A 69,734-nucleotide genomic window follows, 5' to 3' on the forward strand; every position below is an offset into this window, starting at 1 on the left:
TTCACCGCACCCTCACCTTCCTCCTTGACCTTCTGGAAGGAAGGATGGGGAGACGGGCGCTCTGCGGTGGGGCTAGTGGCAGAGTCGGGGGTGTACTGGATGAGTGTCCCACAACTGGAGGAAGCTGGAGAGACATCTGAGGAGAAAAAGAGAGAACCGGGGTCAGGGGGTCGGGCAGAGAAGACTCAAAGGCTTCCAAGTCCAACTTCTCCGGAGGACTGAAGCTCACGGATGCCCCAGGGACTTCCAGGGGCTCCGCAGCCGACACGGGCACCCTCGGGGCAGCAGGACCGAGCCCCCCCCCCCCCCCCCCCCCGCTCCCACCTGGACACGGGAGTCGCCCCCGGCTCCCCCCCACCAACTCCAGCGGGCAGAGCAGCGCCCGTCGGGACGGGAGGGACACGAGAGACACCAGGGACACCACCAACCCCCTCCCGAAGCCGAGGGCAGCCCCGCCGGGGTCTCGTACCTGGGTGGCTGGGGGTCTTCTCCACCGCGGGGAAGGGGAGGGCATCCGCCGCCGGAGCCTCCTCGGCCAGCACGCCGTCCATGCTCCCCGGAGAGAGCCAGCAGCAGTCCCCGTACCTGGCCGCGCCGGGGTAGGGCAGGTAGGGCGGCATGGCCAGGTGGGCGCTCATGGCCGGGCCCCCCAGCCCCGAGCAGGCGGCGGCGGCTGCAGGCAGCCCGCGGGCGGGTACCCCGTTAGGCGGGGGGCTGGGGGGGTGGGGGGGATGCTTTATGTCCTCCCCCAGCCCGGCCTTGGCTAGGGGGGATTGTCACGGCCATTGTCATGTTAAAAGCCGGTTGATTGGAGGGGAGGGGCCTTGGGGGGCATTCAGGGAGTGGGGGAGGGCTGGGGCAGCAGGACCCGCTCTCCCCGACGGGGCTCCTCCGTGCCGAGGAGGGGGTCAGGCCGCTGCGGCCACCCCTCCCCATCCCCGAGGGGGAGGAAGGGCCGTGTTCCTCCCCCCCACCCCGAAGGGCCGGAGCAGAGCCCCCCGCCCCCACGTTTAACACCCTTTCTCCCCACCTCCGCCTCCTCGCCCGTCCCCACCCGAAGGCGAAGAATGGAGGGGGGGGGGGGAACCCAGCGCCTGCCCCGGGGCGTGCGGGGGCTGTGCGTGCCCGCATCGCGGATGGCGGCCGTCCCCGCCGACAGAGAAGCCCTCAGCCCCCCCCAGCCGGTGAATGCGGGCTGGGGGGGTCACGGGGCCCCAGAGCCCTGTCTGCATGGCAGGGGGGGCTCAAGGCAAGGCGAGCTGCAGCCCAAGGCCGAGGCAGGCAGCAGCTTCACCTTTTTCAAGCTTCTGTCCTCATCTATTTGACACCTCTTTTTTTTTAATAGCTTAAAAAAAGTTTATTTTTGCTGCACACCAGGGAGAGGTGGGAATCTCCCGGTCAGATCCCAAGTGAAACGGGAGCAGCGCAGCTGGAAAAGAGCCTTACAGATCCTTCAGGATCCGAAGCCAGGGTCTACAGTCTGCTCGGAGAAGATAGCCTCCTTCTCCCCCTGCCCCCCAGCCATTACCGCTCCCTTTAAGGAAATTAAAAGCTTATTGGGAGGATCTCACAGCCCGGGAGTTACAAAACCTGGGAAACCAGATGGAAGAAGTACAAGTGAGGGCTCCCTTTAAGGAAATTAAAAGCTTATTGGGAAGATCTCACAGCCCGGGAGTTACAAAACCCGGGAAACCAGGTGGAAGAAGTACAACTGAGGGCATAAAACACACCAAGCGAGTTCCCCAGCGTAGGGAAACAGAACGCAGGCACCTACCTGCGGAGAAGGGCAGGGGAGCAGCTACCAACCTGCCGCTGCCTCAAAAACCTTTTGGCGATGGCAGAGGTGGGAGGAGGGGGGGGCTTCCCCTGGCTTCCATATATCCCTCCCTCCCCTCCGGAGCCGTGATAAGAAACGAGCCCCAGCTGGTGCCCGGAGTCTTACTGCTGCCTGGTATGGCTGCGGGGTTGCCTGCGTGGAGGGGTCCCCGAGGGGCCTGCCTTTGATCACCTCCTAATTAACGGGGGTGCGGAGGGCCGGGGGGGGGGCTGTATGTACCCCCCAAAGCCCTTGCGTTGGGGTGACTCTCGGCAATGACAGCTCGGGGGATGCCTGTGTCCGCCTCAGCAGCCCCTCTGTGCTGAGAGCCCGGTACCGGCCGGGCCACACGTCGGGCTCGGGGAGCCGGAGGGCCCCGGGAGGCTGCCCTGGCGTGTGTGTGCTCGGAAACGCAGCAGAACTGCTCGCAGCTTGTGATTTTCATCTCTAAATCCGTTTTCATGTACAGATCAGATTCCTTCCCAGAGACAGTCCTGCTTTGTAATGTGCGTGGAACTGATTTAATTTCTCCTCTCCTTTTTTTTTCCCTGTCTTTATTCATCTTTTGATTTTCTCATCCTGCTTGTCTTCCATTCCCTTTGTTTTTATGTTTTAACCACCAAATCTCTTTTCGATATATCCCCTTCCAGTGAGGACAATTTGCTCCCTCTCCACAAGCATACCTCTAATCAGGTGACCAAACCTATCTTTTTTAATGTCTTTGTGAGAGAAACAAGACTCGCGTGAGTGCATAAACCCATACCATCTAAGGTCAGAATTTATTTAGGAAAAGAAATCCAACTATTTCCCCCAAAATAAATGTTACGCAGAAAAACTTCTTAGGAGGGTAAATCCAGAGGTCATACAGGCACAGAGGATGCCACGGGAAGCGAGACTGACCCTCTCATGTCTGAGAGGGTCCCCAGGGTGCTAGGTCTGGGACGTCTGCCCTGTGGCACCACCAGCCTGTGAACTAGATATGCTGCCCATGAATGCCTAGAGCTGATGTGCTTTTGGAAAATACCTGTTGGGAATGACTTGCAGAGCGGGTGCAAGTAGCTACTCGTGTTTCTTTTTGGAGATGTTTTCAACTGGAACAGCAACGCAGTTCAGATCTCATCTAGTCCTGTTCTCAATGTGGCCAAACAGCAGCAAGTTTGTTTTTTTTGGCCCAAGGTTGTGTCCCTCTCTCCCTTCATGCTGTGGCCACCCCCCCTTTTGCAGTTCTCAATTCATTATGTGCCTAATACGGTGGAGCATTAGTCAGGTGAGTAAGTGTAAGCTGGCTCACTAAGTGTATGATAGTGAATGTAAGCACTCGCTGGGCTGAAACGTGCCCCAACAAGCCTTTTCCACAACCCTTCAACAGCAGAGATAGAAGCTCAGGTCTAAAAGCAGTCTTGGTGTCTTGGCCTAAGCGCATATGTGACAGGACCGTGCCTGGAAGACATTTCCATCCAGCAAGTTCCCTCTACAAGGGATGCCCCGTTAGTGTCAGCAGGGTCACTGCTGTCAGAGGGCTGGAGCTGGACCTTGCGCTGAAGCGACACAAACACACCAGTTTACACAGACTGGAGCTGGGGGAGCAGCAGCTGGCGGATACTGTAAATCCAGCTCTGGAGCTCGTGCCACTGGGTCAGAAATTCTATGGGTCCCTGCCTCAGAGCATTGCTAAACTCATTTCCATCAGCAGGTTAATGTTGTCTCAAATTTTATGCAAATTAGGTGCTTTTCTGTCCTCTTGTAGCTAGCCCAGATCTGAGTCATCGGTGTTTTGGTGAATATTGCAAAGCGTCACTGGGTGTTGCTGTGTCATTCTGCTCATGTTCACGAGGCTCAGCGGGGTGGCAGGGTGCAGGCTTGGTGTTAATGAACAGGGAGCCACGGCCTGCGCCCCATTGCCACTCAGAGGTTTCCACGGGAGCCGTCATCCTCTGTCAGGGATGTGCGTGCTTGGAGGCAGGTAGAAATCCCTCCCTCTCATCCTGTCGAGCTTGTCTGGCTTTTCTCCCAAGCAGGCACCTTTGATTTTTTTTTTTTTTTTTTTTTTTTTGAAGTTGAAGACTCCTGAAGTGAGGTGTATGAGGAGACTCCTGGCCTGCAGCCCTCGGCACTGGCCCAGCACTTGGCTCCGGACTGCCTGCCTCCCGTAGCGTGGTCACAGCTCCCAGTCTGGACCCAAGATGCCGTGTTTGTGGAAGGAAGGCGGTCAAGCAAGAATAACAAAAATTAGACACTCATTGATATTAAAATACAGTTTTCCTTTCTCTTGACTCTTTAGGGGGAGCAGGTCGAGAAAAGGACAAAGCTTCTCCCTCCCATTAACAACCCAGTCTCTCAATCACCTGAGAATGACTGGATGATGTGGCCCTTTGTTAGCAGCGAGAGGCAGACTGGGACAGAGGAGCATAAAACCAAGCGACTCCCTGAAAAGGCAGGAAAGCCAAAAAACAGGTGGGAAGCAGGCCGGTGAGCCAGCCCAAATTTTTAGGGCTTGACGGGTCTGTTCTTTCTTTACCAACCCTCCATCCACGCCTGCGATGCACATCGTGCTATGGCTGTAAGCACTCATCGCAAGGAGCATTCCCTACCCGTGTCCATCAACCAGAATACAGAGTAGCCCCCCCAAGGGAGGACTTACGAGCAGCACAGCTTGGAGCCAGGGTTGTGCAAAGTCCTGGGGACCCCAGAGAGGTTGTGCATACTGGGCAAAAAGCCTCCAAAGCGTCCTCTCTGCTCAAATTCTCCCCTATTCCCATTAGCCACAATGTGATTGTTCCTACAAGCTCAGTTAGATGTCCTCTTATTAAAAGCAAACAACATAGACGTAGCTGTGTTCAAACGGTTTCTGCCATTTCCACCACCAGAGGGGAATAGTAAGTCCTGTGTTTCTCAGTGTACAAAAGCCCTATGAAGCCTCAGAACATGAGTAAAACCACTCCCCCCCCGGCCCGGATGCTCTTTATCAGACAGTTTCCCTTCACTTATGAACGTTGACATGAAACAGAAGTTCTTTTTTCCTGAGGTTTCTTTGCTGTCTTCCCCATTCTGATGGGGACAGTTTCCTAAAACTCACCCAGGAGGAAAAGTCTCTGCAAACTCCATCGCTGCCAGAGCCTTCGGTCAGAGTGGGGCACTGAAGTGGTACCTAGAGTCCATGTGAGCTGAAGGCTCTCGCACCTTCGCTGCATGTTGCGGCACCTACTTTCTTCTACATCCCTCATCTGAAGCCAATCCCATGTATTTCACGACTATTAATGCATATCAGAACAGAACTAATGAGGATTATGTGCCAAGTGGATGACTGTAATTACACTTGTGCGGGTCCTAAGTAGGCAAGTTTGCAAGCGCTGCTAATACATCCCCCTAAGCAAGCTTTTCCAAGTTAGCACATAGTTTTCAGGCAGGTCATTGTGCCCAATCTGTGCCATCTGGACTTTTTAAGCTCTAGAAAGTCCCCCTAAGAGCAGATCACCTGAGAGGCAAGTGTCTAATTACAGGGAAGCTTGGGACTGGGGAAAAGGGTACTCATCTATCAAAACTGTCGGGGGTTGAGAGAGGGATCCCCACATTGCCTGGCCCTTACCCCCTCTTGTCCACCCTCTCCTTTTCTCCAAGACTGGCTCTTGCACATGCATTCGTGAGCAATTAGCAAGTGTTAGAGCGTGAGGCTCCCTGACTGGCACCTGCTCTACATCTGAATGGTGGAGTCGGTGAAGCCCAGGGCTGTGGAATGGGATCTGCAAGTGGATGTTGTCTGGGACCAACGGAAGAAAAAGATTTGCCTGCTTTTGTCTAGCAATATTTAGATGGGCGACTTGGCTGAGGTGGAAAGAAAAAGAGACAAAGAAGAGACCGACAGTGAGAGGCTGTAGCTTTTTTAACTGGATGTCAGTTGTCTAGGGATTGAATCCAGCCGAGAGTGGAGGCTGGGGAGGGGAATACAGCATTGACATGAGCTAGTGGCATAAAGGTGAAAATTCTCTGTGTTTCATCTCCTTTAGATGGTCTACTGAGAACCAGCCTGTATTAGGCTGTGAAAGCACATCTTCTGGGCAGCAAAGAAAGAATCAAAGAGAATGTATTATCGACCGTGTCTCTTCCCAGGCTGCAAGGTCAGGAAAAGCCACAGAATCACAGGGTGAAAGAACCCCAGACCCTTAGACTCCTCTGTGACAAAATAAAAATGCCTCCACAGCACAGCTTAGTCACGGAGGAGGAGGAGGAGCAGCCATGGCTGTCTCTGTTGGGAACAACATCTTGCGAAAAATTCCTATTCTAACCCCAGTTGTGTCCCCCATGCAAACTCTGGGGCTAAGATGGGCCTGAGAACACCTTCTCTTGACCCTACTCACGACGAAGTTGCTGTACTGTAGTTGTAAACAGCCTAATAATAGCGTCTAAGTGCCTGCAGATGCAAAGTAACCTTGCGGAGTGTTGCGTGGCTTTGGGGCAGAGATGCAGGTGGTGACTGATCCGTCAGGGCCCTCTGACATGGGAACACCTCAGCTTGCCCCTCTCCACTCACTGCGCCTGCCAGACGTCCCCACCTCTGCAGCAGAAATGGCTGAGCTGGGAGTAGTTCACCTCTCCTCAGCCGCTGCCGCTCGCAGACGGCACGTTGACACAAACCGCTGGCAGTTTCGGTTTCTATCAGTACCCACCTGCTCTGAGAACCCATGTGCTGGCCCCAGCTGGAGGTCTGGTCTCTGACCTGGCCACCAGCTGCACCCAGCGCGGGGACCAGGCAGCAGCGTTGCCCTGCAGCCAGTGCTGGCTACGGAGCAGCACGTTCGAGGAAGGCCAGCCCCTGTCGCGCTCCTCTCCTGTGATTTGAACCCCAGGGTATAGGTGTACGCTGGGTGTGGGAGTCAACGCCTGTCCCCTGCGTGTGTCGCTCGTGGACTGACATTCCAGTGGCTGGAGAGAGCGGCCCGGAGCGCCCGAAGGTAACATCCCCTTCCCAGCTTTAAAACCTCCCCTGTGGTGAAACACATGAACATCTGGTTTCTACCTCCTGAAGCTCAGGCCAAAAGAGAGGGAATTAGCCCGGTGGGCCAGGCGCTGCGTTCTCTTCCTTCTGTGTAACCAGGAGAATTCCTCCGCAGGGATGGATCCTGGTCCCACAGCAGTCAAAGACAGTTTCGCATCGGCTTGCGTGGCACCGAGGTCTGAAATTTTTCTGTGCTTGTAAGAGTGTACCTGAGCGCATAATCTGACCCTTTATTTAAATATGGCAATACATGCATTCCTGGACAAAGAAATACAGCCAGACGCAGTGAGGAAAAGGTGGGCCACGTGAGGTAGAGGGGAGGAAAGAGAAAAAGAGAACAGAAAACCAGTCTATTCCGTCTAGGTTCCTAGATTGCCTTCGTCGTTACGGTGTCTGAGCATTTTCCGGTGGAGTATTCAGTGCCCTGACTCAAATCTGCCACATGTGGTTCTTTGTCTCTCTCTCATTCTCTCCGCAGGGACAGAGCTACGTGGTGTGGAGGATTTCGCTTCGGGTTAGCTGGCTCCGTCTGGGGCTTGTCCATAACGCGCTGGCGGCTGTTGGCATTTGAGGCGTGCGTTGGAGAAGTGCACCTTCTGCTTGGAAAGCGAAGCCGTGAGGTCGGGGCATGTCGTAGCACAGCCTTACTACGACCCCAGAGACAACTCTGCCTCCTGCTTAGACTAGATTTTCACAGGGTTAGAGAGCTTCCTGGTACCAGTAAAGTGCAACTGCTGACACCAGTAGATGCCAGCCCTTGACTTCAGAGCCTTAAAGGAATCTCTGTATGCTGGTCTGAGGGCACTAGGCACATGGAGCAGACCGTGAGCTGGGCAGTTTGGTAAGCAGGGGACAGCCTTAGTTAGAAAACATGGGTCAGATAGATACAAAGAAACCCAGGTCAACAGGGGTGAGGGAAGCACTCCCCAGGCCTGTCCTTGTGCTGTAGTCAATCCACTTGGGAGGCTGCCGACACTGCTAACTGATGCTGGGGGGGGAGGAGAGTTTCTCTTTGTTTGTCAGCAGAATGATAACTGCCCAGCTGGTCTGATCCAGTATTTTAAGAAGTGGTGCACTTAGGATACAGTAAATGCCCAGGCTAACTGAGGGATCTCCACCATCCCACTGTGCTGAGTCCATCACAAACCCGTGTTCATCAGCAGACTTGGCTTCAGGCAGATTTCCATACCATGGAAAGACCTGACCTTACCACAGTGACCGCTGTTCTAGGGTACATCTCCAAGCCAGCACTTTACTCTGTGGCTTGGTTATGCAAAATGATGAAGTTTGGACAATTTGAAGTTAAGAAGTTGCAAAACCCAGCTGAGATGTTGGTTAGATACTCTGGCAGCAGCCTGGAGTCCAAACTGCAAGCAAATACAATGCCATAACGTTGGGTAGTTCTGTGGCAAAATGATCCATCCATGGCCTGGCTTGGCATGACCGAAATTATCAGGTTAGGGAAAGGACTGAATATGATACAACATCATCTTCTCAATATAGCCGACAAAAGAAAATTACGGTCCTAATGAATCACTTCCCACGAACAAGTCACTGCCCACCTCCCCACCCTACACTCAGCAGTGCACGTCGCCGTAGGTAACTGCTATTCCTATTATTTTTTTGTTTTCCCCACACGCCAGGAAACTGAGGCACGGGGCTTTGCGGTGGCCCGGCGGTCGTGCCAGGCCTGGAGCCAGCATCAGCAGATTCACGTGTTTCTGACACCTTGCGTTCTTGGGCTGAGAACAGGTGAAGATCTGACCTGAGGACCACACGCCGGCGATGCCTCCTGCCCAGACCGCGGTTTGGTTTTCGGGAAGGAGCACGCAGGCTGTGACGCTGCCGCTTGCTGTGCCCCGGCCATAGGCACGGCGCAGAGCGGAGCAGGAGGCTGTTCGGGCTCGTTGCGTGCCCGTTGCGGCAGCTTCTCCCGCAGACCTTTGCTGGGTGCCGGGATGGATGACCCTGCCAGAACGGCGGTGCGGGAGCTGGCTGCTCCCCACCTCGAAACAGAGCCACAGGGACCCGTGGCACTCCCCTCACCTGCTCCTGCCTTGTGTTGCTGCCGAGGACGAGGAGCACCCTGCCCTTACCTGGGCTGGGGGACTGGGCGCTCGAACCCCTCCAAATCTCTGAGGGAACACCATTTCAGGCCCAGAGGGAGTCAATTCACGTCCATCCAAACAACTGCATCGCAACCCCAGTAAGCAGCTCTCCAGGAGTTCCTGCTTGACACAATGAGCTCCATCTCACACCTGAGAAGAAGCCGTGACCCTGTTCGCAGACCAGCCCGGCGGCTTGGAGCCCACCCAGGCTCGGTGACCGTGGCCCTGATGTGGAGGAGAGACGGTCCCGGGACACAGGGATGGGGAGGGATGGAGAAGGTCCCCGAGGCCAGCGTTTTGCAGACAGGTCTCTTCTGGGAAGCCGGAGCATCCTCCGACCCGGGACGGCAGGTTTCTGGGACAGGTCGCGGAGAGGCTGAACGCGGGGTCCCGGGGTTGGGGGGGTCCCCTCGGCTCTCCTCTGCTGCACCCGCAGACGGCCACCGAGGGGCAGCAGGCAGCCGCGCCGGCAGCGACAGCGACAGTGACAGCGGCGGGGGGGCTCCCGCACCCGGCCCTGGCCCCCTTCTCCTGCCCCTGTCCCTCTTCTCCTGCCCCTGCCCCTGTTCCTGTCGCTGTCATACAGTCATAGAATCATAGGTTGGAAAAGACCTCTCAGATCATCAAGTCCAACCATCAACCCAACCCCACCACGCCTGCTTAACCGTGTCCTGAAGTGCCACATCTACCCGCTTTTTGAACACCTCCAGGGATGGGGACTCCACCACTTCCCTGGGCAGCCTGTTCCAATGCCTGACCACTCTGTCAGTAAAGAAATTTTTCCTAATATCCAGCCTAAACCTCCCCTGATGCAACTTGAGGCCATTGCCTCTTGTCCTATCACTAGTTACTTGGAAGAAGAGACCAACCCCTGCCTCACTACAACCTCCTGTCAGGTAGTTGTAGAGAACAACAAGGTCCCCCCTCAGCCTCCTCTTCTCCAAACTAAACAGCCCCAGCTCCCTCAGCCGCTCCTCACAGGACTTGTTCTCTAGACCCTTCACCAGCCTCGTTGCCCTTCTCTGGACACGCTCCAGCACCTCAATGTCCTTCTGGTAGTGAGGGGCCCAACACTGAACACAGCACTCGAGGTGCAGCCTCACCAGTGCCGAGTACAGGGGCACAATCACCTCCCTACTCCTGCTGGCCGCACCATTCCTGATACAAGCCAGGATGCTGTTGGCTTGCTAGGCCACCTGGGCACACTGCTGGCTCATGTTCAGTTGGCTGTCGACCAACACCCCAAGATCTTTTTCCGCCGGGCAGCTTTCCAGCCACTCCTCCCCAAGCCTGTAGCATTGCATGGGGTCGTTGTGACCAAGGTGCAGGACTTGGCACTTAGCCTTGTTGAACCTCATACAGTTGGCCTTGGCCCATCGATCCTGTCTGTCCAGATCCCTCTGCAGAGCCTTCTTACCCTCAAGCAGACCGACACTCCCACCCAACTTGGTGTCCCCCTTCTCCTGCCCCTGTCCTCCTTTTCCTTTCTTCCCATCTCTCAGTGACAGCCTCCAGGAGCTCTCAAGCTGGCAGCTTGATGAAGGAAAACTACTGCCTGCCTCAGCAACTGAGGATCTCCTCTTGGTCACTGGCTTGCTACACACACTGCAGCAAGGCACCACGGACCCACACCTCCATAAAGGCTGCTCCATACATAGGGTGAGACAGGCTTGAACTGCAAAGGTTTTTTAAAGACTTGGTCCTCTCTTCCCACACACAAACAACCCTTTCCAGGCCTCAAAGCAAGAGCTGAGCTTCAGCTGAGGGACAGGACAAATGGGGAAACATCGTTCAGATGAAGAAGTCCTGCTCCTCGGAACGGGGAATGCTGTGTGTTTTCTCTCATAGCATTGTCCACTGCTATCACATGAGTAAAATCTTGGGGAATTTAGTGGCATGAGCTTTCTTCCTTTATTCTCCTCGTTTTGCCTGTTCATTCAGAAGAGGATTGGCTCCTGAAGGCTATTCCTGAGAGGACAATTTCAGATGCCACCACAAGACATCCAGAGAGTGTTGTGAACCTGAGCAAGATATGCAGTGATATCAGCCATGACAGCACACAAATCCAGGAAATTCTATTCACTCATTTTGCAGCCAAAATAAAAGCTTGAAAACGTAGCTTTTCCCCTTGCACAACGATTCTTGTGCCTTTCTGCTATTCTCAGGTTTGTTTTCTCTTCTGCAGGCTCACAGCACTCACCTGCTGTGGTGGAAATGATTTCTGTTGGTGGCAGCAAGTCCCAGACACAACCTCTATAAACTGGTATTTGCATTAGCACTGACTTACCTGGCTGCAAGCTGGGCCTAGCTTAATTGGTGCAAAATGCACATCTTTGCTTGTTTGCACAGAGGGAAGGACTAGCATCCTTCCTAGGATGACATGCCAGACTGTAACTGTCTTTTTGAAAAGGAAGGAGTGAGCATGCCACTGGAAATCTTGCAGAGGTGTTGACTTAGCTGTTCTGTTCTCAGTGGCAGTTGAGACTCACTGCTCTTTATTTGTATTTCTTTCAGCATGACACAGCTCCTGGCTTTGCTGCAGGCCATTGAAATTCTCTGTGGGTGCTGTTTTTGCTACCTGTGCTGCAGAGAAGTGACTCATGCACTAGAGTTTCCACTAGACAGATTCCTGTACAATAAAGGCCGTAACTGGGGGAAATTTCCTGTACAAATAAGCCCTTCAGCTAAAATGGGCTCTGAAGATCCTAATCCGTACGGTGTAAACCATGAGGGTACGTGGCCTGAGCTCCTGGAGGGCTCATTTTCCTGGGAATCAAGCAGGCTGTGTGAAATGAGGCTGAACTTCCCTTGCTTTAGGATGATGGTGTTGCTAACGGACTTCCCGGCAGGGCTGGGATGTATGCCAGAAGCCAGGCTGACAAAGATTAAAGGCTTCATCTGAGCTAGGAGAAGGATTTCCTTTCCATCCACCACCTGCCATGCTCTTCTGGTCTGGTCTGTCTTCTCTGTGCATGGGATGAGTGAGCCTCGTAGCATGGGGTACCCAGCATTTTCCTCCCCTTGCACAGAGAGGATGAAAGTGTGGCGTTCCAGGGGAGTCTCCCGTGCCTGGCTCATCTCTGATCTCCCCTCAGGTTTTTCTGGTTATTCTGGTTCTGTCTCTTACTTGTCTTTATTTCTCTCATGCGTTTTTTCCTGTTGATTTTGTTCTCCAGATGACCTGCCATTTTAAATTCTCATCTCCCCGTAGTTTTTCCTTCATGAGTCTGTATCTCCTTGCTCTGTTTCCTTGCTTCTGTGTGACGTGCAGCAGTCTCTGGCCAGTAATCAAACCAAACTTCATTTGAAGGCAAACATGGTAGAATTGATTTTGATGCACTCATTGCTTGCACCAGTATGACTGCAACAGTAGCTGCCACCAGCTACAAGGATGCAGGTGTCATACCAGTGTAGACCAGACCTTCACTTTGCCCCTCTCCACTCTGTTTTCTTTTTATTAATGCTTTTTTTTTTTTTTTTCATGGAGAGGGAGAACTTTCTTGTTCTGTTTTATGATCCTCCTTCATTATTGTCCATTGATATTGTGGTGATAGTTAGGAGACCTCAGCGTGCGTGGTATTGGCACCACTGAGGGCACTGTCAAGGACATCAATGCTGAGAACTTTCCACCAACCTTGCTGTTCTGACAACTTCTCTGGTGTGGTGGCAATCTTGTGAAGCATACCGGGGGATGGGATCAATGTGGCAGCTTCATCTTCTTTTCCAACTCTGCCTCCTGAATCACAGTCACATTCTATCAGGCTTATTGCATCCTCACAGCAGCCAAAGTAACAATAGTTTTTTAATCTCCAGTTTCCAGCTGTTTCAGTGTTTGCATGAGTACAGATACTCTTTACCTGTGTCAAAATAGGTTGTGTCTTAGAAGAAAGCCCTATCCACCTGCCCAGTGTGCTGCCACACAGCCTCACAGGTACTCCTTTCCTGCCTAATGGTAAGGATGACAGGATCCAGGACTGGAGGAGGTAAGAACATCCATTAACACCGCCAAGACAAAGGTTCTGTGGCTGTAGCATAGAGCAGTTTGGGAGTTCATGGCCATTCACTGTTGAGGGCAGGAGGACTTTCCTACACTGTCATGCTGACATGAATATCCATACTATTTCCAGTGTGCCATGGACACTAAGCAGCTCAGCAGTCCCTTTGGCTTTGACAATGCTCACCCCTTATTTAAAACTCAGAGACTCACCTCAGGGAACTGTGCCCTGCTGCCCCAGTAGCAGCAACAGACAGTCGGGGTGGGGGAGAAGAAAAGGTAGGAGCTGTACTTGCTACAGCAGCAGAGTCCAATAGTGCCTTTAAGAAAAGCCTCAGCCTTCTGAAGATGAAGCTGTCAAAACACAAATCCCACCCGTGTGTGCTTAGTCCTAGCTTTTGCTCTCCTCTGTTAAGTACAGTCTGTTTCTGCAGCCCTTGAAGTTGGTTCCTATCTTGAAGACACAGCGGTGTGTGCAGGAACGAGAACTGAGCTGGATAGGATTGCTTGGCTTTCACAGGGAAAGGTTGCTTGGACAGCACCGAAAGGTTTCTGTGCAAAGTTTTGGTTTTCTTTTTTTTTTTTTTTTTCTTTCTTTGAGAAGGGTTCTCCAGGCTGAAAAGAGGGAGATTAATTGGGTAGCCACTCCTGGGTGAGACTCAGGCTTACACCTCTCTTTAAACCTGGCTCTGTGGCATCCCAGCTGCATGCCACAGGCTACCAGCTGTTTCAGAGGGCAACACAGTGTGCTGGTGAGAAACCAGTGAGACCGGGAGGGAAGGGGAGGAGGGGCCCTGTTTGTGCTGTGAGTCAGAATAAAAACATCTCCTCAGGGTGATGCTTTTCAGGAAACAGAATTGCTGATTTCTGGCTAGCTGTCTTCAAGGTTGGCTGAAGTCAGCCAGGAAAGTTATTTCTGGAAAAATGGAGTTTCCCAAGTTTGTGACGCCTTGTTTCATGTCACACGGCGGCTTTCCTTTTTGGTTTGCTAGCGTGCCTGGTTATTTCTGGCCAAAATCCATCTGTTCCTTTGCAGAGCTGCTCTCCAAACTCTTTTACTATTGTCACCGAAAATCCGGGAATAAACCTCGTCACACCAATGTAGTGTTAAAAGGCAGGCATTCTTTATTGCGACGTCGGATGCACGGGGGATAATTCCGCCGAACGTGCATACCCCATACCCTTTCCGTGCAGTTTATATAGATCAAAATATACATATTCATCTGATTACATAAGCCCTTTCTTTCATAGTCAAATCAGTCCATTTTCATACACTCCTCCCACCCGCACTTGCACAGTGCCTCCTAGTGGTGGTCGTCGGGGGTCCTAAGATGAAGGCTTATCCTCTTCATCACAGTTTCTGCGCAAACTCAGTCCTCTTCTGGCTCTTGTCCCTGCGGCACGGGTCGTCTTGACCAGTTCTAGGCACCTGCTGGTTTTAATTAAAACTAACTTCTTTGGGGGGAGGTGTATGAATTTTTGCTTCAATTAATTCACACAATAGATAGGTACCACAAATACACCTGCAACCATTTGGTAACGCTATTTCTATTAAAAATCCCCCTTCACCATTATTGTTTAACATTAATGATTACCTAGGGACTAAACCCTCTATTCCCAGACCTAATGTCCAGATGGTCAGGGCTGTACAAGGGACATAGCAGCATTGTTCGTGCTTTATGATTAACTAATCCCATCACCTTGGTTACACTATCTCTTGCAGAACTGATTGGGTGAAGATTACACATTTTAAAAAAATCTAGGGAGGACATCGTTCATCCTGTCCTTCCCAATAACAGAACTGCAAGGGTGGCAACTGGCAGCAGAACAGCGGTGACAAACAGCTAGGGACAGTCCTGCTGCAGCCCTGTGAACAATTTGTGCTGCAGTAAGTGGAGCTCTCCTGCTTTAAACCATCTGCAAAGATATGATGCAAGTCCAATGAAACAACTTTGACTGTTGTTGTGGGTTTTGGACTTCAGTCCATTTCACATCTCACCCTGCTCCTTCTCCTTTAGGCATTACTACAAAATCCCGGTATAGACACAGTCTGTTGCTTGAAGCCATGATAAAGCTGTCCTGGCTCGTGTTGTATCTTTCTAAGGCTAAAGAGCGAGGACAACCTGAGGCCAGAAAGAAAAAAATGTTGTCTTCATTCCCTGTCTCACAGTAGATATCAGCTGAACTGGGATTTTTTCCCTTGCCACGGGTTTTTGGCCCTACCACCCCCTGCATAGACACCATGCCCTTAAAGAACCTCTTAATCCCCACCTCTCCTTTCACTCATCTACTGTCTACTGCTGCAGCTTGAATTTTCCTTTTGGAGATACACAGGTTCGAGAGGAGATGGACACAGGGCTGACTTGGGGCCAGAGACCACTGCCTATCTACGTTGCCTCTGTGATGCTCGTGTATTTGTGTCTGAAGAGAAGCCTCAGCTCTGCCGGCGTATTCCTCGTACTGCTGTGCCACGGATGCGTGGGCAGCTGCCTGCTGCCTCTGGGGTGGCACCAAGCTGGGTACTGCTGAGGGGTGGGCTGGCTTCTGTTACCACCAAAGGTCTCCAAGGAACTCCTCTGGAAATGGAAGGGCCTTGCAAATGAACCGCTAGACCTGCACAGAGATGTGTTGTATCCCAGCCAGGCTTCCTTCGCCTCTGTGTGACTCGTGTTCCCTCTTTATGGGAAGAGTTTCCTTGTCCGGCTAATTGAGGTGGAGTAACCAAAGGGCAGTGCTGCTGTTTAGGCAGTCTCTTGGCAGTGAGGTTGGGAAGCGTCTGGATGGCACACGGGTGATGCAGAAAAGAAAGAGATCTCCTGTAAAGAGGGAGGGAAATCCTGTGTGCTATTGCACTGCTCAGACAGACTTTTCTCACTCCCTTTCTCCTTCTTCAAACACCAGCTTTCAAAACAGGAGTTATTTCTTTGTCTGTCCCCATTGTCGCCCGATTCAAACTCTTTGAAAATCATTAGGGCAGCACGTGCCTTATAAAACCAGCAAACAAACTTAATAACAGGGATCAGAAATTTTTCTGGGGTATTTATTTGCCTCGTGTTTTTTGAGGTCTGAACTATCCCTCCTGCTCTTTGTCCCAAGGGCCTGGACAAATATATAATGTCAGATGAGTGGCTGTGACACAGGTCAGAGGCTGGAGGGTCTGAGCTGTAAGGAAAGACTGCAGCACCTGACAGCAAAGGTCAGCCACATCCGAGAGACCACAGAGAGATGTGCTGGGGAGTGCTGTAATTTTGTGACACACTGGTTTTGGTGACAATTATTTCCTATAAAGCTCCTGCCTTGTACTAAGTCTCCTGCGCTATTCAACTCTGGGAGGCGATAAAGGCTCCTTGACAAGAGCACAAACAGACGTGGGGGACAGTTTTTGGAGGACCAATATCTAGTATGTGCATAGGAATCTTTCCCTGATGCTCTGCAAGCTTTTAAAAAAGGAAAATGAATCACAAAAATGCAGTTATGTTACGGTTTCTATTTCATTGAGTAATGAAGATAAATATAAAGAGCAGCATACTGAATGAGATAGATTGAACTAAAACATTATGACTCACATGTCCCATGACTGAGCTGTCAGAACAACATGTTTTGTATTCCCAGTTGAGTTACCTACCTGCTGCTGATCTCACATCATGTTTTTCATTGTGATGCCCAGTCTTTCACTGAAATGACAAATATGGCCAGAGCGTTCAAAAGGCAAAATGACTGTGGACACAGCAATCAAAGTCATTATCTTTCTTTTCTTCACTGAATGTCTACCAATCTAGTTACCTAACCTGCTTCCTCTATAACCTTGTCAGACCCCTGTAATTAATAATACTTATTAATTACCCAGCAGACCCCTGACCATCAACGCCAGACCCAGGCAGTGCTGTTGGTCACTGGTGGGTGCCACAGATTTGTTCTAGCCCAGGTGTGGGCCCACTGCCACATCCTGACAGGGCTCTGCCGTCTCCCCCCAGCCGTGATTTTGTGCCACCGCATGCCCTGCCCGTGTGAAGCTGGTGTTCCAGGTGGTACCGAGCATGGCTCGTGCTGCGCACTGCAAGGATGAGCTCCTGTTGCAAAGAGCAGAAGTTTGGGCAGCTTCCCAAGAAGGGACTGGCTGTTTCTGAGGGCAACCACCATCCCATGACATGGCCTTGAGTAAAGACATCCCACTCTGCAGTGGGAGGGCATCTCAGCAGTGCAGCATGTCATTTTTATCCAGTCCTAGGACACTGCAGCAGCAGGAGGGGGCAGTTGAAGACCTGGTGTTTGGAAACAGGGAGCCCTCAACATCCAGCCTCCTGTTGCCAGCTCACTCAGAGCAGGTTAACCTGTGGCTTGACAACATGATGTGAAGCTGTCACAGCACAGCAAAAGCTGTGGGGAATCCTGATCAGCGTGCCGTGTTGCTGTTGCAGTACACAGGAGGTGATCGCCAGCTCCTTGAACGCCATGGCTTCTGCAAGGCTCCCAAGACGCGGTCCCCTCTCTTCCTCCAGAGGGGGAATGCTCGACCTCCTGGGTTTGGCAGGGAAGGTGAGTAAGCTTTGCTGATACCTTGTGGGCGAAGTCTCTCATCAGAGGCATTTGTGAGCACTTTTTCCTGACAAAGCTCTGACAGCATGGAAAGGTCTCGTGACACATGAGGCTGAAGCACCACGCTTTCTGCTGAGCCGAGCTCCGGGTGCTTCGGAGAAAAGGCCTCTGCGCCACAAAGAACAGCTGCGCCGCTGGGAGGAGTTTCCTGCGCAGAAGAATAAATCTCATTTTTCTGCCAACAAAGCGTTATCATCCCTTTCAAACTTTCAAGCAGGCTTCAAAGAGATTGTCCAATTATCAAGCTTTTAACTGGAAGCGTGTATCAGCCCTCCCTCCCCAGCCAAGGGGTGAGGACTGAGCGCTGCCAAGGGCAGGCTCGTCAAGGCGTGCCATTGTGTGGCAGCAACAGAGGTCAAACCATGTTTTGATTTTTTTTTCCCCTTTCCTCTTGCATCACTCCACGCCAGCAGAACCCGGGGGTGTGCTCCGTCGTCGGCTGCGTGCAGAGCAGCGCCCGTCTGCAGGAACTGAAACAGAAAGGAGGACAGCACCAAAGGACCAGAGCGGTGCTGGACGGCTCGCGGGGAGAGGAGAAGCCATGTACAGGAAAAAGCTGAGAGGGTAAAAAAAAAATTGCTAACCCAAAAAAAAAAAGCCCCCCCCGGCTTCAGCTCTGTGTTGTCGTTGCTCCAACCAAGGGGACCCCTCGCTTTGCAGCCCCAGGGGTGTGCTTCCCGTCTGCGCAAAGTCTCTGCCTTGCTTGGGGAAGGGCGAGGGCGATGCTGGAGCCAGCGTTCCCGAGTGGGAGTCCCCATCCCCGGCGTGACGGCGGCGGGCGAGGGGCTGCGCTGGAGTCTGAGCCTGTCGGGGAAGTTCCCACCAGCATAAAACTGCCATGGGAGCCATAAAACGGCGAGGAACGAAAAGGCGCCGATAAAAGCGAGTGGAAGGTGGGGGTGGGTTGGGGAAGGGCTGGGGCAGGAGCTGGCTCACCCCAACGCTGGGCAGCAAGAGAATCCAAAAGTGCCTCTTCCCTGCTGGACTGTTCGCAGGGCTTGAAACAGCTCTTGTGCCGCAAAAGGAACAGGAAGTCTCCGACCAGACATGTTCTGTCCACAGAGGGGGGAAAGAAAGTTGAACTGCAAAGTTTAGTGAAGAAGTGCATCGGCTGTGCAAAGTGCCAGCAATGGAGGAAAACCACGGGTTAAAGCAGTTTTGACACATCTACACTTGTATGTTTTTAGGTATTATCATTACTACTGTTATAATCTTGCCATGACTAGAATTTTAAATAGTTAATAACAAAAAGAGTTAGAGGAAGTAAGGAAAAATATTAAATATCTATAATGGTGCAGTTTATTACACAAAGTTTTAATAAGATGGATATTAGTTTTAGGAGCTTTTTTTGTAAAATTTTATAAACAAACTCATTGCATTCCTGTTCAAGTTATGGACGATGGGACAATAGAAAAGGCATAAGTAACATATTTTAAAATATATTTGCAATCAGTCGACACGTTTTGAAGGTTCAGTGCACACTTGCATAACAGCTGCATATTAATGGAAAAGAAAATCAAGCCTAGGAGACAGTTATGGTGGCTGTCACCCCTCTGCCATTTTCTTCTGTAACTCATCTAAACATTTTTGGGTGTAATTCACCTTTCAAATACTCAGTCTTTACAGTTGGTGTATTTCTTTCCAGCTTTTAAATTCTGAAAGGGTTACAAGTTCACCTTCATGAGATTGGTGAACCAAATCTAGAAAGAAAACTAAAAAAATTTTAGGACTTTTTTTTTGATTTACTAACACTTAATTTTGTCTCATATTTGTATCAAGGATCCAGCTATTAAGTGCTTGACTTTTTTTGAGTTAGGGTCCATGTGGTATGTGTGTACTGTATATAACAATGCAGAACTTATTTTAAGTATTTTCTTATCTGATTTGGTGAGAAAAGGGAATAGGTGCTGGGATTCTGTGTATATTCGATAGTGTGGGAATGTGTTATGATGTTTTTAAAATTTCTTCTCTGTCCTTCTGTTAGACCTGTTTAAATTTACATTAATCCATTATTTTAAAATAGCAGGTTATATCTGTAGCAGATATTTGTAAGAATGCAGACTTTTGTTTTTACTGCATTAAGTTGACTACACAATAAATTTCACTTGGCTTTACACACCTTTAAGGGGGCTATATCTTGACGATTAGTGTATTGCAAGATTGTTCTAAAGAAATGGCTTTGTGACCCTTAAAATATGCACCCACTTCCGTAGCTTATCAAAAGTGCAGTGTTTTATGGTCAAGACACAGGCAAAAGGGTGCTTAAGACTAGTTTAAGTACGACATGGAAATTTTAACTTGTCTGCATGTTATAATCAGATGGCAACAACTACAGATACTTTTGAACAAATCAGATCTCTGTAATCTATTGTAACACTGCTTTCCAAAACCTTAAAGATACATTCTGTAAGAATTAGATGAACTGATATGGCTTGAGTATTGGGAGTTCAATGGATTTTCTATAGTGAACTTCAACCACTGTCACGATATTCCCTGTATACATACATACACATACACATATTACACATATTAAGTACATATTGTATATTTATTTTTTATATATATATGTTCCCTAATCATCAAGTTTTAAAGAAATTTAGGCTAATAGGCATTAACTTCCAAACAACGTAATAGAAATAGAAAAAATAAATCTCTTATAGCACCTCAAATGAGAAAACAAAAAATGAAGCCTTTGCTTCACTTCTGTCTCTGTCTATTATTTGTGTTGTTTTTTTTTAACAACATAATAAAGGAATTAAGTATAATTTTAAAAAGTTATTCCTGTACCAGAAATAAACAGTTGGTGACGTTTACACTTGCTACATTTACATAAATTCAGTACAAAGTCTGATACAGAAATCTGCATGCATAGGTTCTGTGGTTTATGTACACGGAGTTTACATGGAGACAACAAGCAGAGATACACGCTGTGGTTTATAAACTGGTTTATGTATGTAAATATTTTAATGTGGAGGAGGCTGGGATGAGGAAGGAGACAGGGTAAGAAGGCAAAGCCTTCTCACTGACTCAGATAAATGAGATGATTTTTTATACAGGTGATGAGTCCTGCAGCTAGAGAATATGTGACAGTTGCAATATTTCAGCTGTCCTTAGTTCAGATAGTGGGTTTTTTTGTTATTGGTTAGAGCTATAAAACAATCTACAGGCTTATTGCTTTTCTGTTAAGAGTCTGTTCAGTTGTCTACTAGATTTATTCTGAATTACTCTATTGTGGAAAAAATATATATCTGAAGTGCATTTGCATATAAATCTCTATATAAAGCAATTATACAAAGGCTACAGAGTGCTAAAGGTGATTTCATATATTATTTGTATATCGTGGATAATTACTAATATAAGGATACATTCACGACCAACACTGGCAGTCTTTGTATAGCTGCTCATTTGACAATATTTAGAGGTCTGTTCTGAACTGAGTAGATCCGGATCTAAGAGGTGGACTATCTGTCAGAAAATGTCATTCTTGGGAGCTGCATCTTTTTCTATAGAGCACTTCTTTTTCCTTCTCTCAGTAGGATTGTGCTGACTGTGCTAATCTTTATGAAAATACATACAGCAAGAGAATCCAATACGGAAAAATACTCAGCTTCATAATTTATCATTGGTTTTATTTTCTTTCTTTCTTTCTTTTACTTTTTTAGTTTTTACAAAATTTGCAATGGCTCCCTACATCGAAAAGGGCTATGTAGGAGCCCTGGAAAAATGTCTGACATATAAAAAGATATAGAAAGCTTTTAGAATACTCATGCTGATGAGGAAGGGGACAGCCATAGGGACAGGTGAGGAGGTGAAAGTTCTGCGTGCAGTCGCAGACAAAGGGAGGATTAGATTGTTCAGAGTTTGGTTCCTTTACCCTGCTGTGGTGCCTACTTCTCCATTTTCCTTGCATTGCTCTCTCAAGTTTTGCCCCTCTCCTCTCGTTTCCTCCACCCTCCCCCTTTTTTGTGTACTAGACAACTACTGAAAACAAAGTTGTAACCAGTGATTTCTTAAATTCTGTTCTGTTTCAGCATGTATATATCTAAGCAGGCATTAAAGCAGAATTTTGATCCCCGTGAGGCTCCACGTGATACATACCTACTATGCAAACTGCAGTGGGGTGAGACTGGCGAGCGTTGGATACACTGGGTCAGAAAAGATCAATGCCATGCTGAAGTCTACTTCCTGGAGAAGGTCTTTCAGACAAGAAGATCCAATAAATATATCAACTGTTACATCACCTGGTACTTGTCCTGGAGCCCCTGTGCAAACTGCTGCCGTAAAATACTGAATTTCTTAAAGAAGCACTCATATGTGAACATAGACATACGTGTAGCACGGCTTTATTACATACAAGTTGAAAGAAACCTCCAAGGTCTGAAGAAACTTGAGAGCTTGGCGAATGTAACCATTGGTGTCATGAAAATTAAAGGTAAGGTTTCCCGTGCTTTGTGGGACTGGGAAGGGGTGAACTGGTGAACTCTATGCGTGGGTGAATCTGGTATGGGCTTGCTTCTGTGCCTAGTGTCCTGCTCAGCTTCTTTGGGGGCACATCCATCACCATTCAGTGACTGAATGTCACATTCAAAACCAGATGTTCAAACATTGCAGGGGAAGGGACACAGGACTCTTACCAAACAGACCTGTATGAAAATTCTCCCTAGTTTAAAGACACCATCTTTCTGCACTCCTGAGGGGATGGGAGATAGGGTGCTTCTCCCTTGTCCTAGGGGACTAAATGCAGCTGCTGGGATAAGGCTGGCTGAAGGACCCCTCCTCTGATAAAAGGCGGGGAAAAAAAATGCCCAGGGAGAATGGCATTGGTTCCAAATGCACAGCATCCATCAGCTGGCCTGTCCACAGCCAAGCTGTTTCTGTGGCATGGACACAAGGAAGAGATTGAAAAGTCTTGTTCCCTGAGCTTGTCTGGTATCTGAATAAACTCAGGTTAGTCATCTTGCTTCCATTTCTCCAGACTATACTGACTGTTGGAAAATCTTTATCCAAGGAGACGCTGATGATGATTCCTGGACTGTGGGCTTTCAAGCAGCGATAAATGAGATTCGTTCAAAGTTCAAGGCCATTTTTGAGGTTAGTAGACTCTGAGGGATAGGGGGAACCACGTCAAATTATTTGCAGCCTGGGGACACTGACCTGTAAAGAGTAGAAAAGAAGCTGTTCTTATCTAGTTGGAGTTTGGAGTGCTGCAGCATGCTTTCGGAAAAAGTGATATGGTAAAATCATAGGAACTATCCTGTCCCATTGGGAGAGAAGCACTGTGGATTTTCTTCCAGCATATTACAAAGCAAAGGCTAAAAGTGCAGCTTTTCTCCTTCAGGCTCCGGAATGGGAAATCGCTTGACTATCAGCTGAAATGCTAGTCTCATCCCAGAAACCCTCCAGCAGATTCCTTTCTAATTTGGATCTGAGCATGGGTTTCTGTTCACCAAATGATGCTACTCAGCTGCTTTCTGTCAGGACCTGCAGTGGTCTGACACCATCTCCCAGTCACTGGGCCCCTACATTCTTCACTAACATCCCTTCCAGATTTGATTCAGCAACCTCCCTGACTGGTCTAAAGGATACAGTTTCTACGAGATGAGAAAAGCTGTTCAAAAGAGAAAGTCTGCCCCTTGGGAAAATCCAACCTTTGTTTTTTGATTTGTGCCAGACCTCCTGAAAGGCAGGAGAGAGAACAAAGAGTGTGTTCACCAATGGTGCTGAATGTTTATGCTCCTGGAGACAAGGCAACCTGCTTGAATGAATAGGTCCACATCCTTGGCCTGGAAGGACTGCGTACAAAAAAAAATCTAGCAAAACTAATATAAGTTCTGCAGCATTTTTATTTCAATGTATTAGAGTTTTCTGACAAATGCTATTTTTAGTGAAACAGAGTGAAAGAAATCTATGGCTAGGTAAGTCACTGAACACCTGGGAAATCCATTTTATATGGCATCTGTGGAAAAGAAGAATTCTGGGCTGCCAAATCCATTTCAAATCACACCAAGTCCAAAATTCAATTGTTAAAGGATCTAAATGTTATATTTTTATTTCCATTTCAGGGTCTTCCATTCCTAGAATCACAGAATCATAGAATACCTTGAGTTGGAAGGGACCCTTAAGGATCATCGAGTCCAACTCACCGCTCCTGGCAGGACTACCTAAAACTAAACCATATGACTAAAAGCATCGTCCAGCTGCTCCTTAAACTGTGACAGGCTTAATGCCGAGGCCACTTCCCTGGGGAGCCTCTTCCAGTGACTGATCACCGTCTCAGTGAAGAACCTTTTCCTAATGTCCATGCTGGACTCGCCCTGAGTCACCAGTGAGAGGAGGTCAGCACTAAGATTACTCTGTCCCAGGTGGAGAATCCGGTGCTTGCTCTTGTTATATTTCATGTCATTGGCGATTGCCCAGCTCTTGAGTCTATCCAGATCTGTCTGTAAGACCTCTCTGCCCTCGAGGGAGTGCACAGCTCCTCCTAGTTTAGTATCGCCAGCAAACTTACTTAATGTACATTCAATTCCTGCTTCTAAATCATTTATAAAAACATTAAAGAGCACTGGCCCTAAAACTGAGCTGTGGGGAACCCCACTGGTGACCGGTTGCCAGCCTGATGTAACTCCATTTACTTTGAGCCCAACCTGTCAGCCAACTGCTCACCCAACGTACTGTGGACTTGTCTAGCTGTGTGATGGACATTTTATCCAGAAGGATACTGGGAGAAACAGTATCAAACGCTTTGATAAAATCCCAAACCACCACATCTACTTGCTTTCCTTGGTCAAAAGATGGGTGACCTTGTTGCAAAAGAAATTAAGTTGGTTAAGCAGGGCTTTCCCCTTTTGAGCCTGTGCTGGCTACAACCAATGACTGCGTTGTCTCTCAAGTGTTTTTCAGTAACCCTCAGAATAAACTTCTCTATAATTTTACCAGGCACTGAAGTGAGACCGACAGGCCTGTAATTACCAGGGTCTTCCTTCTTACCCTTCTTGGAAACTGGGACAACATTTGCCAGCTTCCAGGCAACTGTTACCTCTCCAGACTCCCAAGACCACTGAAAAATAATGGGGAGTGGTCCCGCAGTAACATTGGCCAGCTCTTTCAGCACCCTGTGATGAATCCCATTGGGCCCCATAGATTTATGTGCCTCCAGCTGGAGCAGCAAGTCTCGAACAAGTTCATGGTTGGCTGGCAGTTTATCATCCCCCAGTTATGGTCTTCCAACAAAGGGCTCCGAGAGTCTCAGGACCCATAATCTGTGTTAATGACAGAGGCGAAGAAGGTATTAAACATCTCTGCTTTGTCTACACCCCTATTTGTGAGGTGACCAACCTCATCAGGTAATGGACCAATGCTATCTCTGATCCTCTGCTAAGAGATTTCACCCACAGAAGATGGCCAGCTGCCTTACTGCTTGTGTGTAGAAGATAACAAACATAAAATGTTGCTAACATTCCCCAGTTTCTGGGAGTCTTGAGTATGCTGGACAGTGCTAAATATCCCAAAAATAAACTTCTGGATGTGGAAATGGAGGCAGGTAGCAGCCAGAATGGGGAACAGTGTCCAAAGCCCAATACTCTGCTAACATTGTTCTTCCTCTGATGTGGCCCAGTGGTGCACAGGCTGATGGGAAAAGGGCAGTTAAAGAGGACTGCCAAGTTAGCACCTGAACAGTTGATTAATTCAATGTAACTTACTTCAACTGAGGCATTTCGATGAAAACAGACTATTTCTTTGACTCTTGAAAAAATTAATCTCTGGCAAGAGAACATCAGGGTGCCAAAAGGAACATCTCTGGAGATTTGCTGTCCTCTCGTCCAACCTTATCTCCTACCTCATTCTGCAAGAGGAACAAAAGTGGACCTAAAAGCACAGAAAATGCCCCGTCAGGGCAGAGAGCATAGTCCAGACACTTATCTAGTAGTGGCAGGAGGAGATGCTTTTTAGGGAGAGCAGGCAAGGCTAGCCACTGTCTGTGGTTCATTATGATCCAGTCACACTTCCTCAATACCAACAGTGACAGTGGCTGGGAACCCTGCATCTTCCCCTTAGTGTCTGTTTCTGGACTTGTTACCATGAATTTCTCAGATCAGTTTTGCCCCTGTCCTGCCATCTGTGTCCACAGTTTACTGGGGCAGGAGATTCCAAAATTTCACAGCTTGCCATGTAAATAAGTACTTGTCTCTGTTTTAAACTGACCAACTAATCACAGTAAGTGCCAGTTCTTGCTATACTTATGTCTCATCATTAATCACTGAAACACTTGTCTGTGTTTGAAAGACTGTGCTAGCCTAGAGAATTTTCCACTGGCTCAGTGGGAGCTATAAGTGTCAGCAGCACTTGATCTTAAAAGAGCAACTTAGAAAATCCACAGATGCTCCATTCAACAGAAGCAAATCCTCCCTCCACCAAGTGGTGTGGCTGTGGAATGCTAATTTCTGTATCCATGGTCATTGCATTTTGGCAACTCCACTCAGCTGGCTAAAAGGAGTAAGAAAGTATTTTTATCCATAAGGCCGTCCTGGAACTGCACCACTAGATGTATCCCCTGGAAACTCCTTGAAAAGCAAGGCACATGAGGCTGCACGAAGAACTGTAAGAATGCAGCTGTATCCCTTGCAGTAGTCAAGCCGGATTGCTTGCTCCTCTGTCTGGTTGTTTGCTGCTCTGTACTGCGCAGAGGCACGAGCCCTGCTGTCCATACTGAGTGCCTGGGAGTAGAACCTCTCTCCATCCCCTATTCCTGATGTTAGATTACTTTTGCAAGACTAGGATAAATATTCATTGACTTATACTCGCTTTAGTCATTAAACTCTAAAGCTATGTTTGGGCTTGATTCTTCTCTCATTTGTATTGCTAATCTTTTAATGTAGTCAATAGAATTACTCAGAGTTTTGGACCAGTCTAGCCTAAAGAGAATCTGGCTTATGGAAATGAAGAGATGACAACCTGTAACTCACAAAATGGCAGCACTCATCAATTAAGCAACTTTGGTAGATGTATCCTCTTCTTTAGATATGGGTCTTTACATTTTACAAATCCAGGAGCTGATGCTTTCAAGCTGGTCTTAGAGAGGCGGAGCAAATTGATCACACAAGATATTATGGGGGGAAGAAAAACACAGACAATGTGAAACCGCTAAGCTCAATTTATGAAGTGGACCAAGTATTCCACCTTAGTCTCTGCTGCTGAATGTTTTTGCAGGTAGTTGTTGGCACAGGCTGCCAATCAAATGACTTCACAGTATACCTTCCCAGCAGCTTTGAAGATAGTTCTGTTGCTTGTTGATCCACTATCCATGCCAAGGCTCATTATGCTTAGTTCTTGCTTACATTGTCGTGTTGGCCATGGCTTACCACGGTCAGCCCCTGTTTGCATTGTACCCAGCTCTTGGCCAAAGCAAGGCTGTGACATGCCTATGTCACAGGCAAGCAAGAACCTCAAATTATTTTCACAATAAAAACTGAAGGGAATTACTGTGGTCTGTGACTCTGAGGACCCTGAGGCTGTTAAAAAAACTCAGTTGCCTCGACCACCCTCACTTGGGGCTTCTGCTTACACACTGCCCGTAGATGGTCCAAGAGCTCTGTTTTAGCTCAGGTCTGCACCATTAGTCTCTGCCTGAGCTACGGCATAGATGTGCTTGTCTCCGTTTTTCACACCCATGCCTATGTCCATGCCCATGGCCAGCCATGGATCCTGTTGATCTGTTTCCTGACCTGTGAACTGATTTTCTGGGTTGGTCTCAGACCTGTCTCATCTCTATGGACCAGTCCAGTGATCACTGTGTCTGTATGTGACCTTGGTTGCCCTCGCAGGACCTGATGATTGACTTCCCAGCTTGACCTAGGCCCTGCCTTGTCAGCATGAACCTGCCTGAAAATCTGGAATCTTGGTTGACGCTGTTGTCCAAAAATCGGATTCTTTTACCCGGTGTGCAATAAGCCAATTCTCACACACTCAGGGGAGATATTGTTTTATTCAGGCTGGGCACTCGGTGGACTTTCCACGAATCAAGCATACCCAATGCCAGCTTTTCATTACATTTATACATTAAATTCATGCATATTCTATCTATCTAATACATATTCATTTTAATCTACGTAACTTGTGCAACTACGTGGTGTCATTCTTCTTGGCTCCTTTTCAGACCCTTCTGCACATGTCTCCCTACTTTTCAGGGGTCTCTGGTGATCCTTGGTGGTCTTCCTGGATGAAGTACCCTAACTCCTTATATCCATATATGGTCACACATCACCTAAGGATGACTTAAGGCTACTTTCTTTTGCCAACTTTCTTTTGTTCCTTCAAGAAGGAGAATTTGTCTTTGATTAAATGGATAGTGTAGATGGCCAAGATATTCTGTCTCTAAGCTTAGGATGAATGTTAACATGATTCTGGTCATGCACTACTTGATCAAAGGGACGCTTTGAAACACAAACCATACCCCTTCTTTCCAAGAGAAGAACATGTTCTAGTACAATGCTGGCTACTAGCCCTGGGCCTGCCCTGCTTTCCTTTTCTGGGTGGACTGGGCCAGGCTCCATCCTTGCTGTCTGCTTTATCTTGCTTGACTTGACTTCTGATCCCTCAGGGAGTAGCTGTCCCTCACTGTGCCCTGGCAGTGTCTGGCAAGAGCTGCTGTGACTTGGTCACAGAAAACAAGTGGCTCTGTACTCTTGGTCAGTTGTCTAGATTCTGCTTATCTACAATACTATGATGAAATTTTTATTTCAAGCCATTCTTTTTGAGCCACATTTGCCTAGCAAATCAGCCATGGTCAAACAGTGTGCAAGAAGAGACTTCCCATCCAGCTCAGTTTTCCCTGGACTGTGTATGAGGGACATCAAGGAAATGAAATACAAAATGCTGTATCTAATGTAATAGTAAAAATAAACATACCAAATGATACCTGATAGGCTAAATATCAATGATGCAGCTGAGCAATATTTCTCAACAGTAACTTAGAAATCAGAAGCTGTCTCACTTGAACTGGCAAAGACAAAAGCCAAGTCATGAAACAGGAGAATACTCTTGCTGCTGCCAGAGCTGGCTGGAGCATTGCCATTAACCATGTGGCACACACATACAAGGCTGGGAAAAATGATCTGGGAGCTGAGGGGTCATGTTCTGTACTTGGATGTCTTGTAGTTCTCATGTACAGAGAAACAGAAGGGATCGAATCCAGTCCCACGTGGTACTTCTGTGGTCACTGCTACATGGAGCCTGTGCAGATGCTGCTCATTTAACGCCTCTGCTGAGTCACTGCTTTCTTCAGATGGAGTTTAGTTCCTTGTGGAAGAGGAGTATGACCACACGCTCAAAGCAGGAGCCCTTTGTGTCCTGATTGAGGGCGATTAGGGACAGCATGGGGGGCAAGCCCTGCCCCAGCCTGTTACAGAGGGGTTGGAAGGGGCCTCCCAAGCATGGCCCCACTCAGGGGTGTCCACGCAGACACTCATTTTCATAAACAGGCAAGCTATATTTAGAAGGTCTCGTCTCTTATGCACTGTGGCCTTTCTGTTCCTTGCTTGAGGCGTGTGACATTTTTGTCTCCTATGGACTAAAATTTGTGCTTCAAGTCAGTCACTTAGAGGTTATGGGTGATATGTAGGGCAAGGCTTCATAAAGCACCCCATTCTGGCTACCTGGTCTGTTCACATCTTCTCCACCTCCAGCCCAAGCCCATGTCCTGCCACACAACGTGATGACTGCTCTCCTCACAGTCTATTTCTTGACTGGACAAAGGTGCTGCTAGCTGTTGTCCCTCTCCCTGCAGCATTCCTGCTGAGGCTCAGATCTATCAGGCACTGAAGGGCTTGGAGCCCCATCGCTGTTTTGGCCTGGACTTTTCCTTCAGCAGATCAGCATGGCTGATTTTCCTTCAGCATGGCTCCTACGCCGGTGTGCTCTGTATGTGCCACCCCACCTGTACATCCGGATGGGTGCCTGGTGTCATCCCAGAGCTCTGAAGAGACCCAGGGAGCAACCAGAGCTTTATCTCCCCAAAATGGCTTCGGGAGCCTGGCTCAGCTCTGTGTCCTGATCTGCAGCCCCAGAGATCTGATGCAGAGCCACAGTGCTTTGCACTGGCATTGTCTTGTTTGCACTGCAACCATTGCTATCATGGGTCTGGTTAAACCAAGGGCAGTTTTTCCAGCAACTGAAGTCTCTGTTCAGCCTTGAACCTTAGCCATGGTGGTGGGAGGCAGACTATCTCAGCTGAAGTGTCTCTGATGAAGGTGGATTGTGGACTGGACAGTAGGCCGTGGCAAAGGAGGTGTAGATGGAGATGTTCCGTATCCTGCAGCCCTGCCTGTGTTACAAGACAAGCAGTAACTGGGTTAGCCTCCAAATCTGCCATCTGTGTTAACTGTAGTAGCAAGATCTGGCAGGGCTTCCCTTTCAGCATCATGCATGACTTCTCTAAGATACGACAGGAAAATTGTGACAGGGCAGATTGCTGAGACATGGTATCATAATTCCCTCTGCTTCCAACTACCATCTGGATTATCGGTCTACCCCATAGTTAGGTATTTCCATAGCAGCATCCTGATCAGCAAATGCCTAATCTGTAGCACCAGGGCCAAGACTATCTGGGTAGTTGGAGATGATTTTCAGGCCACCTTTGCAGCAGGATCTGATGAGCATTTACGGTTGACCCCATTGGGTGTATTCATCTGAGCAAACCATGGCAGCTCAGCTGGACTTTTTTCTACAAATTCTGGCCTTCAGCTCTCACAGTTCCCTGCTATATCTTTATTTCCATCTCATTTGTTTTCCACTTCTGCCATCTGCTGCTCACAAACACTGCTTAGCCCCATATCCATCTTTCAATTCCTCACCTCTCTTAAGGTCTACTCAGATGCAATGAACACAATCCATAACCACCCCTGCGGCAGGTATGGCTCCTCCTTGTACTGCTGACTGGCCTAAGCAACACAGCTTCAACCTGGGCAAAGGTAGCTGGGACCCACCGCTTCAGCTGCATTGCCTAAATCTTTTCCATTGAAGGGTTGTCTCACAGCTGTACCAGGTGTCCCCTGGACCTGCACCACATGCCATGACTGTTGAAGTTCAAAGCTATCAAGACTACTGATAGATGGTCCCCTGAAGATTGTCCTGCTTCTGCTATAAAGCACTTACTGCTGCTTAAACACACAGGTTCCTATCTTGCAGTCCAACTCCATGCCAGTGACAGGAGAAGGAGTGTTAGCTGCGATGAAGAGACATACATAGTAACGTCAGGCCTGAATCATGAAGATCCTGGCAGAGCAGCCCCATATCTCTGAAGTCTTCTGAAGACTTCTTGCAAGACCTCTTTAGCATCTTACCTGTGGATACCCAAATAGGGTGGATTTCTAGCCTAGCTGTGGACGTGAGATGGTGAATTGAGTTAACCCTGGCATGCAGCTAAGCACCACACAGCTGCTTGCTCTCGCTTTTCCCCAGCTCACGCGATGGGGAGGAGAATCAGAGGGGCAAAAGCAAGAAAACACATGCATCAAGATAAAGTCAGTTTAATCAGTGAAGGGGAGAAAAAGAAAAGACACCCCAAATGAGGCAGAGGCAATCACTCACCACCATCAGACTGATGACAGCCAGTCCCCAAGCAACAGCAACTTCAGAAAAAATCCCCCCAAGTTTAATTGTTGAGCATACCATTAGACGGCATGAAAGATCCCTGTGGTCAATTCGGGTCAGTTGTGCCAGCTGTGTTCCCTCCCAGCACCTTGCCCACCCCCAGCATACTCACTTGGGGGCAAAGTCAGAAACAGAGAAGGTTTTGAACTGTGCAAGTGCTGTTCAGCAATAGCCAAGATGTTGCTGTGTTACCAGCACTGCTCTTGTCACCAGATTAAACCACAGCACTATCCAGGCTATTATGAAGAAAATTAACTCCATCGTTGATGGCACCCGATGGTTGTGACACCTGGTTTTGGTGGATGTTTTCTGCTTCTGATGGAGGTTTTACCTCTCAGGGGAGCTACAGCTTACCCGTGATTTTTGGTGAGAGTTTAACCATATGGTCGCCGTTGAGCAATCCCTGAGTTCTTGGCAAAGGAAGGCTCAGCACTGAAAATTCCTAGAGCTGCTCTGAACACTCTCTTCAGTTTGACTGATATGAAAGGAACAGATGAATTATTGCTTCCTCTCAAGTGAAGTCCACCTGGTTTTGTTGTCCCCCTTGCTATTTAAAACCCTGCCAGCTGTGTGACGATGACTGTATGCCAGACTCAGGCTCTCAACAGGAGTATGGGCGCTCTGATGTCCACCAGGTTTGGGGTACTGATTGTTCTGCGAAGTCCTTTCACACAGCACATGCATTGAAACAAAGGGGTAGAAATGAGGAAAAATCAGAAAGAAAAATATATAGAACTTCTGTGGTGCAAAGTAGCGTGAGATGACTGTAGAAGGACTGCTTACACTAGAAAATCATAGTCCAAAATATAGAGATGTTCACTTGCAGCTTTCCTTTTTTTCACACTGACTTCTCATGAAATGTATTTGATCCACTTCTCTGATTTCTATAGCCTCACCAGTTAATGTGAAAGAATTACATTACAAGGATACTGGTTTTTTTTGTTTAGCTAAGAAAAATTAATACTGAAGTAAGGACACAGGTAAGTCCTTCCCACTAACCACCTGTTCTGCACCTTGCCTGGGTCAGGGCTCTGCCCACACGCCCTCGTGGCTGGCTGCCATTCCACTTCATTGTTCGGAGTCAGACTCGCAAAGCTCACCCAGCAGTATCAGGGCGTCACCAGTTATCTTCATGTCTTACCTTTCAGGTTCTGCATACAGAAACTGAACAAGCGTCTCAGTAAAGTACGATGCTGCTGCGTAACCTGCAGAGGAAGGGAAAGCAAAGGTACTGGGAGAGATAAAAAGGCCGTAGGTGGGTGTGCTTCATGGTCAGAGCTGTAAACTCATATGCTGCTAAGCGTGTGTATTTGTGTATCTACAAGCTTGTTTTTATATGCATTATTGTATTATTATGCATATGTATATATGTAAATATCTGTGTGAGTGTGTACTTATATATTCATACACACAGAGAGACATGTTTTAGCCCTTTTTAAAATTTGAAGTTCACAGAGTAAATCTCAAAAGGCTCTGTGTGTTTTTTCTTTCCATAAAAATGTAGACTTCTACTGAGGAAACTCCATTAAATCCAAACAAATATACAGTGGATTTTCCTTTTACTGTCAAAAGTGCCAGCAGCAGAACACTTCAACTAAGACAGAATTTACCATTACAAATCACGTCCAGGAGGTGGCTTGTAAGTGGAGATTGAGACCTCAGCCTCTGTGGCATGAGCCGCAGGCTTTTAGTCACATTTAAGTTTTGCTTTCTCCCTTGCTTCCAGACTTCTACGGGGTGATTCTCGCCTCTTTCCAACAGATCATTCAGCCAGAGAACAGAAATCTCAGGACCTGCAAAATGAAGAGTTAGAATGTACCCTCAGCAAGTTTGCTGATGACACCAAACTGGGAGGAGTGGTGGATACACCAGAAGGCTGTGCTGCCATTCAGCGTGACCTGGATAGGCTGGAAAGCTGGGCAGAGAGGAACCTGATGAGGTTCAACAAAGCCAAATGCAGGGTCCTGCACCTGGGGAGGAACAACCTCATGCACCAGTACAGGCTTGGGGTGGACCTGCTGGAGAGCAGCTCTGCGGAGAGGGACCTGGGCATCCTGGTGGACGACAGGTTAACCATGAGCCAGCAGCGTGCCCTGGCTGCCAAGAAGGCCAATGGCATCCTGGGGTGCATCAAGAAGAGTCTGGCCAGCAGGACGAGGGAGGTTCTCCTCCCCCTCTGCACTGCCCTAGTGAGGCCTCATCTAGAGTACTGTGTCCAATTCTGGGCTCCCCAGTTCAAGAAAGATGAAGAGCTACTGGAGAGAGTCCAGCGGAGCGCTACGAGGATGATGAGGGGACTGGAACATCTCTCCTACGAGGAGAGGCTGAGGGAACTGGGCTTGTTCAGCCTGAAGAAGAGAAGGCTGCGAGGAGACCTTATAAATGCTTACAAATATCTGCAGGGTGGGTGTCAGGAGGATGGGAGCTCTTTTCAGTGGTGCCCAGCGACAGGACAAGGGGCAATGGGCACAAACTGAGGCACAGGAAGTTCCGTCTGAACATGAGGAAGAACTTCTTCCCTCTGAGGGTGACGGAGCCCTGGCACAGGCTGCCCAGGGAGGCTGTGGAGTCTCCTTCTCTGGAGATATTCAAGACCCGCCTGGACAAGGTCCTGTGCAGCTTGCTGTAAGTGACCCTGCTTCAGCAGGAGGGTTGGACTAGATAGATGACCCACAGAGGTCCCTTCCAACCCCTACTACTACTACTATTCTGTGAAAATCCTCACAGATTTGCAATCTGGGATCTTGGCTGATTCAAATCTTGTCCCTTTTTGTCCTCTATGATGTCTGATCTAACTTTCCTTCTTCTGTGCTCCTCTTAGAGAAGACTCTCTGACCTGCCTGTCTTTCCTAATCTCGTCCATATGTTTCCATTTCTGTGACTTCTGCCTCAGTCCAAATTTACGTTTTACGCTAAATAAAATTGTTCAGTGTCACGCTGGAGTTGGTGTTGCCAGATGCACATCTTGGGTTTCAAGTGTCAGATAAGCTAAAAGACATTTGAGAAAAATTGCAAGCTATGTGCCTGTCCTCTTGAGACACAGCTGGCTCAGTGAGACAAATTAGAGGAGTGGTACATCTAGTAGACACCACTACTGTAATACCATCATGCAGCAGGACTGCTACTCTGAAACCTGTTTCCTGGGAGACATCTGTAGGGAGCTAGCTCCCTGTTGCTCTGTCCACCTCTTTATCACCTAATTTATGTCCTGAAGCCCCTCTGCAAAGTATTCAGAAGAAACTGTGAAGTTTCTAGATGATTGCCCTCGGGGAATCTGGTCATATATATACAGCATGACTCTACGACCACCAAAGGGAATATTAGCATGAAGGTCTAAGGAACCTGGTGGCTAAAGGAGCCAGGAGTGAGTGTATGTCCCCCATTCTGTGTGCCCTTTGCTGTATATGTCCCTCCAAAGCACATGTATGTTCAGGAGGTATGCATATGAGGGTCACGCTTATTTTTAAAAAAATCCATTTACTGGAGTGGGTGAGATATATTCAGATGTTACCAATAGTTCAGCACTACAAACCACCTTCACATTTATCTCTAACATTATCTTCAGCAATTTCTGAACGGGGAGATAACTGACAGCATGAGAAATAGTAAAAACATTTTGGTCATAGCTGTTTGAGTAATATGATGTTCCACCTGTATACATAACCCTTGTTACAGTCACGTAGCAACTCAAAAACATACTGGATTACTGCTGTTTGCTCATAAAGGCCAAGAAAGAGTTTTTTCACACAAATTTATGACCCTACTGGAGGTTATCGTCATCCTCTGAAGCACTGAAGTTTGGTCCCCATAGACAGGATGTGCAAGTTCTCCTAGAAGGATGAAAACTCATTTGTGCAGCAACCTTGTCTTTCTGATTTTGTTAGGGTTAAACCAAGTGCCGGATTTGGAAGGGACTCCTCTGCTCACCTTAGGCTGGCAGGAACTATAGAACAACATTTTCTTTTTTTTTTTTCCTTTTGATTTTCCACCATCTCATAGAGCACATTCAGCTTCCTGGAGACACCTGGACATGTTGCGCTGCAAATTCCCTGTTCCTGCTTGGACTCATTTTTTCTCTCTCATCTTGCTGTGGCACACTGCTCATTTTATTCCAGGAACTACTGCTAAGGAGCACTGCTGCTGATCGAGCCGTTTCTTGCAGATCAGACTAAGCATCTCAAAGCTTAATTTACAACTGCATATTTGTAAATAACTACTGCAGAGAGAAGGAAATGAAGAGAATAGTATAGTGTCAATGCATTTTTGGCCTTACTGAGTATCATGCCCATGAACTCAAGAACACATTAGCCAAACACTTTCTAATTTGTTTCAAGACATCTCTGAGTGTCTGAGTTGATTCCATCCACTCTTCCTAAGGCACAAACTAATGCAACCACTATGGAACAATTCTGTGCTGCGAAGTGAGCGGTGACCCTGCAGCAGAAGAGGCCCTGAAGGCAGATGCTGTGTTGGCACTGCGCTGCCTGATAACTTGCCATGTCCAGCCTTCTCATTCACAGAGGGTCCTGCCAGTGCCCAAATTCCTCCTCTCTCTGTACTCCACCATTCATGTTCACTTCTGTTTGTTGTGCCCTTGCAAGAAACTGAATATTTTTTGGCAATAGAATATTGAGGACTGGCCTTGGAGAATACAGATTAATCACTCCCCTGGATTTACAATCCCAAGTCAGACTTGGCATTGAGGAAGTGTTGTAGTTTAACCCGGCAACTGGCAGCTACACACTAGACAGCCGCTTGCTCACGCCTCCCCTTTGCCTCCAGCGGGATGGGGAGGAGAAATGGACAAAAGGTAAAACTCATGGGTTGAGATAAAGATGGTTTAATAAGACAACAAAGGAAATACTAATACTAATACCAATACCAATACCAATACTAATGAATATGCAAAAAATCCTATAAGCAACATGATTTTCTTAGTGCCCGATGACTGATTTGTAGCAAGTCCCCAAGCAGCGTTCGCAGAACCCGTGGGTGTCCCAGAGCTCATGAATTTCATATAGCTCACCAAAGTCAGGGAAAAAGACCAAACTCCTGCAAGAGTTCAAACACCTGGACAAGAGAGGATTTGAACCCATAGAACAGAGAAAGAAAGATTCCTACCAGCCCCCATTCATAAACTGAGCATAACATCCATGGCATGGAATATTTCCACTGGCCAGCCTGGGCTGGCTGCCTGGCTGTGCTCCCTCCCAGCTCCTGCACACCGGCTCATTAGCTGAACATGAGAAACTGGAAAAAAGTCTTTGATTTCATAGCAACAACCAAAAACATCAGTGTTATCAACAATCTGCTTGTACTAAATCCAAAACACAGCAGCTACTGGGAGGAAAATTAACTGTATCCCAGCCAACACCAGGACACTTGTGTGAGTTACAGAACAGATCAGAGGACAGTGATGCCCAGTTCATAACGCTGAACAGGTTTCTCAGGGCACTGGAAAAATTCTACTCTTTTTACATCAGGGAACTGTTCTGTTGTGACCAATAGCTTTTGCAGATATGCACTAGTTGGCTCAGGTCTTGCTCTCAGGGTGACCATGTGAGTACAGAGCTCTTCCCAATTGTGAAGTTTCATAAATATCTGGGTGTTCCCCCACAACAAGCTGTCCACTGCCATAGCTTTCCTGGATGCTGGGCAGCTTGCTTAGAGTTAGCCTGAGAGCGTCTGCCCAGTCACTGACCACAGATGTAGATGTGTCATCATACACATTGAGGGTCTTCCTTGCTTACGTGAGGACCCAGTTTCAAGGGTGTATGAGTGGTCCTTGGAACTCCACAGAATGGTCCAATGCAAGGAGATGGCAGCAACCATCACCACCTGCTGGAGAGCCATAAAATCACAAGCTTTTGCAGATGACGTCTTCTGTTTCCCTCCCTCCACTGGGTTCTGCTCAACTTTCTGATGATGCCTGAGTGCCAGAAAAGTTATCTGCCACGTCAGAGTTACGTGACTTAATGCCTGTTGTGTAGGTGCTCTTTCTCTCTTGGTGCATTGGGATGACTAGAGAAGAGTTGCTTTTCTGTTCTGGAGCTAGTGGTAATAAAGAGACACAATTTCTGTTCTGCACTGCAAGAAAATGGCTCACCTGTTAATTCCAGCTTCTGGCAGGCAACCTTGTCTGCACCCCCAGATCCACTTCTGAATGGGGCTCACCCTCTTTTGCAGTCTTTTGCTGCCAGGAACTTGCTTTTGGTTTCACCCAGTGGGGTAGTTTATTTGCATAAGAGCAAGTCACCGCGAGGAAATATTCAGCTGAGTAACATTGCTAACGTCCAAAGTTCGGTCTTAGGGAATAGAAACTGAAACAAAATGTAAGACTAATAAAAGGACATCCATCACCCGAGCTAACAGACAAATCCAGAAATATCCATGGCTGCTGTCACTGATAGAGGTAAGTACATGTATGAGAAAAGCGGGTCTATTTCTCCATATTCAGCATAGGTATTTACTGTAGTTGTATCTCAGGAACCGGTGTGTACAGACAAATGTGTGTGCTGGCACATGAAGATACACAGGAGACACTTGTGGATTTGTGTCTGTTATATTTTTAAATGCATTACCATATCTGGAGTCTTAGGTCCAGCTTCAAAATATTAATATAATTCTGTTAACCCTGATGTGGCATTAGGCAGGAAGAAATAAAATTCCAAAAGACCTCTTAATGTGGAAAGAGATCTCAAAGGCAATTAAGAATGGAGCAATTTACGTGGCTTGTGTTTTCACCTACTTTATTTTCAATGCAATAAAAAGCTAGAAAATGCCTCTTAAAGAATCAGTGCAATAAGATTGTGCAAGGAGCTGATCAGGTTTCTGTTGACGTGGAAGACTATTTTATTCCTGCTGAAATGTAATTTCACTGTGTATATTTCATAATTCCTCATCTTAAAGACCTAAGAACTATGGAAAAGTGCCTTTAGTATCTTAATTCTAAGTAAATTAATTACTTTCTTCAATAAAATGAGGGTTCTTAGATCCTTAAGTTTTCTGTGGATGGACTTTTGCAAAAGAAAAAACTAGCCTTGGTGCTACCCCATAGGTAATTGTTAGTCAGAAGTCACCCTCCTTTCTGCACTGACATTTTTTCCTTGGCACTGATATTTTTTCACCTTTTGAAAAAGTTTCATACTAAGAAAACAACGATTCATTGGCTGTGAAGATATTTTTGTCTAGGTTGACATTATGAGTACCAATAGGAAAATAGCTCAAGTTTTGCCTAGTAGAAGTAGTTTGGAAGATGCAAAGGGAGAATAGATTTGATTATCCTCTTCGATTAGTCAGGGAAAAAGCAGATGCAGCACTGCTGAAATCAGTGAAGTTAAAATTGAGTGAGATCACAGTCAGCCCTTATGTGTTAAAGTGAGCATGGGTTCTTGTGCAGCATACTTTAAAGAGCCATAAATTTTAGCTCCCAGGTGGAAATCAACCACTCTTGCATCCCAGAGCAGCTATCCTGCTGTGCAGGGATTACTTATTAAGCCCTTTTATCTTAAGAGATTTGTCAAGGAGTTTATAGACTGAAAGGGGCCAGGACAGGAGCTGTAGAGGAAATTTTGTTTTCTGATCTATTATCCCCAATGACTCACAAATCTTTTCTATATAGATCCTGTACCCAGAGAGAACAACCAAGGGTAAGAGATACAGTTCTATCACCATATTCTGCCTGGGCACCATGGCAATTTCCAGAGACAGACAAAGCTAAGAAGCCTAGTGCCCTGTTTTCCTCTTACCATCCCTTTCCCCAGTCTTCCTTTCTAGTTGTCTCACTGCTTTGACTGGTGCTGATCTCAGAATGGTGATGGGGTTGCTTACACTTTCAACATCTCTCAGGGAGGTGCTGTGGGTGTTTCACCAGGGCCACTCTGGGTGAATAATTCTGGAGCCTTCATCAAATTCCAGATTTAGATCATTAGATTGCAACATTCTTCAAGCTGCTCTTTTGTGATGAGAAAGGCTGAGATTGGGAGGCTTGGCTGATGCTGATGGCAGGCAATGCACAATGGGACCAAATATCATTGAAGTGTTGGGATCATAGTACTCCTGCTACTTTTGATGCAGGTGGAAGGTACAGCCAAATGACTTCAAAAGAAATTATTTGCCTGGCCAACATCCAAAGGTGGTGTACATACTGTACGAAATCAGGTGGAGCAGAGGTACCATCTGGAGGAACTGGTGCACAAACAATTCTACCCAACATGCTGAAGTCAACTTCTTGGAAAATTGTTTCAAGGCCATGCCATCAGTTTCTTGTTCCATCACTTGGGTCCTATCTACTACCCCCTGTGGAAAATGCTCCAAAAGAATTCAGGATTTCCTGCGGATATACCCCAATGTGACCTTGGAAATACACGCAGCCAAGCTGTTCAAGCACCTGGATACGCGTAACCGGGAAGGTCTCAGGAACCTGGCAAAGGATGGAGTCATTATACATATCATGAATCTTGCAGGTAACCCAACTACTCTTTGGCTTTGTCTCGGTGTGGATTGAAAGTTCTGGGATTCTGTGTACTCTCAGAAGTTGTGCTTTGGAATAGTGGTGATGACTGGCATCGGGGAGGACTAGTGCGAAAATGCCACTCTCTTCTGCCTTATTTCTTCTCCAGTCCCATACAGCAGCAGGACCAACATGTTCATTTCCTCTTGCCAAATATGAATAAGGAGAGTTCTGTCTTTCTCTACCCGTCCATGGCTCCTTTAGATACAGTGAAAAGTCCTGAGCGCGATAGAACCTATCCCTCCTAGTGCATACATGCAGATCAGCTTACCAGCTGCAGCAAGTACTTGGTTTCCTTGAGAGCTGGAGAAAAGAAAGAGACATATCTAAAGGAGACTTTCAGATGATGCATCACAGAGGACAATTTTGTCTTGCCTGTGTGTCTTTTTGTATGTATATCTTGCTTGCCTGTTGATGTTTGGCTGTAAAAATAGTCCAGACAAGTAGCTCACAGAAAGGAACGTACATTTGAAGAGATGAATCTCACATACCTGTCTGGATACTGTGCAGCTACAAAACCTGCCAGGTCAAATGTAAAATTAAAGGACACTGCTTATCTTGGGGAACCTGACTGTGGGATTATACCACCAGAGTACTGACAGAAGCTGTGGCCTTCCTGTCAATGCTATAATCAATATGAAACTGCTGAATGTTAGGATGTTCACTCCAGGTTTTCCCTGATCATCGAGATAAGTCAGACAGATTTATGACTGAAGCAACAAGCTTATTGTCTTACCCAAAGCTGCTGTGATCAAGCACAAGGCTGTCAAAAGGTATGCATGCATAGCCCCAATTGCATGTGCCACTTCCCTTTTCAGTTCCTCCCAAAGAAGCAGCCTTCCACTCGCTGATTCCTTCTCCCTTGGCCAAAGTGCTCTGGCTTTATGCCCTGGTGTGCTATCTGTGATAGGGGTTGCCCAAGCCACTGTAGTGATGTCTCTCTCTCTGACAATTCCCCTTTATAGACATATTGCTATTTGTAGAGTTTTGGTTCCCTTTTCCACTAAATTATTTGTGTAGTTGCAAGTCATTGTTGGTCCCTTGCATGAATACACTCAGATGAATATCTTTCTCCTGCTCTCTACTGTTGTCTTACTGAGAAAGAAGTGACTCACTGGCATATTCATGAAGAAAGAACTGGGCATGCCTTTCATCAAGAGTGACTGGATATCTCTCTTCTCAGATTACAGTTACTGGTGGAAAAGATTTGTTGCATACCAACAAGGAGAAGACGATTATCAGCCCTGGAGCTTCACTTCATACATCTTTCTGAATCAGATGGAGCTCTGTCATATCCTTTGGGTTAGTAGGGACTTGAAGGAAATGCTGAGAGTGAAACGTAATGCAGAATCCTAGGGAAAGGAGGTTTGGAGGATCCTAGCAATGGTGTTAGCAGACATGATGTAGGAAAAATAAGCATGGGCTTCATGCTACATGAACAGAGGGCCAAGCGGGCAAGAGATTGCCAAGGACTATGCTGCAACATTGTGCCTCTGTGGCCAGTAGTAGAGAAGATATTTAGCAATACTCCCAGTTTTTTTACTAAGGAAAGAGTAAATAATTTCAACCCTTTACAAGAATCATCTACAAGTTCATTAGCTCACAGCTTACTGGAGCTATTTTATCCCAAAAGCTCATTCAGCTGTGTAAACATGATTCAAATACACTCTTCTTGCCTCTTAGGACAGGGCCACTGATTTTAGTTAAGTTCTGAACAAGTTCAAAAGCCCAGACGGGTGGATTCACTTTCAGGATCAGAGTTTACACATGAGTATCATATGACTGAGATCTTCATTCCCTATTTCTTGCAGTCCATACAACTACAGGAGTTATTTGTATGGCCTGATATCCTCCTACACAAGAAAGAGAAGGTGATCTACTGAACAGAAGAGAAGACCAGGACTGGAGTTAACTTCCTGGCTCAGCCACCCGTTGTGGGGCAAGCCAGTTCTTGCTAGAACTGGTCCCCGTACATAAAATTGGGGCTATCAGAATGGACAGCAAGAGACAGAGGAAGGAATGCACAGAACTACGTAATAAAGACAGGAACTTCAGTTCTAGAAGGAGAAAAACTAACCTGTTTCTAGGATGCTAAAATGCCTTGTTTTATTTCTGACTGAGGAAAACGTACACATTAGACTTAATTTCAGTTCGATCCGCCCTAAAATTTACATAGGTCTTTTAATAGCTCAGGACCTCATCTTTCCGATTCTGTCTGAATAAGACATTTAGGTGACAGGATACACAGTCAGTGGCATTATCCAGTCAGTCAGCTAATCTAACAAAGTAGTTAATGCAAGGCAACTGTTTAGGAGATATTTTTCCCTTGGCTTTCAGCCTTCCTGAGTCTCCTAATGTCTGAGATCATTAAATAATTTAGCAGCTTATGCACAATGAAATGCGTAGTGATGCTTACCATGGAGCTAACAGAGCTGTCTGGTAAATGCTTGTGAGTACTGACAAACTACAGCCAACTCAGCACAGTTCCCAGGGCAGCAGTACAAGGCAAATATGCCCTTCAGGTCTTGGTTTTATAGAGCCAGCTAACAAATGACCTGGCCCTCCCTGTGCTCCTGGAAACCTTGCTGATTACTGCAGAGCCCTGGTGGATAGCAAGCCTTTGCTGGGACACTCATGCTGAAAGTCAGGCACTTGCTCAACTGCTTTGCTGTCTCAGCCAAACTCAAGCCACCCCTAAAAAGAAGGTGAATAGGGCCCATTATCAGTAGTTTGGACTAACCACCAACCCTCCGTAGAAGGAACGGGAAGGTCTGTGTGCTCAGCCCTTGTGAACACCCAGCCCTGTTGTACTAGTTGTGCATGTTCAGACAAGTCTCACTGGCCATTGCCAGCTGACAAACACCTGGGGCTGACCAAGACCCCCTGAGCTTAGAGGTGTAATGAGGAGAGTTCATACCAAGCGCATGTTCCAGAGAAATGCAGTTGTGTCAAGTTCTGGCCTCTCTGCCACAAGAATGGCAGCGAGGAACCAGAGAGGGTTTGCTGGAGTACCACTGCAATGGTCAGGGTGCTAAAGCAGTTGCCCTACAAGGAGAGGCTGAGGGAACTGGTTTTGTTAGACCCAACGAAAAGCAGGCTAAGTGGGATCAAACTGCAGTTTTCCACTACACAAAGGCGGTGAAGACAGAGTCAGATTCTTCTCAAATTTACAGATAGGCAACATGAGGCAACAGGCACAAGCTGCAACAAGGGAAATTCACTGGACAGAAAGAAAAAGTCTCCTCTGACAGTGGTGCAGTACTGGAACAGGTGCCCAGAGAGGCTGTCAGACATCCATCTCTGGAGACGCTGAGAACTTTCTTCTGAGCTGCCTGATCTAGCTTTGGAGTTAGCCATGCTGCAAACACATTGTTGGACTGTGGACCTCTAGAGGGCCTTTCTAACCCCCCAAAATTCTACCTCTCCACAGGACCTATCCCTGGCTTCCATTTTGTAATCCGCCACCTTTCGAATGATTCTGTTTCTGAGTGGTCTGTCTTTCTAGGAGGGGTTTATATGGCACAGTAAATTCCAAGGTGCTACCCTGTTGTCTAGAAAGCTGTGTCCCAAGGGAGATTATCTGACACGCTGAAGGTGGATCAGAGATATCTCTTGGACTAGATTATGTATTTTCAAACTCTAGACCATGTTGAAGAGACCACTTCAGCTTTTGGCATCTAATTTTTAACATTCATGTTTCTTTCCTCCTGCCAGGGGCTCCCTCCATTTCTGGCAAACTTTGAATACTAGCAAGCACCAGCAGCATGCTTTCAAGCTCACTTTGTGCATCATGACATTATTTACAAGACTGGTAAAGCCAGTCCCTGGCAGTCGTCCCTACTGCAGCCTTGAACTATGAGCTTCACACTGTGACCAAAGAAGAGTCTTATCACTGGCTGGGCATCGCTAAGTATTGGACACAGCAGAAGGAGCACATGAGAAACTGTCGGGAAGCTGAGATGATGCATCCAGGCAGCCAGGACGCAGTGCTCTGGGTCTTTGCAAGGCTTTCTGAGAGTCCAGTGGGGATGGGAACCATGTCCCAGGATCAGGCCTTTCATGTCTGCTATTCTGCAGTCAGATTCTGCAAGTACCCTCTTGAGAGGCCAGTGAGTAACATTTTTCCTCCTCTGATCTATTTCAAACAAGTAATCAGAGCAGCACATTCCGGTTTTTAATAATTTGTTATGAAGATCACTTTCATGGCACTGTGTGTATGTTTCAGAAAATACTTAATGCTATTAGTATTTATATAATACTATTATTTTATGACTAACTTTATTAGAATATAACATAATTATATTACTGAAGATTATGTTACTTCATTTTAAGGTTTTATTCTCCTTGCTTTTATGACTGTAGAAACAACAGAATAAAAGGGAAAATGTCAACTCTGCGGAAACTTTGCTTTTCTTGTTCAGTTCCTGGGCACACATCCTTCCCTTGTAATTCCACACCCTGCAGTCCCAGCTGTTCATTGCAAACTGGGGGAACACAGCAAAAAAATTGCTTCTTTGCCAGCTGGAAGCACTGATTGGACTGATTGTAATGGTGAGGTAGGAGATAGTGAAAGCTCTGAGCTATCTCTACAGGCAGAAGTCAAAAAGGAGATACAGGTGTGTTGGGTCTTGCAGCAGTTTTCCGTTTACACTGCACATCCGAATGAATCATGTTGGGATCTCCACGCTTCATGATTCCCAGCCCCTCCAAGCAGGACCTCCACTGTGTGATCCCACTGGGGAATGCGCTGCCACTGGGATCTGTAGCATGCAAGCACAAATGACTGTTCGAAGAATAAGGCAGGGGCTGGTGGGAACCATGTCTATCTTTTCTAGCTGATTAATGCTTATAGCATCCTTTGGCCAGGCCAAAGTCTCCAGATGTTTACCAGACAATCAAGATGGGCAGAAAAGTTGGAGGCTGAGGAAGCAGCTCCAGCCCTTGCTGTCTGGGAGGGTATCGAAAGCTGAGTGCAGCTGGCTGGGGGGTGTCTCCTACGTTAACCAAACAAAATTACTCCAAGCAATGTACAATGTGGATAAAGTTTTTTTCCCCTGTCCAGGACCTCAGGCTGGATGTCACATGCCTTCTTTCTGGCCATTCTAGCATTAACTCTTCGTTTCCTTAGGGAGAAATCAAATAACTCGATCAACATACTGAGTACCCTGGGGTCTATAACCATTCAGCAAAATAACTTATAAGTTACTGGTCTGCTATGGAATGTGGAAACGGGATTTGAGCCTGATCAACATATATATCTTCAAACATCTTCATTTGTGTCTTGCTTTGAAGCCCCATTATGCTACAGAATTTAGCTGAGTCCCATCTGAGAATCTTGAAAGTACAACAGCACAAAGCTATACAGCAATGTGTAGCGTCCATGGCCAGTGCAAAATGGAAACCCTAAGCGTTAAGAAAATCTGCAAGACCTGAAGACCCATCCATGCCTCTTGCCACGGCTACCTTAGCATCAGAGAATCTTGCTCACAGCTTAGCATCACACAGGGAAAGTTTTACCCATAGCAATGTGGAAATTACTGACACATTACTAGTTCACATGAAATAATCTAATAATGGTGGCAGGGGTTGTTACGTTTCTGTACCTTAGAATACATAACACAGTCAGACTTCGAGATCGGTGTACCTAAAACTCCAACTCTCTGGAGTAAGATGGCAGATTGGATGGCCCAGGTCTTTGAAGTAGGATGATGACATTGCCTGGAGATTAAACAAGATGTGAATTTGAATTAGGAGTGGAAGGTGGGTTGATGGGAGAGAATTCATTTGAGAAGATTCAAGAAAGACAATAGGAGCCTTCTGTAAATAGAACTAGGTGAAGGGGATTAGATGGTCCAGAAGCCAGGGCTGTGTCAACTGCATTGTTCTACATGAGAAAGGACCAGTAGTACAGTAAGGAGTAATATATACTGGCTCAAAGTTGATCTTAATCCTGTAACAGCAATATGGTGACCTGCTCCATATGAATTGCTTTTTCCTGCAGTATCACTTGAGGGTGAGCACAGACTTTGTTCCTGGCAGTCCAAGGCCCATCTCAGTGAACTATTACTGCGAAATAATTTTCCTGCAGGCAAGATAGAAGACAGTGTCTTTACTGCAGGACAGAGAGGTTATTCCTGGCATATCAAGAGGTACCCTATTCTTGCTTTGAATTTCAGCTAATACTCATCTGTTTAGCCCCAGGCCAGAGAGCCTTGGATGAGGGTGGGGTGGTGGCCAAGGGAGAAAAGCAAGGTTGAAATCAGGATACACAGCAGAACAACAGAGGACAAAATGATCGATGAAGGAGGAAGAAAATGAGATCCTATCAATCAAGCTCCTCAGTTTCATTTAGCACGGGTCTCTGCGGCATTTTCCAGTGCAGTTTCCTTGGGGATTAATAACAGTAGGTTGGCACTAGCAAGATGGGTACACAACCCGACTATTTTTGGACACCTATCCTGGAAGCTATTTGGCCTACTCTTGTTCCATCATCCTATCTCAAAGCAATATTGGCAAGTGTCCAGTGGCTCCTCAGGGACCAGTGGGTGCCTGCACAGGGATGTACTGGTTTATGTCCCTTTTCAGCTCCCTGTAGTTACAGTTTTGACTCTCTGGCTTGTACTCCCAAAACAAATGTTTTAATTTGTTGCCCCCTGCAATTATCTGGTTTTCTGTCCAACTTCTTGTTTGTTTGTTCCTCGTTCTCAGAAGGGCTAATCAGTCTTGCTAAAAGTCCCAAAAGAGAAATGTAGCAACAACGCGTTCCTGAAAGTGAAATATTGGAGAAGAACAAGGTGAGAAGATGTAATACTTCTTACCTGACGCGCTCCCAGGCTCCAGGTCTCTTCAGCTCTTCCTTGGCCAAACATGGTTTCTGAGTGCTCAGCAGCCCTTTCTGAAGTGCGAGCAGCTACACTGCTGTTCTGGGAGAGGAAATGTAGCAGGATCTTGGAGACGACTGAAAGCAGAGACAGCATTTTATGGAGGCTTTAACAAATCCAGCTGGAGTGTGATCAGGGTCCTGTGGCCTTACCCCAGTACAAGTGAGTCTGAGTTAGAGGGGTGAACCAGAGATGTGCCCATTTGCTCAGCAGTGACCCTGGTCCATTAGGCAAGAACTTTGCAGTGGTGATGGTCCTGTGACGTGTTGGACTGTCACTAAGGGAGCAAGGGGACACGTGACAAAGCAGAAATGATGAACAGGGCAGCGTAAGTGATGGTGCCATACTCCTAGCGGAGCCTGCGCCCTGAAGTGAACCCTGTCACAGGCTGATGCCCCCGCCTCCCCCCGCCACATCTGGCTGGCGATAGTCCCTTGCTACAGCTGTGCACCCGGGCGTGATGAGGCAGAGATCACTGGCACCCCCATCCCTGTCACGGGTCATAGTTCTGCTACCACTAGTGTCAGCTCTGGGTGTTACTGAGTCATTCAGCTGCACAGAAGTGTTGTATTAACAGAAGCAAAGATTTTTTACACCAGTTTTAGCTGCCAGAGCGGACTTGCAATCTGCTGTGTCCCTGCTGTGCTCCTACTGGCGTGTAAGGGCCTAGAGGTGGGTCTACCACGCTGCTAGCCTATAGCGGTAACCACAGAAGACAGCTGGTCTGTCTTCTTCTGTCCCTCTGGACTGGTAAAAACATTGTTGCAGCTCATAGAGTCAGCTAGTTCTTCACTGTGATTAATAACGAGATTCTAGCTTGGAGATATCAACATCCTCTGGAACTTGGGTGCCACCTGCACTCATCCATGTGAGGAGACAGGCTCCTTATAGACAGGAGGATCACCCCTCTCAATCAGTCCTTCAGGTGGTATGCTTAATAATGACAGCAACAGCAGCAACAATGGTGTTTTAGCTGTATCTTACACGGGTTTGGAAGCCTGAAGGGAAACTTGCCTGTCACAAAAGTGTACGAGATTTTTAAAAGCCAAAGGCAGCCTTCAAAATACCTGCCATACTTTGGCACCAACCCTTTTGCTCTGACCTCTGCTCCTGCAGCAACCCGCCTTCTCCTTCCCCTTCAGAGGCTCTGCTTGTCCCTGCTGGCGTTGTCAGAACAAATGGTCTCTTCTGTGCCAAACCCCTCCACGTTTCTTCTGCCAACCAAACCTAATTTCCATCCCCGTGAGTATTTAATACATATGTGATTAAATAACTAAATTTATGCTCATAGAAACACCAAAGAATCAGCACCAGGGAGGGGAGAAAAAAACTGCTCAAGCTAGAGGACAATGTTGGACCAATATATCTAGGCTAAAAACCCCCGAAGGGGCAAGTAGCAGGGGACTGGACTCCGTGACCCTGAAGCCCCTTTCTGTCCTGCTTTCCAAGTACCCGCGAGTGGGAGAGGGAAAGAGAGAAAGCAGGGGGCGAGACACGCTTTGAAAATCCCCCTTGTATTTGTAAGGGCCTGGAGCGTGTCTTTGCATAGTTCAACGGTAATCTGTTTCTTATTATTGCAATGTGATGTCCAAGGACGCCGTGTACCGACCTGGAGTAATGCTGCGTGCAGCTGTGGGAATGATGTCAGTGTCCTGCTCTTCAACGGGCACGTTCTGGGGGTTGTCCAGAGCCGGACGCCGGGAGCCGTTAGCAGCGAGGAACAACGTCCCTCCAGCCAACACCCTCGTCGAGGGTGCCAAACACCCCCGTGCACCAGGAGATGGCAGCCATGCCCGGTTTTCCACACTCTACCAGTGACCATCCCATCGCCCGTTTATCCCGTTCCCTCCATGATCCAAGACCCATCCCGTGCCTCGCCCTGCCGCAGAGTTGGGGCTTTCACAGGGCGGGTGGTCTCTGTACTCCGGCCCCCGGGAGCTGCCGTAAGACTGGATGCGTCCCGAGGGTCCGACTGCCAGGAGGTCACGCAGGTGGCTGCACGCAGAGACACGCAGGATGGCGTTGAGTGAGGATGCAGGAGCTAACCCCACCCGTGGGCACGACGGTTCTCCGCAGCCCCCCAGGCTTGGGGAAGGTGTGCTTACACAGAATCACAGAATCACAGAATGGCAGGGGTTGGAAGGGACCTCTGTGGGTCACCCAGTCCAACCCTCCTGCCGAAGCAGGGTCACCCACAGCAGGCTGCAGCTGCGTCTGTATTGTCATTCCAATAAGTGGCTTGTGAACTACAGCTGGTCTGAAAAACTCTAACTAGATGTTTTTTTCTTTGAAAATCTGTCTGTTTGTTAAAAATGGAAGTATTTTGACAAAGTAGTTGTATTACAGGGAAGTTTAGGTCGGAGAGCAACTGCTTGCGCCAGCTTGCCTGCCCAGCTCCTCGCTGGCAGCCTGCTATGCAGCGTTTTACAATTAAGCCATGGAAATCCTCCACAAAACGGAATTGTGGTACTTTGTCAAGGTTTGGGGTTTTTTTCCTTTTTTTTTTTTTTCTTTCTTTCTAAGTTCTCTGTGTCTAAATGGTGGAGGCATGTCTTGATTAACTTGCTTTGCTGGAGACCATGGGACCCTAAAGACACTGCTATCAGCAGGGACAGTGACGGCTGCACTTGCCGCTTCTCGTGCCTGGGATTACGGAGCTGCCTTCTCTGAAGCTTGAGCGTACAAAAAGCACCCGAAATATTACACACAATGTCACGGGGGCAGGCCAGATTTGCTGGGAAATCTTTTGAATCCTGTCATTAACTGTAGTCCTCAGGGTGCGAGTAACAAGAGCACAGGGAGGCGAGCACACTCGTGGAAAGCAAGGCTTGGGGCGGCAGCTGTACAGCGATTCGGATGCGCCCGTGCCTTGTTCATCGCTGCAGATGTGGGATATCGGACCAAGTGAGACGGGGGTTTTCAGCTAGCACCATAGGCCCCTGCTCTGGCTGTTCCCCACCATCTCGGGAGGAAACACCCTCCCAGAAATCACAAGCCCCATTTCCCACAGCTCAGGCAATGGGGTCTGAGGTATTTTCGCCACAGACCCCTTGAGGGGGTAGCTTTTTCCCAGCTGCGTATAAAGGAAGGAGACACCTAGAATAGCACAGCCACTATCTCCATAAGGGACAGGCTGTAAAAACACGTGGTACTCAAGAGCATATAAGCAGTAGTGAAATGTTCCTTAAATACACAGTCTGCAAAACAAGTTAAAAAAATTTTAAGCTGAAAAAGTAATGTTACTACATAACAGTCATTCTCCAGGGAGTTATTCTTGGCAGAGACAGCTAATGCATTTGAGGCTGCATTAATTAATAATGCCAATTCAAAAAATACCATGTAAGAAATAATATGAATTGGTATTTGAGAACAGAAAAAGTGCAGTTAAAGAAAATCTCTATAGCAGAAGAATCACATGGATTAGCTAAACAGTCCACTCTGAATTCAGTCTGCTTTAGATTCAGAAGAAGCAACCTAAGATGTATGCTGAATGCAATGCACGTTTCTTTGCATTTGCTCATTGCATTTATTTTCCTATTATGTAATATCACCAAACGTCATGTTTCAACAAGTATTTTCAACTCAGTGGTTGCCAGCATTTAAGCAAAAGTCAGTGTCTCAACTGCTTTTTTAGAAAATGTTACTTTTCCTAGTAGCTTTCCAACTATTTCACTGACGACAACGGTGTTGTACAGGCCAATACCAAAAGTTGGAAGACACAGATCCTTTTTCCATCTCTGCTTCTCTTCTTCTTTTGTGAAGTATGTTGAGTCAGCACTTCTGTGTCCACTTTGGTCACTTACAAATCATGAATAGGGATGACAGGCTTGCAATCAATGAAGGAAGCATATTGAACAACTTCAGCATTTACATCACAGATTTTTGGTAATATTTCCAAAGTGTCTATTGCTTGAACACTTTACCTGCCTTGATCTGCTAGGTAACACTGTCAACAGCTTGAGCTATGGATGTCATCTATCCGGACCTTCTGTAAGGCCTTTGACACGGTTCCCCACAACAACCTTCTCTCTAAATTGGAGAGATATGGATCTGATGGGTGGACTCTTCAGTGGATGAGGAACTGGTTGCATGGTTGCATCCAGACAGTAGTGGTCAATAGCTCGATGTCCAGATGGAGACTGGTGACAAATGGTGTCCCTCAGGGGTCCGTATTAGGAGCAGTGCTGTTTATTATCTTCATCAATGACATAGACTTTGGGATTGAGTGCACCCTCAGCAAGTTTGCAGATGACACCAAGCTGAATGGTGCGGTCGACACACCAGAAGGATGGGATGCCATCCAGAGGGACCTGGACAAGCTCAAGAAGGGGGCCCATGTGAACCCCATGAGGTTCAACAAGGTCAAGTGCAGGGTCCTGCACCTGGGTCGGGGTAAGCCCCAGTATCAATACAGGCTGGGGGATAAAGCGATTGAGAGCAGCCCTGCCAAGAAGGACTTGGGCGTACTGGTGGACAAAAAACTGGACATGAGCTGACAAAGTGCACTTGCAGCCCAGAAGGCCAACCATATACTGGGCTGTATCAAAAAAAGTGTGGCCAGCAGGTCAAGCGAGGTGATTCTGCGCCTCTACTCTGCTCTGGTGAGACCCCACCTGGAGTCCTGAATCCAGCTCTGGAGCCCTCAGCACAGAAAAGACACAGACCTGTTGGAGCAGGTTCAGAGGACAGCCACAAAAATGGTCAGAGGGATGGAACACCTTTCCTGTGAGGAAAGACTGAGTGGGGGCTGTTCATCCTGGAGAAGAGAAGGCTGCAGGGAGACTTAATTGCAGCCTTTCAGTACTTAAAGGGTGTTTATAAGAAAGACGGGGAAAGGCTTTTTAGCAGGGCTTGTTGCAATAGCACAAGGGGTAACGGCTTTAAACTAAGCGAGGGTAGATTTAGACTGGATACAATGAAGAAATTTTTTATAATGAGGGTGGTGAAACACTGGAAGAGGTTGCCCAGAGAGGTGGTACATGCCCCATCCCTGGAAACATTTAAGGTCAGGTTGGACAGGGCTCTGAGTGACCTGATCTAGTGGTAGACGTCCCTGCTCATTGCAGTGGGTTCGACTAGATGACCTTTAAAGGTCCTTTCCAACCGAAATTATTCCATGATTCTATGATTCTGACTTCACAGTTACAAGTGAAAAGGATAAAGACAGTTTAGCAGGATAGTGTCATGTTGACTCTCCTGAAATCAGAAGGGATAGATGACACGTCAGTTCTTTGTGTCAACTTTTAGTTCCCTCACCCACATGGTACCAAAATAATGACAAACCAGATGCTCATTTGTGAGACCTTTATTTATATAAATAATATCCACCATATCAAACAAATATACAACACCATGCTTGCAAATTAATGCTTTGCAAAGAGCTCTCGTTGCTATTCCTGGTCCAAATTCCTCAAGCTGAGAGTGCCTCAGGAGCCTGAAGTTTTAGGCAGCTTGTGATGCACCCAGTTGTGACCTCTCCTAGCAGGAGGAGGCACTATGGGAGCAGGGCGCTCTGCCATCCTCCTGCAGCAGGTCTGTCACCAGAGGAGGTCTTTTGAGGAGCGACACAGGAGCCTCCAGCCTTACCCAGAAAGGAACAGGATGGAGCAGAGAACTCGCAGCCATTACAAAGGAAATAACAGAGCACCCTCAGAATGTGGGACAAACTTAGCCTTGGCAAAGCCCAGAGGTTAGACTGCAGTGAACAATCCATCTGTAATTTAGGTATTGGGAAGGTGGTGGTGGGTAGGCGTGTACGATGAACCCATGTCTTCAACTTGGTAAAGACTGTGTTCACAAGACCAGGTGCTGATGGAGTCCCCTAGTGGAAACACTGTGATTGCCAGGCAGGAGGATGCTTTGATTTTGCACCCTGCATAAGATATCTATCTACAGACTATATAGCTTTCCTCATGCCGTGTGTTTTTTCCTGCCCAGCTCTCAGTCCGGACACCAACTAGCCATATCTAGCCATATTATGGGCAGTAAAAGGCCTGAAAAAGCAGAAGACCGTGGGACTGTTCAGGTGCTGTTAAGGTGTATTTCCAACAGAGGACAGTTGGCTAAGGAGGAAGCATATTGCAGGTCTGATCTAGGATGCTCAGTGGATAAAAATTACTCCAGTAGTTAGAGCTGTGGTGCTCCTTCCTGTGGTATGTCAGGAAACAGATCATGTCTGCTGTGGATGCCAAAACACCATCTCAAATGCCACAGCCTCAGCCTACATGAATGAGAAATTAAGTCTGAGGAACAATACAGTGCAGAAATGAAGTGTGTTTTCCATTAGATGTGTCTTGGAAAAACATTGCAGTGGTGAAGTGCCTGGGTGGCTCCTTCCCTGGCTGAGTCGGAGGCCCACACACTGATCAGTACTGACCCCAAGCTGCATGGCTTTCAACACAGTTAATAGGAGTCGAGTGGATTTCGTATTTCTGCACGGGAAATGTCTTGCTGGACACCTGGAATTGCAACTCACACTTGAAAATGTTGGCTAGCAAGCCTTCTGTTTGCATTTTAGGCTTTTATCGTCTAGCTTCAACCTCTCCTAGGGCACACAACCTGGACCTACAGCTACTGAAGCTCCCTCCTTTCTGGGCAGGTGGCACTGCAGGGCCTGAGCCTGCACACAATTCACTTAGAAGTCCTGCTGGCTTCAAGTGAGGTTTTCAAGATAAGCCACCTGGGTTTTCCAAGACTCACTTCAATACTCTCAGTTGAGTTTTCTAATAACTGGCCAATTTTGCTGTTAGGACATAGGCTATACCACTTAAATGGTGATGGTTTTCAACTTCCTACCCATATGCAGAAGGACAAATGCACTGTTTCACAGGGGAGGACACAGAGCAGCTCAGTGTAGTGCAGCTCCAAGAGCCAAGAGATGTGCTTCCCGAAGCCCTCACGACATGTGCAGATCAGTGCGGTGCCAGTGAGAACACAGTGACACAGACATCTTTGCAGACTGTCTGCTCCCATCTGGGCAAGGCTAAGCCCAGAACTCCGTTTAGTGGGTCACCTGAATTAGCTCTACAGGGACCGAGGGAGGGCTAGTCGCTCTCTGGCAATGTCACTTCAGTCCTGGCTATTTCCAGCTAGCAATGGATGAGGTGTGAGTCTGGGGAATGCGTCTTCAGAAGATCAGCCTAGTTCTCCTTGGAAATGAAAAAGTAAGGATAGTCTTATCTCTAGACACAGGGCTGGAAGGAAGAGAGATGTAAAGAGGGAAGAAGAGAAAGATCTGTTGTAAGGGAGAGAGTTGGAGATCAAACAAGTGTTTGTGAAGTCTTCTGATTTCTGATGACTTTCACTTCAAAGTCCCAGAGTTTTAAAGGCGTCTCGTAAGTCGTCTACTTCGTACAGTGGCTGCAGGACAAAATATAAATGGTAGGTCAGCTGTCAAGTGAGCAGGAACCTATGAAGATGGGGAAGGAGGAAGGAATGGCAGGAGATGAGAGGTGGAAGAAGGGGAAGAGAATGAAAAGAAGAGATATGAATGAAGTTGGGGGAGAGGCATGAGGGATGTGGAAGGTGAAGACACAGGATTGAATGGAATGGCAGATGGCAGAGATGGGCAACAAGAGCAGAAAGGAACTATAGCAAGGAAGAGAGGAAGAAGCTGAGTGGAAGAGGCACTGGAAGGAGAAGGAGAATTGGCCCTTACCAGGAGGATCCGTCGAAGTTTCCTGGACAGATGGACAGAGTTTTCATGCAGCCCTTCCCAGGCTTTGAATGTCTTTTCCCTGTTCTCCACAAATGTGTTCCAACAGTAGAAGTAATCTGTGAAAGGCACAGTGGAGTTACAGAGCGCTCAAGACTGCCCCAGAGAGGACACTTCACCTCTTCTAGGATCACTAAATCACCACATCCTGCCATCATCTTCTCTGGCTCCCTGTCCCAGTTTCTCCCAACCTCCTGGATCTCCCCAACACCCCATAGCTCTTCGTCATCTCTTTCTCGCCTGCACGTCTCACCTTTGAAGGTCATGATGGCAATCTGGGCCCCCGCCCTGTGCAGGCGCCTCAGCCCCTCAGGCTCTGCCTTGCGGTCCTCGCAGAAGTAGAGGCGAGCCGTGAAGATGCGGAGGGTCAGGTTGGGGTAGGCACGCAGGAAGTCGGCCACGTGCCGGGCACAGTCGTAACAGGGGCTCCAGGAGGTGAACCAAGTGATACGGTAGCAGCGGCCCGGGTCCAGGTCCCAGGCTGAGATGTAGCGCAGGAAGAGCACTTCCACGTGGCAGCCCATCTTCGTGAAAGAGGGAGAGGGGCAAGGTGTGAGGGGGGGGTTGAGAGCTGGATGGGGTGCGAGGGGAGGAGAAACAAGGGGGGTCCTAGGGTCAGCACACAGAGGGAGAAGGCACAGTGGTACATAAGTGGAAAAGCACAGGGAAGCACTGATGCATAGGGACATGCAGCAAGAGAAATGGGTGGGAGCTAAGCAGAAAAGTAGGTAGGCAGGTAAAGCAGCAGGGACCATGGATGTCTTGCCGGGGAGCATAAAGCACAGGTTTACCTGGAGGCTGCATCACGCAAACATTAGGTACCGGCGCTGCGCCCATGCTTGTGGACACGTGTGCCAGAGCCTGCGTTGCTGTCGCAGCCCTCCATTCCCTGCTGCCTCAGGCAGGCTGGAGCTGCGTGCGCCTCAGCACAGACAGGAGAACAGGATGGCAAGGTGTTCCCCGTACCTTATTGCGCAGGTATCCAAAGTCCAGGGAGCACGACGTGGCACTGTCACGGCGCTTCACGACATAGCAGAGGTAGGTTTCGCGCCGGCCCTTGGCCCAGCGCAGATTCTTGAAGTTGTAGAGGAAGAGCTTCCTCTTCATCAGGAGGCTGCAGGAAAAGCCAAGAGAGAAGTTACATTAGCCTCACCCTGGAGCCAGCAGTTGGCCATGTCTTTGTTGAGGGCTTAGCACCAAAAATACCCTCCTCCTGTCCAGGCCTCTCGTACGAGGAGATCATCAGTAATTTGCATGCAATGTGTTAGGGAAAAGGTGCAGACGTGATTGTGGGGATGAAGCAGGTGACCATGTGAGTGGAAACAGTAAATGAATTAGTAGTGATTAGTCAAACAGCAACCATGACTGGGCAGAGTGTGAAAATATCTGCAAATATCCAAGAGATGGACACCAATGAGGGAGAAGGATGAAGGGGTCAGAGAAGAACTGGGAAGATGAGATGGTCTGGAGTTTAGTCATCAAGAAATATTACTTCTGCTGTATGAAACCCTGAAAAGCCACTGGGGCGAGGGATGGATCAAATTAGAGCCTCTTTTGAGAAAACCAGATAAAGTTTCTTCCCAGCTTTGCCCAAAAGAAGAGCGTGGTTGAAATCATGCAGGGCTCGGGGCTCGGGTAAGGTGCCATACGCCCGCCGAATACGTAACGGGGTGGGCATGCTGACACCTCTCCAGACACAAGTACCGTTCCCACATTAGACAAACATCAAGACTGGCAGGGTCCCGCTCCCGGGGATCCTGCTGGGGAGAAGCAGCAAGAAGCACGGGGAGGGCAAGGTAGTCACCAGCCGTCTCTAACAGCCTCACAGCCAACTGGAGGTACACAGGCAGCTGAGAACAGCTGTGTTCATTGAGCTGAGATGCTCACGTCCCCCACAGCAATGCAAAACAGAAGCGAGTGACTATAAATAATCAGGTCCTTTGTCATCTTTTCCCTCTGGTAGGCTGGTGTTCAGCAGGGAGATTGGGTTAGTTTAAGTGATACCGAGCTGGGTTTTCTGGGGGGTCTCCAGTGAAGTGTAGGAAAGGGGTATTTCGGTTTGTTAGGAATTTAAATCCAATTTAAACCCAAGAGTCTGAGCAAGGAAAAGCTTCTTACACAAGCACCATTCATCTGTTTGCCAGCATCACGGCAAAGCCTGAGCAGTGTAGAGCACTTCACCCCCAGCTACCAGCGGCATCCCCTCCGCTCCTCCAGGAGCTTCCCTGCATCCTGCACCCTCACGCACGGCCGTCACTCCACGGGTGCTCATTCAGAGAGCCGCACACGTCCCCGCGCCTCTTGTCACCCCGTGCACGGGCTTCGCTCTCCCGTAGCACTCCCTGCTGCACCCCACACCGCATCGCATCGCCAGAGAGGCACACGCTTCCCTCAAGCACCCCTGCTACGCTGATCGGCCCGCAGATAGGCAAGCCACTTGCACACATCCTCTTTCCTGCCATGTCGCCCTCAGCCTGCAGTGCAAAAATACCTGTCCTGCTCACACAGAAACAGCAAGCACGCAGATGCCCAGTTATGCCAGTTTTTATACACACATGCTCCTACAGAAGTAGATCACATGGGGCATGTCTCCTGCTAGAGTAAAGTCCATAAAGAAGGCTCGCAGAGTCCTGCATACACTCAGAGGCCAAAGCATCAAAGCATCCCTACTAGGCATTTTATTCAGCCCAACAACAAGCCTCACGCAGTTCTTGGAGGTCTGTCCTCTAAGCACTGCCCCAGTCCTTCTCTCCTGAGCTTGCAGGTTTTGCCTGATCACAAACTGATCCCACTGCATTTCATCACCCCTTTCTCTGGCCAGTCACGGTGGGCGTGTTTCCTCTACGCACTTTTCTCTCTTGCACTACGTGTTCTTTATCATCAGTTTTGATTTATTTCTCACACTTCGAGCCGCCCTGCTTTCTACCACCTTAGATTCACCCTGCTTCCCTGCCCTTACACAAAGGCGTATGAACATGTGTGTATATTCCCTAACACACGCACACACACACGTCTTGGTCCCCTCAGAAAGCTGTCCACCAGTGCTTCGCCCTCTTAGATGTGCATTATTGCAGGGATGTTGGGAAGACTCGTCTGTGTAACAGCGATACTGGAGAGGGGACACTCCTACTTGTGACAGATTCCCAGCCTGTCCAGACAATCATGTGGGAAATGAGCAGGTATGATAGGCCAGAGGGTTGCAAAGCTCCTACCTAGCCTGTGCCACCATAGCAGAAGACACAGCAGAGGAGTTGTGAAAAATGCAGTCACTTACTGTAGAACCATATACACCAGGCGAAGAACAATAACATCTATGTTGGTGTTTCATCAAAGCCCACACGGAAAAATGCTTTTCGACACATCAAAAAGTTTAGGGAAGGCAGGCTTTCATTTTTACCTTTTTTGTGAAGTTTTGGGCAAAAACATTTGCTTTCAAAATGTTTCTGATTCTCCTTGCAACTGTCTCTTTTCCCACTTTTCCCCATTTTTCTCTGTGCAATAGTTTTGCCCCTGCAGAGCAGCACGTGGATGCAAATAAGGGTGAAAAACAAGAAATGACCCCAAACCCCAGAAAACCAAATGATGATCACTTGGGTTATTTTTCACTGTTGGAGCAAAGTGAGGACAATTTCAAATCACAGAAGCCACTTGTTCACCTAGAAATGCTCATTCATACCAGTTCCTGTTTTCCCTTCTCCCTAGAGTTCACTGTCCCCGGGTTTTTTTGCCAGGGAGTATTTCAGAACGTGGCTGCTACAAGAAGAACGAATGAACAGATGTTGCGGGGAGCAGATGTGCAGCTGGGGGTAAACTGCTGGAGATGCGTGCAAGTCCTATAGCTATAGAACAGCTCAAGGGAAAGCAGCAAGGACACAGGAGCTGCGATGATACCCAGGCACTGAAGAAACAGACTGAGCAGAGGCCATCGCCTCAGATAAAGATTCATGAAGCAAATCCTCAAATCAGAGTCAAGGCGCCCGAGTGGGCTAACGATATGCAATTGTGGATAATTAGTTATAATTATCTCACAGAATAATTGCAGTGCAAGTAGAGGAATCCAAGGCTGGAACAGCCTGTGCTTATGAGCACAAGGGCGCCAGGAGCAGAAACAAGAGTAAGAGAGAAATCTGGTGCAAGAAAAAGAATAGGTGGATAATGAGAGAAGAGTGGGCAGGGATCGAGATGCCTAAGCGGAGGACAAGCATCTGAACGTTCGTCTTTCTGTCATCTTGTTTTGTTTCTAGAAAAGAAAAAGAATTACAAGGAACAGAGAACAGTCACGAGAAAGAGAAATGACAGAAAGGGAAAAGAGTACGGGGTGGCAGACAGTCAAAGAGAAAGAATGACAGAGACGCAGAGATGCGAGGTGCAAGGCAGGACGGGGCGGGGAGTTAGACAACTGAGTCAGACGGGGAAAGGAACGGTGAGCACCAAATGGGGAGCAGGTTAATCCTCAGAGAAAGACCCTCCTCGTTTCTTACACGAGCGAGAAACTGGAGGCTCTCATTTTTACCTGTCCATGGCTGCCGGGGTGACGGGATGGCAGGGAGGTTGTCTCGCAGGCTCTGTCCGTGCAGCCTTCTCTCCGACTGGAGGTGCAGAGACGTGGGCTGCCCCCAGCGTCCCCTCCCCATCCACCCCGGCCGAGCCCCCGCTGGGTGTCACCGGGGTGTGCCCAAGGGAGGAGTCAGAAGGGTCCCCGGGGCTCAGCAGAAGGGCTGACACGCGAAGGGGCACCACTTCTGAAAGATGCTCGGCACCCATTGGCCAACCCCCCCACCCCCCAAGCTCCCCGTTGGGCCCTCCCCACCTGCAAAATTACTCTGAATTAATACCGACAACATGACGAGGCAGGAAGCATTGTCTAGTGGTTAGAGGGGCTTGCGTACCACTAACGCGAACGCGGGCAAAACCACACCGTCCCCGTGGGCCATGCAGCTGTGCGGGGAGATGGTGGCCCCGTCCTTCCCCACCACCGAGGGATCTCTGCCCAGCGCTGCCTGGGAGGAAGGGGCTCAGTGAACACCAAACTGTCGGCAGGCTTCCCCCACCACCACCCCGTCCCCCTGAAAGGTCCAGCAGCTGCTTGGCAAGTGCGGGGCGACCCCGAAGAGCAGAGCGATAGGGACCCAGCTCCAGAGAGCATCTGAGGCTGGGTGAGGAGTGGCTGGCCCCACTTCGGCACCCGAACGTGGCCGTGGCTGCCTGAGCCGTGTCGACGCGCCGGGAGCGGTGGTGGACCCATGCTGCAGAGCAGGGCTGAGGGACGGCCAAGGGACGGGGCACCTTCTCCTCCGTTTCTGCCTCGAGCGGGGCACAGTCAGTGCTGCTACGGCTGAGAAACAGAGCTTTTGTTTACCTCACGCTAGGGTAGTTCTTCGTTTTTTCTCTGCTTCATTTACTTTCCTTATTAATTTTACTGGCTTTCAGCGTGCTAGGGCTGTGCGAAACCAGTATATGCAAAAATATGAAAAGGAGAGATGAGTTGCCAGAACAGAGCAGAGCAGAGCAGAGGAGTCTCCAGCCCAGCGCTCTGGCAGCACTTGCCTTTGGGGGCGGCTGGCACGGCACACTCCAGGAAAAGGAGAAGCACTCCTGGAAGGTCCAGAGCTGGGCTGCCCTGCTCCTCGGGGAAACGTCTGGGTCGGGCACACGCTCAGCCAACCCACATTTTGGCAGCTGCATTGGTCTTGAGAGTTGTGCCAATAATCCTCTTTGAGGATCTGGCTCCTAGGGTTTGACCAAAGCTAGAAGAGCCTGTAATCCTCGTGAATCCCTGTCCTACTTAACAGGGTCAAAGAGGATGCTCCTGCTGATGAAACAACTGTCCTCTTTCAGCCTTTGCCCTAGCAGCACCTTGTGACAAATCTCCTAGGTCAGACCAAGAGTCATATTGTCCCCCTTTCAAACTATTTTTTTCTTTTAATAATGCAAGGAGGATGTTTGTTACGCACAACATTAAAAAAGAAAAAGAACAAAAGAAAGCATCACACCCCTGGAAATCTGCTTCTTGGAGATCACAACTGCTTGTGTTTCATCAGATAAATTACGGAAGTTTCAGCTTTACTCTTATTCTGGCTCCTAATGTCCATAGCCAAAAGCTTGCAGACAATTTTATGTAACATTTTCTCCTCTGAAAGGAGAAATATCTTCGTGGCCAGCCTGGTCTTCTCAATAAATTAAATTTGTGCATAATGATTTTCTCAAAGGTTTAACCTGTCAAGTCTCATAAAACATTTCACTAGATCCTTTCTTTTGTCTTGCCATTAATCGGAATTCATCCTTCCCCATTTAAAACATCAGCACTTTTCCTTAAACGCTGAGAGCCTCTTTGCTCTCCACAGAGTTAAAAAAGAAAGAACAAATGAATGAACAGATGAAATATATTTATGTCACTCTTTGGCAGGGCTCTCAAGTCTAAATACTGATGTAGCCTTTCTAATGCCCTTCATTTAGACCAGTAACCTCCTTTACACTGGAGAGGTGAGTGCACAAAGTCAGCAGCAGCAATCTCTGCCTCTGGATCTAACCCCCAGAGAAGAAACCTGCTGCTGTGGATGTAGTTGAAGTGTCCCACAGCAAGCCTAGGGCGACACTGCGAGAAGGACCCTCAGCTCCTATGCAGTTCTCCCGAAAGCAGGAGCTGCAGTCTCTTGCCAAGGAAAGCTCTTGCTCATTAGCAGATGTCATCTCTGCTCGGGTTAAAAAAAAAACAGTTTGGAAAACTATAGAAAGGTTGCTGATCCCTGATCAAGCTGCTAGCCCGGCTTCCTCCCTGGCTGTAAACTGCCAAATCTTTAACATATGGTGGGACCTTCTTGGCTGGGAGCTAATACATGAGGAGAGATGCTGGGCACTCTGGCTTCCCTTCCTTTCTGCTCAATGCAAACTTCTTTGGAGAGGGGACTGGGGGTGGGAGAGTTAAACAATTTTACTGAAGATGACTCGATCTCTGCTTCTGATCAAAGTCTGGGTCAGTTAAAGACTAGTGAGAAAGGCTAGAAAGGGTCCCTGTGCTGGTGTGTTTGGAGTGTTACCTCGTAAAAGACACTGCTCCAGCTTATCAGCATCACAGAAGGATGTCCCAGCATCTATCCCTTCCGGATTCATGTGCTCGGGGCTCTATTCCCTGTCTTGAAGTGAGAACAACAGAGAAATAACGGCAGGCTGAAGAGCAGTGGTCAGGTGCAAGGGGAGAGGAGGAATAGCAGCATTACTGTTATTAAAGATTCAGAAAGCAAACTGCTAAGAAATCAGAGAGCAAAAATGTGGTGAATAATTAAAAGTAATTAGCTAGCCCCAAAGCAGAGGAGAGGTTGCTTGTTTAGTCAACAGGAAGTCATGTGTTGGTGTGTACCGATATAAATACATATTTATTTTTTCCATTCACCCTTTGCTCAGAAATCGCATTTTGAAACAAGCGCCGACATCACCAGTTGGTTGGTTCTCTTAGGCTGAACGCAAGAAACGCAGACACCTGCTTCCCCTCGCCTCAAGCGAAAACCTCAAGCAGAAAAACTTTCTCTGCTCAACAAGTGCTGGTGCACCACGGACCCTGGCTTGCAGAGAGACCTCGAGCAGGGGAACCGTGGAGTTCCTTGCAGTTAGACACAGACAAATAAATAAGCTGGTGTGCTTATTTATTACAAGCACACACAATGTAATATGCGTATTTAATATATGCATATATTAAGCATATATTATAGCACTTATTTATTATAAGCACGTTACTTTGTATTCTGTGTTCATTCCACAAAGACTCACCGCTCTGCCGTGGGTACCGACAGACCCGACGCGCAGGTGACGCACGTGCGCAGGCACCTCTGACCGCTCCCATCACTCCAGTCCTGGGTTTAAAAAAAAAAAATTGCACTAGATGCGGAGGCAGCCTGCTGTCTAAGACACGGGGCAAAGGGCCCGGTCCCTCGAGCTGCCGACTCATCTTGTGACGCAGCTGTGGATGTCATGCCTGGGGAGAAGGTTTCGGGGGTTGCATGGCAAAGCACTGCCTTTCACGGTGCGGAACGCACAGCACCGTGGAGCTGTACGAGAGCTGTGAGGACGCGTGTGAGGTCTGCTGGGGTGGGCATCGCCTGGACGGGGGAGTGTGTTGTGGGGGATGCAAACGCAAATGTAAAGCACTGTGGGGCGAGTGTCACCAGCGACAGGACAAGGGGCAACGGGCACAAACTGAAGCAGAGGAAGTTCTGTCTGAACACGAGGAAGAACTTCTTCCCTCTGAGGGTGACAGAGCACTGGAACAGGCTGCCCAGGGAGGTTGTGGAGTCTCCTTCTCTGGAGATATTCCAGACCCGCCTGGACAAGGTCCTGTGCAGCCTGCTGTAGGTGACCCTGCTTTGGCAGGGGGGTTGGACTGGGTGACCCCCAGAGGTCCCTTCCAACCCCGACCATTCTGTGATTCTGTGATTCTGTAACCAAAGCTCCATCCATGTTAGATGAGAGCAGGGATCCAAGGCCATGAGAAGGAAGCGGGGAGGAGAGAAGGCAGGAGTTCAGGATATGGGAGTTGCCACTGGTGGGGTCGGTTTATGAAGCCCGGGCCGCCGCGCTGTGCTGCAGGATGGTAGATGATGCCACTGATGCAGAATTGAGGGCATCTGGTTGCTGGGTGTGAGCTAAGATTATACGTTACGACGTGTTTTACCAGCAATTTGGCTTTCCAGGCTTGCACTGCAAAAGCTTTACCTGGAGATTTGACTGGTGGTTTTATTTTTGTTCCACTGTCAAGCTTGTTTTGGTGCTGGGGGATGAGGCAAATTAGGGTGAAACTATTGAATTGAGTACATATTTTTCAACCACAATCCTGTGAGCGTCTCTCATTCCTGCCCTGCAGCTCTCTGCTAGCCCAGCCTGGGGCTCCTCGTAGGAACTGCCGACCCTTAATCCTGCCTCTGTGACCCCACAATTTTTTCTCTCCCTGCCTGTGTTAACTCCCCCCCAACACGTCTCTAGGCAGGAGCAGTTCCATCCCTTGCTACCAGTGACAGACACCTGATGGGACCACCAGCAGATGGGGAGGAAAGTGGCTGGCTTGGGTTGAGGAATTGAAGACCTAGTGAATGGCTTCCCCATCATGAATGCAGGCAAGAAACGTGATGGAAGCCCAAGCACTTGCACTAAATGTCCTCAGGCGTCTTCTCTAGCTTGAGGCCGTGACACGGCTGGCAGCTTATCTCATTTACACCGGGAGTCTGCGATCAAAGCCTTCCCGATGCTGAGAGCTGGGGGTGGGGAATTACCCACCAGAGCTGCTTGCACCTTGCTGCTTCCCATCGCAATGCACGCAGCTCCAGCCTCCGGCACGCCCAGCCCGCCTGGCTTGGCTTCGGGCTCCTCGCCGCACGGGCCTGGGGAATGCCCACTTTTTGCACAGGGAGCTGCAGGCTGCATTCCAGTGTCACCCTGTTCTCCTACAGCTCAGCCCCCCGGGTCTGTGCACCCCAGACCCTGCTCCCAGTCACATCTTCCCCCTCGTTAATGGAAGTCACTGGCTCTGTATCTCTGCAATCATCTGCAAGTCACGGGGAGAAACTCTGTTTTGCACCGCAGTTTTTTCACAATGAGACTCACCTTCTAGCTGTGGTTATGGTTTCACAGACCAAAGTTGCCCGTTATTAGCTCTTGTTTGTGCAGTTGCTGCAGCTCATGCTACTTAGTGCAAAAAAGAGCTTGCACCTGGGGCCTGGGTGGTAAATCCTGATTTTAATTTCCCTGTTGTCTTTGGAGAAGTCCTTTGCCAGAGAGGTTTGGACAGAAGTGCTTGGGAGCTCGCTGAAGAGCAGCATGTTGCATGTTCCTTGGCCTGCAGTCATGTGTTGAGAGCTCCCTGCAGTTGTACGAGCTTTCCTTGGCTGGAGGCCCTTGTGAGCAGTGTTCTTGCATCTTACAAAGTTTTCTTATCAACAGGGCAAGCGTTTTCAGAAGATTCAAGGTAGCCTTGCTAGTTCTTGTCTTCCTTCCCCCAGAGTTCAGAGCTGCTCCTACGGTCTCATCACTGGCCACATCCAGAAAGTTTGTGGGATGCCACCACTAATCTCTAATCCCTCACGCCAGTGTCAGACAGAATTAGGGTCTGCCCCTGACACCCTGGTCCTCTTTCAGGGGGCCTACTGTTCTCAGCAATGGGACTGGAATGGGAGACCCATCCTGACGCCAACGAAGAGAGGGAGAAGCAGGTGAAAAGTGATTCTCCTTGCATGATGAGGATCTCCTCCCTTGCTGCGATATCTCTGCCATCTTCCTTCCTTGCTAGTACACTGCCATGCCTGGTTGTGCTGACTCTTAGCATCTGTTACTTCTTTCGCCATGACCACACGGCAGGCTCCCAAATTTCTGGTGTCAGCAGTGAGGTCAGAGTTGTGACACACTTGAGCTAGCTGCCCAGGCAGGGGAGGGTATCCAAGAGTCTCAGAACTTCCCAGCTAATTTCACAGAGTGTAAAAATGCCCTTTCACATTCCAGCCAAAAGCATGGGTTCTGCTTGAATGAAAAGGTTGGTAAAAGCTCATAGAAAGCAGAGGGGAGAAAGAAGAGGAAGAATCTGAAGGGAAAACAAAGACCGTGGGGAAACTATTGATTATGAATTATTATTATTATGAGAAATTTTATTTCAGTGGCACCCATTGGTTTTAGACAATGCTTGTAACATTACATCTGCTTCCCACTCACATGTGGCCCCAAAGCAACTAAATCTCTCTAAAATCTACAGCTCTTGCATTCACATACACAACCAGTTCATTTCCTGTTGCCCAGTCCGTACTCAGCGAGGGGACACCATGTTCACTCATCTCCTCTATCAATCACCGGTGTGCAGGTACAGGTAGGGTAAGGCACGGGCACATTTACTTTACAGTGGCTAGCTTGGTCCTGTCCCCATTTTGAAAACTCACCACTCTGAAAGGGAACCGAAGTCTATGAAGTACAGGACATCAACAGCTGCACCAGGCTGGGGCCCAGGAGCCTGGAGAAGGGCAGTGCAAGAGGACTTGGTGCTTCTAGCTCCTTTAAACTCAACAACAAGCCAAGAGCAAGGTGCCAAGAAGACAGTGAAGGCCAAGGACCACCTGACCCTTGACTGGCACAGCCAAGAAGCCCAGAATAGCTGTGGTTGTGAAGAAAATTCCAAAGAAAGACAAGAAACTGGCAGCCACCATGGCCAAGAAAGCAATCAGAAGCTTAGAGAATATGAGAGCTGACAGACCAAAAAAGGCAAAGATCCATCTAAGGGCAAAATAGTGAAACCCAAGGCTACTAACCCCAAGGCAGAGAAATCGAAAGTGGCCTCAGGCTAAGAAGGTAGTGCAGAAGAAGTAGGAGCTGTATGAGCACAGACAAAGTGTCCTGCTTCAGGGACACAGCGTGCAAATCCTTTAATTGAACCATCAATTTTCATCACGTTTTGTGTTTTTTAATACAGTTTCTCCAAATGAAGATAATTCATTGTAATAATTAAAAATCTTTGGTTTGTAATAAAACTCAGGCTTTGTATGAATTATAATGTTTCTTCTTGCTATTTGCTTCAACTGCCTGCAGCAGCATTGCAGGGGAGATGGAGCCAGACTCTGCTCAGAGGTGCACAGCAAAAAGAACAGAGGCAACAGACGAAGGAATTTCTGATCTGACATCAGGAAAATATTCTCCATCTTCAGTGCGGTGCAGCACTGGAACAGGTGACCAGAGAGGTTGTGGATTCTCCACCCTTGCCAGCTTTTTCAAAATTCAGCTGGACAAGGCTCTGAGCAATCTCACCAGCTTTGAAATTCGCTTTGCTTGCTAACTTTCAATGTAGTTTTATCTATAATCTTAACTAGGAGGGTACACTATCTCAGTAAGGACAACGAGTTCAAAACATGCACAGCTTCATGTACACTTATGTTTAAGCAGGCGAGTTATCACATTTCTTATTATTTAGACACAATTATATAAGTTGATTTATTACATCTCTTTGTTAATGTCTAATTTGTGACAAGCTGTATTTGCATGTAAATTGCAATCTTTGTGAAATGGTCAAAACAGCATTCTGAAAGATAATTTCTTCACTAAATAAAGGTTCACTCTGCTGATGACTTTCACCAATTCAGTTTTTTTGTATGCTTGAACACAGTAGCAACAAGTACAAGCAGCTTGCATTTTAACTGATATAATTTCTATTATTGAAAACATTTTTATTTGAAAAAAACTTTTACATTAGTGGCAAAAGTAGACAATCAAATTAATTCATGATGTTTCACACGTTCTTTTTTTACAAGCTTTTTTTTTTAATGGAGTAAAATCCAGTGGTCTCTTTTGTGGGAGTTTATTCCAGCTTGCTCCATTAAAAGGGCTAAGGATGGCAGGGAAAAGAGAGAAACGAAGCAACACGCTGAAGATCAGAGAGTAAGAAGTGGAGGTCCAGAAACGGAATTCAGATCTCCTGTGCCCCAGTCGAGGGGCTGCTCACAACTGGACAAATGTGCACAGTGAAACAGTGTCAGACCATGTGGTGCCAGAAGTAAATGTTATGGCATCATGCACCTTTAACATCTTTTTTCTTTAAAAAGAAACACAGTAAAAAAAATTAAACTAAAATCCTTTTTGATTCTAACCCAGCTACTCTTTATGTAACAGAGGTGCTCTTTTTGGATAGTTTGCAATCACCGCTCGCCTCTGCGAAGGACAAGCCCACACCCCAGCCAGCAGTGTGCTCTTGAGGGATCATACAATCATTTAGGTTGGAAAGGACCTTTATGAGCATCAAGTCCAACCATAAACCTAACACTGCCAAGTCCACCACTAAACCATGTCCCTAAGTGCCACATCTACACATCGTTTAAATACTTCTAGGGATGGTGACTTCACCACTTCCCTGGGCAGCCTGTTCCAATGCCTGACCACTCTTTCAATACAGAAATTTTTCCTAATATCTAATCTAAACCTCCCCTGATGCAACCTGAGGCCATTGCCTCTCGTCCTGTCGCTAATTACTTGGGAGAACAGACCAACACCTGCCTCACTACAACCTCCTCTCAGGTAGTTGTAGAGAGCGATAAGGTCTCCCCTCAGCCTCCTCTTCTCCAGAGTAAACAGCTCCAGTTCCTTCAGCTGCTCCCCATAAGGGTTGTTCTCCAGACCCTTCATGAGCTTCGTTGCCCTTCTTTGGACACGCTCCAGCACCTCAATGTCCTTCTTGTAGCGAGGGGCCCAAAACTGAACACAGTATTCGAGGTGTGGCCTCACCAGTGCTGAGTACAGGGGCACGATCACTGCCCTGCTCCTGTTGGCCGCACCATTCCCTGATACAAGCCAGGATGATGCTGGCCTTCCTCATCTAGTGAGGAGTTTTACAGAGAACGACAGAGACTTAAAGAGGAGTAAGTATTTGGATCAATGAAGTTGCATTGTTTTTCGTTTTTGTATTTCAATAGCGTATCAGACCACAGTTGCCTCCAAGCGGAAAGGCCTGATGACAACCCATTCTGTTCATGCTCTGGGTTCTTGTGGACAAGATCCAGACAACATGGAGCTTCCAGGTGACATGGCAGCTGCTTCCAACAGCCTTGCCGTGATCTCCCACAGCACTCCTCTTCCTCCCCACCTTGTTTCTGCGACCAGGGGCCACCACCTCTAGGCATGTGGTTGCTGTTCCCACAGTGCACAAGTTGGCCTGAGGTGCCGTTCTCCCCTCCCTGCTCTGACTGGCATGTCCTTCCCTTCAGAAAATCCCAAGCTTGGCAGCTGAGGAATCCACAGCGTGTGAGAACTGGAGGGCAAGAGAAAAGGACAGCTAGCATGGACCAAGCCCTGCCCTCAGTCCTGCGTGGCAATGCCATGTGTCACCTCGTCGAGCACCCTTCCTGCCGCCCCACTTCAGCCCCACTGTCCTTCTCACTGTGTTTCTTGCTCTGAGATGAACACATAAGCAGAGAAGAAACAAGAGATGAGGAAAACAGAGGCAGCGACCAAGGATGATAAGAAGAGATGGGAAGGTGAAACAACCCCTGCTTTCCACATGCAGCAGAAAGCCCTCGGCATGGCCGCTCTCCCTTGCGGCGAGCTCTAGCTCCCTATGCCCAGCAAAGTGAGATACTGCTTCAAACTGGGAACCAGGCACCAGAGCACTGGCCTTGAAACAGCAGCCTCCAAACCAGCGATGCTGATCGGTACTCGGGAGCTGTGACAGCACAATGAGCAAGAACAACCATTGTGTGGGAAGCGACTGCAGACTCTCGCTCCAAGTCAGAAAGATTTATGAAGATCAGCCACAAACTCTCGATCGTGCTTCTAAAATGGGACTCTGGCAGCTTTCCTTGTGGCTAGCTCAACTTCACGAGAAACTAGACCTAGCTGGAGCTATATTTAAAACCATTTCCCCAGCTTACAAGAGTAGGCAACATGAGCAAGGTGCTGAGAAGAGGCAAAGTGCAAAGACCAGTGATGCAGCACCGTGACAATTCAGGTTGGAAAAGCCAGGGAAATAAATCTGTGTATGGGATAAGTGCTAACGAATACAGGGAAGCCCATTTGCGAACGCCAGTTCTGTAAGGAAAGGGATGAATAAACTGAGTTACAAAAAGTCGACGGCATATTGTACTCTGCTCACGTAGCCGGCGGAACGCGCCGATAGAAGGACATTGCAACGGCCAAGAGCTCATGAGTCAGAGCAGCCCTGTGTAGATGGGAGCAACATCTACGGTCCCCCGGGCTGAGGCTGTTTTCATCATAACAGTCCGAGACAGGGACAGCGCAGCGTTAGCCAGGAAGGAGCATTGATTCTAGGGGACAGTGTTGTGCAATAACCTGCATTGTGTGGTTCATCACTGAAGAACTATGGGACACTGCTAGAGGCAGTTCAACGGGTAATTTGGGCCACAGCCACTTTTGTTCTAGAAATGCCATCTAAATGCAGACTTGACTGCTTGCACATGAAGATGTTGCCTAGAGTCACCCGCGCTCTGAGTGCTCCATTTTTTCAACCAAATTATGATGTAGTTAGTGCCTGATGAATCTATGCAAAAGTCAGAAATTCAATGAAAGAAAAATTTTCCTAATCCTTTTGACCTAGATGTGGAATTTTTAATGTAGTCTTTCAGTTATTGCCATTACTTAGTTAAATGGCCTTAGTGAACAAATTCGTCTTTGCTTATCAGATGATGTATCACAGCTCTCCTCCTACTTCAGCCATCTTACCATGTTACATGGAGATGGCAATTCTCCACCAGCAAGTCATGGCACATGCGCAGTGAAGAGACGTGTTCTCAGCACAAATCTCACAGGCTGGGAGGAGTCACCCCTGTGCTCAGCAGCCACCAACTGTCAGGAAAATCTGCCACAACTATCCACGGAAAAATCCTGCTAGAGATAATTTTCTGTATCTCTAAAAAATATGGTGACCTCTCAAGAAGACCTGTGATTCACAAGTGAAGGGAGGGTGGCAGCTGAGGACTGGCCTAGCAGGTAGTAAAGATGTCCAAATG

The 69,734-nt window shown here is 47.9% G+C and overlaps 4 protein-coding genes across 10 annotated transcripts in view; 2 read left to right on the forward strand and 2 right to left on the reverse strand.

The window, feature by feature from the left end:
• The window catches only part of LOC104332461 (homeobox protein NANOG), a 2,505-nt gene extending 1,864 nt beyond the window's left edge, over positions 1–641 (reverse strand). The window contains exons 1-2 of the mRNA XM_075413240.1: positions 470–641; positions 1–136 (exon numbers count right to left, since the gene is read on the reverse strand). The exon at positions 1–136 is cut by the window's left edge and continues 133 nt beyond it. Of these exons, the coding sequence (XP_075269355.1) occupies positions 1–136; positions 470–638 (305 nt within the window). The 5' untranslated portion in view covers positions 639–641. The remainder of the gene's footprint in view (positions 137–469) is intronic.
• A 17,312-nt stretch (positions 642–17,953) lies between these two features.
• LOC104332462 (C->U-editing enzyme APOBEC-1-like) lies at positions 17,954–33,123 on the forward strand. 7 transcript variants are annotated; one of them, XM_075441474.1, is made up of 5 exons: positions 17,954–18,071; positions 21,539–21,939; positions 22,483–22,598; positions 32,303–32,382; positions 32,881–33,123. In XM_075441474.1, the coding sequence occupies exons 1-4, from the start codon at positions 18,049–18,051 to the stop codon at positions 32,336–32,338; spliced, it is 576 nt and encodes a 191-aa protein (XP_075297589.1). In that variant the 5' UTR covers positions 17,954–18,048; the 3' UTR covers positions 32,339–32,382; positions 32,881–33,123. The 7 variants fall into 7 exon arrangements, with proteins under 7 accessions (XP_075297589.1, XP_075297597.1, XP_075297582.1 ...); XM_075441482.1 differs by having other exon boundaries at positions 32,916–33,123; XM_075441492.1 differs by lacking the exons at positions 32,303–32,382; positions 32,881–33,123 and adding exons at positions 18,503–18,694; positions 23,570–28,041 and having other exon boundaries at positions 17,996–18,071.
• Positions 33,124–37,475: 4,352 nt separating this feature from the next.
• On the forward strand, positions 37,476–44,002 carry LOC104332463 (C->U-editing enzyme APOBEC-1). The gene is made up of 5 exons (XM_075413251.1): positions 37,476–37,566; positions 38,776–38,803; positions 39,231–39,619; positions 40,850–40,968; positions 43,381–44,002. The coding sequence occupies exons 1-5, from the start codon at positions 37,545–37,547 to the stop codon at positions 43,414–43,416; spliced, it is 594 nt and encodes a 197-aa protein (XP_075269366.1). The 5' UTR covers positions 37,476–37,544; the 3' UTR covers positions 43,417–44,002.
• A 9,850-nt stretch (positions 44,003–53,852) lies between these two features.
• On the reverse strand, positions 53,853–60,491 carry AICDA (activation induced cytidine deaminase). The gene is made up of 5 exons (XM_009937858.2): positions 60,478–60,491; positions 55,228–55,375; positions 54,515–54,785; positions 54,205–54,320; positions 53,853–53,906 (listed from the first exon to the last, which is right to left on the reverse strand). Exons 1-5 carry the CDS (start codon positions 60,489–60,491, stop codon positions 53,853–53,855), a joined length of 603 nt encoding a protein of 200 aa, XP_009936160.2.
• Between the last annotated feature and the right edge of the window lie 9,243 nt (positions 60,492–69,734).

This window comes from Opisthocomus hoazin, chromosome 1 (genome assembly GCF_030867145.1).
Source record: "Opisthocomus hoazin isolate bOpiHoa1 chromosome 1, bOpiHoa1.hap1, whole genome shotgun sequence".
NCBI classification, from domain to species: Eukaryota; Metazoa; Chordata; class Aves; order Opisthocomiformes; family Opisthocomidae; genus Opisthocomus; species Opisthocomus hoazin.

Bases quoted from the DNA above. Each gene is read 5' to 3' on its own strand.
- LOC104332462 (XM_075441456.1), top strand. From the start codon at position 18,049: ATGTACAGGAAAAAGCTGAGAGG. The intron at 18,072-21,538 runs GTAAAAAAAAAA...GTTCTGTTTCAG, and splicing joins TACAGGAAAAAGCTGAGAGG to CATGTATATATCTAAGCAGG. The intron at 22,599-23,569 runs GTTAGTAGACTC...TTTCCATTTCAG, and splicing joins AGTTCAAGGCCATTTTTGAG to GGTCTTCCATTCCTAGAATC.
- LOC104332463 (XM_075413251.1), top strand. From the start codon at position 37,545: ATGGCTGCTGTCACTGATAGAG. The intron at 38,804-39,230 runs GTAAGAGATACA...CTTTTGATGCAG, and splicing joins CCCAGAGAGAACAACCAAGG to GTGGAAGGTACAGCCAAATG. The intron at 39,620-40,849 runs GTAACCCAACTA...CTCTCTTCTCAG, and splicing joins ACATATCATGAATCTTGCAG to ATTACAGTTACTGGTGGAAA.
- AICDA (XM_009937858.2), bottom strand. The intron at 54,786-55,227 runs GTACGGGGAACA...TCTTTCACGAAG, and splicing joins TTGGATACCTGCGCAATAAG to ATGGGCTGCCACGTGGAAGT. The intron at 53,907-54,204 runs GTAAGGGCCAAT...TTTGTCCTGCAG, and splicing joins AACTTCGACGGATCCTCCTG to CCACTGTACGAAGTAGACGA.